The sequence below is a fragment of the Leuresthes tenuis genome, unplaced genomic scaffold (genome assembly GCF_036924035.1).
Source record: "Leuresthes tenuis unplaced genomic scaffold, fLeuTen1.0.hap1 SCAF_8, whole genome shotgun sequence".
Lineage (NCBI taxonomy): Eukaryota > Metazoa > Chordata > Actinopteri > Atheriniformes > Atherinopsidae > Leuresthes > Leuresthes tenuis.
The window spans coordinates 32,631,313-32,693,098 of NW_027325362.1; the positions used below are offsets into that span (position 1 = coordinate 32,631,313).

Sequence of the window (61,786 nt, forward strand, 5' to 3'; positions counted from 1 at the left end):
CAACTCACCGACAGCCTCGTACTGACTCGAGACATCATTGATTACGCTAGAGACAGAAACACCCGGCTTGTCATCTTAAATTTAGACTTTGAAAAAGCTTTTGATCGGGTCTCGCATCAATATCTCTTTCAGGTGTTGCAAAAGGTGGGTTTCCCTCAAAGACTGACGACATGGGTGGGATTACTGTACCAAGATATAAGCAGTAGGTTCGTCATAAATGGTCACCTGACTGATGCAGTGAAAGTGAAGTGCGGTGTTCGGCAAGGATGCCCATTATATGCTCTCTTGTATGTGTGTTGCATCGAGCCTGTAGCACAGATCTTGAGAAAAGATCGACAGATTAAAGGAGTTGTAATCCCAGGCAGTGCAGGCTTGGTAGCTAAATGTGTCCTATACATGGATGACATTAAAATATTGTGTACAGATATTTTATCTATAAATAGAACTTGCAATGTCACTGACTGGTACGCCAAGGGATCAGGGGCAAAAATAAACAAAGAAAAGACACAAACCAAATTTTACGGACCATGGACAGAATCAGAGGTGACTGGACTCCCCCTGACAATTGCCCACAGAGACCAAAAAATACCACGGATCAAATTTGATACAGAAGGAAAAGGAAAAACAAATTGGCCAGATATTGTGGGGAAAATAAGGAAACGACTAGGGTTTTGGGGACTCAGAGGACTGACAAGAAGGCAAGATTTTAATTATCAAAACAGTTATTTTACCTCTGCTGTTGCTTGCCAGTTCTGTCTTTATGCCACCTCGAAGAGTTCTTTTAGACCTGGAACGATCCATCTTTTATTTTTTATGGAACTCCAAATGGGAAAGGTTGAGGAGGGAAGTACTGAAGAAGCCAAAAGTGAAAAGCAGTGAGGGAAAGCAGTACCAGATCTGTATTTGTTTTTAGGAAGTCTCTTTACCTCTGTCCAATTAAAGTGTGAAATTAACCCATCCAAAAACCCAGCAGCAGCTGCAATGGCAAGATTCTGGATGGGGGCCTACTTGAGAAGACTACGACTTTTACCATCAGACCTGAAAGTACCTGTGTCTTTTAATCTAACAGAAAGTTATGCTTTCATAAAGACATTTTTAAACCATTTTAATTTAGAACAAGAAGATGTACAAGTTTTAACGTGACATCGATCTTTGGTCTCTGTTGTGCCGGAGCGGGCCCCAGTGAGTCCAGTGCATGGGCTCACTATTGGCGAGCCCTCAACAGTTTGGCGCAGTGTGAACCTTTCAGCTCTTCCGAACAGACTTTGGGATTTGTCATGGATGGTGGCTGATGAGATTCTCCCAGACAGATCTGTCATGCACTCCAGGAGTATGTCGGCAAAGGCCACCTGCCCCTGTCCAGGTTGTGGCGCGCCTGAGACGGTGAGGCATCTCTTCTGGGAGTGCAGTGCTGCTGTGGACTTGTGAGCAACAGCCAACTCCCTCCTTTTACAGTCCAACCATAATTTGTAAAAACCGGGGAAGAAAAGGCTCGAAAGCCCGACTATACACAATCAAAAGCGGGAGCAGAGGTGTTCAGCTGCAAGAAGGTCTGAATGTCCACCAATAATTACTGAAAAATGGGTAAGAAAAGGTGTGAATGCCCAACCAAACATCATCAAAAGCAGGAATGGATGTGTTCTGCTACAAGAAAGTTTGAATGTCTGACCATAGTTTGTAAAAGGCGGGTAAGAAAAGGTTCGATTGCCCGAATATACACCATCAAAAGCAGGAATCGATGTGTTCTGCTACAAGAAGGTTTGAAGGTCTGACCATAGTTTGTAAAAAGCGGGTAAGAAAAGGTTCGAATGCCCGAATATATACCATCAACAGTGGAAGCGGAGGTGTTCGGCTGCAAGAAGGTGTGAACGTCTGATCAAAATTTGTAAAAAGCAGTTAAGAAAAGGTTCGAATATCCAACCAAACATAATCAAAAGCGGGAGCAGAGCTGTTCGACTGCAAGTAGGTGTGAATGTCAGATCATAATTTGCAAAAAGCTGATGAGACAGGGTGAGAATGCCCGACTATACACCATCAAATGCGGGAGCGGAAGTGTTCGGCTGTGAGTAAGTGTGAATATCCGACCATAATTGCTGAAAAATGTGTTAGAAAAGAATAGAATGCCACACAATACATCATCAAAAGCGGGAGTGGTGGTGTTCGGCTGCAAGTAGGTGTGAAGGTCCAGCCATAATTACTCACAAACGGGTAAGAAGAGGTAGTATTGCCAGACCATACATGATCAAAACAGGGAGCGGAGGTGGTTCAGCTGCAAGGTGTGAATGTCTGACTAAAGTTTGTAAAAAGCGGGTAAGACAAGGTGCGAATGCCCGACAATGTATGATCAAAAGAGGGAGCGGAGGTTTTCGGCTGCAAGGTCTGAATGTCCAACCATAATTTGTGAAAACCGGGGAAGAAAAGGCTCGAAAGCCCGACTATACACCATCAAAAGCGGGAGCGGAGGTGTTCAGCTGCAAGAAGGTCTGAATGTCCACCAATAATTACTGAAAAATGGGTAAGAAAAGGTGCGAAGGCCCAACCATACATCATCAAAAGCAGGAGTGGATGTGTTCGGCTACGAGAAGGTTTGAATGTCCGACCATAGTTTGTAAAAGGCGGGTAAGAAAAGGTTCGAATGCCCGAACATACACCATCAAAAGAGGGAGCGGAGGTGATCCGCTGTAAGGTGTGAATGTCCGACCATAGTTGGTAAAAAGCGGGTAAGAAAAGGTGAAAATACCCGACTGTACACAATCAAAAGAGGGAGCGGAGGTGTTCCGCTGTAAGAAGGTGTGAATGTCAGATCATAATTTGCAAAAAGCTGATGAGAAAGGGTGAGAATGCCCGACTATACACCATCAAATGCGGGAGCGGAGTTGTTCGGCTGTGAGTAGGTGTGAATCTCCGAGAATAGTTTGTAAATAGGGGGTCAGAATTGGTTCGAATGCCCGAACATACACCATCAAAAGAGGGAGCGGAGGAGTTCCGCTGTAAGAAGGTGTGAATGTCCGACCATAGTTGGTAAAAAGAAAGTAAGAAAAGGTGAAAATACCCGACTGTACACAATCAAAAGAGGGAGCGGAGATGTTCAACAACAAAGTGTGAAAGTCCGACCATGGTTTGTAAAAAACGGGTAAGAAAAGGTTTGTATGCCCAAATATACACATTCAAAAGCGGAAGCGGAGGTGTTCGGCTGCAAGAAGGTGTGAACGTCCGACCAAAGTTTGTAAAAAGCAGTTAAGAAAAGGTTCGAATATCCAACCAAACATTATCAAAAGCGGGAGCAGAGCTGTTCGACTGGAAGTAGGTGTGAATGTCAGATCATAATTTGCAAAAAGCTGATGAGAAAGGGTGAGAATGCACGACTATACACCATCAAATGCGGGAGCGGAGTTGTTTGGCTGTGAGTAGGTATGAATCTCCGAGCATAGTTTGTAAATAGGGGGTCAGAATAGGTTCAAATGCCCGAACATACACCATCAAAAGAGAGAGCGGAGGTGTTCCGCTGTAAGAAGGTGTGAATATCCGACCATAGTTGGTAAAAAGCGGGTAAGAAAAGGTTAAAATACCCGACTGTAAACAATCAATAGCGGGAGCGGAGTTGTTCGGCTACTAAAAGGTGTGAAAGTCCGACCATGGTTTATAAAAAGCGGGTAAGAAAAGTTGCGAATGCCCGACAATGTATGATGAAAAGAGGGAGCGGAGGTTTTCGGCTGCAAGAAGGTCTGAATGTCCAACCATAATTTTTAAAAACCGGGGAAGAAAAGGCTCGAAAGCCCGACTATACACCATCAAAAGCGGGAGCGGAGGTGTTCGACTGGAAGTAGGTGTGAATGTCAGATCATAATTTGCAAAAAGCTGATGAGAAAGGGTGAGAATGCACGACTATACACCATCAAATGCGGGAGCGGAGTTGTTCGGCTGTGAGTAGGTATGAATCTCCGAGCATAGTTTGTAAATAGGGGGTCAGAATAGGTTCGAATGCCCGAACATACACCATCAAAATAGAGAGCGGAGGTGTTCCGCTGTAAGAAGGTGTGAATATCCGACCATAGTTGGTAAAAAGCGGGTAAGAAAAGGTTAAAATACCCGACTGTAAACAATCAATAGCGGGAGCGGAGTTGTTCGGCTACTAAAAGGTGTGAAAGTCCGACCATGGTTTGTAAAAAGCGGGTAAGAAAAGTTGCGAATGCCCGACAATGTATGATCAAAAGATGGAGCGGAGGTTTTCGGCTGCAAGAAGGTCTGAATGTCCAACCATAATTTGTAAAAACCGGGGAAGAAAAGGCTCGAAAGCCCGACTATACACCATCAAAAGCGGGAGCGGAGGTGTTCAGCTGCAAGAAGGTCTGAATTTCCATCAATAATTACTGAAAAATTGGTAAGAAAAGGTGCGAAGGCCCAACCATACATCATCAAAAGCAGGAGTGGATGTGTTCGGCTACGAGAAGGTTTGAATGTCTGACCATAGTTTGTAAATAGGGGGTCAGAATTGGTTCGAATGCCCGAACATACACCATCAAAAGAGGGAGCGGAGGAGTTCCGCTGTAAGAAGGTGTGAATGTCCGACCATAGTTGGTAAAAAGAAAGTAAGAAAAGGTGAAAATACCCGACAGTACACAATCAAAAGAGGGAGCGGAGATGTTCAGCAACAAAGTGTGAATGTCCGACCATGGTTTGTAGAAAGCGGGTAAGAAAAGGTTTGTATGCCCGAAGATATACCATCAAAAGCGGAAGCGGAGGTGTTCGGCTGCAAGAAGGTGTGAAAGTCCGACCAAAGTTTATACAAAGCAGTTAAGAAAAGGTTCGAATATCATACCAAACATAATCAGCGGGAGCAGAGCTGTTCGAGTGCAAGTAGGTGTGAATGTCAGATCATAATTTGCAAAAAGCTGATGAGAAAAGGGTGAGAATGCACGACTATACACCATCAAATGCGGGAGCGGAGTTTTTTGGCTGTGAGTAGGTGTGAATCTCCGAGCATAGTTTGTAAATAGGGGGTCAGAATTTGTTCGAATGCCCGAACATACACCATCAAAATAGGGAGCGGAGGAGTTCCGCTGTAAGAAGGTGTGAATGTCCGACCATAGTTGGTAAAAAGAAAGTAAGAAAAGGTGAAAATACCCGACTGTAAACAATCAATAGCGGGAGCGGAGTTGTTCGGCTACTAAAAGGTGTGAAAGTCCGACCATGGTTTGTAAATAGCGGGTAAGAAAAGTTGCGAATGCCCGACAATGTATGATGAAAAGAGGGAGCGGAGGTGTTCGGCTGCAAGAAGGTCTGAATGTCCAACCATAATTTGTAAAAACCGGGGAAGAAAAGGCTCGAAAGCCCGACTATACACCATCAAAAGCGGGAGCGGAGGTGTTCAGCTGCAAGAAGGTCTGAATGTCCATCAATAATTGCTAGAAAACATGAAAGAAAATTTTCGAATGTCAAACCGCTCATGATCATAAGCAGGAGAGGAGGTGTTCAGCTGCAAGAAGGTGTGAATGTCTACCCATAATTACTGAAAAATGGGTAAGACAAGGTGCGAATGCCCAACCATACATCATCAAAAGCAGGAGTGGATGTGTTCGGCTGCAAGAAGGTCTGAATGTCCAACCATAATTTGTAAAAACCGGGGAAGAAAAGGCTCGAAAGCCCGACTATACACAATCAAAAGCGGGAGCGGAGGTGTTCAGCTGCAAGAAGGTCTGAATGTCCATCAATAATTGCTAGAAAACATGAAAGAAAATTTTCGAATGTCAAACCGCTCATGATCATAAGCGGGAGAGGAGGTGTTCAGCTGCAAGAAGGTGTGAATGTCTACCCATAATTACTGAAAAATGGGTAAGAAAAGGTACGAATGCCCAACCATACATCATCAAAAGCAGGAGTGGATGTGTTCGGCTGCAAGAAGGTTTGAATGCCCGACCATAGTTTGTAAAAAGCGGGTAAGAAAAGGTTTGAATGCCCGAACATACACCATCAAAAGAGGGGGCGGAGGTGTTCCGCTGTAAGATGGTGTGAATGTCCGACAATAGTTGGCAAAAAGCGGGTAAGAAAAGGTTAAAATACCAGACTGTACACAATCAATAGCGTGAGCGGAGTTGTTCAGCTACAAGAAGGTATGAAAGTGCGACCATGGTTTGTAAAAAGCGCGTAAGAAATGGTTCGAATTCCCGAATATATACCATCAAAAGCGGGAGCAGAGCTGTTCGACTGCAAGTAGGTGTGAATGTCAGATCATAATTTGCAAAAAGCTGAAGAGAAAGGGTGAGAATGCCCGACTATACACCATCAAAGGCGATAGCGGAGTTGGTCGGCTGTGAGTAGGTGTGAATCTCTGACCATAATTGCTGAAAAATGTGTTAGAAAAGGTAAGAATGCCGGACCATACATCATTAAAAGCGGCAGAGGTGGTGTTCGGCTGCAAAAAGGTGTGAATGTTCGACTAAAGTTTGTAAAAAGCGGGTAAGACAAGGTGCGAATGCCCGACAATGTATGATCAAAAGAGGGAGCGGAGGTTTTCGGCTGCAAGTAGGTCTGAATGTCCAACCATAATTTGTAAAAACCGGGGAAGAAAAGGCTTGAAAGCCAGACTGTACACCATCAAAAGCGGGAGCGGAGGTGTTCGGCTATAAGAAGGTCTGAATGTCCACCCATAATTACTGAAAAATGGTTAAGAAAAGGTGCGAATGCCCAACCATACATCATCAAAAGCAGGAGTGGATGTGTTCGGCTACAAGGTTTGAATGTCCGACTATAGTTTGTAAAAAGCGCATAAGGAAAGGTTCGAATGCCCGAACATACACCATCAAAAGAGGTGCTCCGCAGTAAGACGGTCTGAATGTCCATCAATAATTGCTAGAAAACATGAAAGAAAATTTTCGAATATCAAACCGCACATGATGATAAGCGGGAGAGGAGGTGTTCGACTGCAAGTAGGTGTGAATGTCAGATCATAATTTGTAAAAAGCGGGTAAGTAAAGGTAAGAATGCCCAACCATAAATTATCAAAAGCGGCGGCAGAGATGTTTGGCTGGTATTTATCAATGTCTAGATAGATTTCAACAAAAAACAACGTTGTATTTTGCAGTAAAAGAAAGAGCAAAGGTTCAGAAATCCGAGAAAAAGCTTTTCGTGAGTTCTGCATGATTTAGGATTTTGCTTATAAAATGCATTCCTTCACTCAAACTATGTTAAAACTGTTTTGTCCTTCATATTTATCAATGTCTAGATAGATTTAAACAAAAAAACAACGTTGTACTTTGCAGTAAAAGAAAGAGCAAATCTAAAGTTTCAGGAATCCGAGTATAAGCTTGCTTTCATGAGTTCTGCACGATTTCGGATTTTGCTATAAAATCAATTCCTTCACTCAAACTAAGTTAAAACTGCTTTGTCCTTCCATATTTATCAATGTCGGGATAGATTTTTTTTTAAAAAACACATTGTACTTTGCAATATTAGAAAGAGCAACACTGAAGGATCAGGAATCCAAGAATAAGCTTATTTTCATACGTTCTGTATGATTTGGGATTTTGCTATAAAATGAATTACTTCACTTAAACTATGTTAAAACTGCTTTTAACTTCATATTTATCAATGTCTAGATCGACTTCAACAAAGAACAACATTGTATTTTGCAGTAGAAGAAAGAGCAAATCGAAAGATTTAGGAATCCGAGAATAAGCTTATTTTCATGAGTTCTGTACGATTTTGGATTTTATTATAAAATGAATTCCTTCACTCAAACTATGTTAAAACTGCTTTTAACTTCATATTTATCAATGTCTAGATCGACTTCAACAAAGAACAACATTGTATTTTGCAGTAGAAGAAAGAGCAAATCGAAAGATTTAGGAATCCGAGAATAAGCTTATTTTCATGAGTTCTGTACGATTTTGGATTTTATTATAAAATGAATTCCTTCACTCAAACTATGTTAAAACTGCTTTTAACTTCATATTTATCAATGTCTAGATCGACTTCAACAAAGAACAACATTGGATTTTGCAGTAGAAGAAAGAGCAGCACTGAAGGATCAGGAATCCGAGAATAAGCTTCTTTTCATACGTTCTGCATGATTTGGGATTTTATGTATAAAATTAATTCCTTCACTCAAACCAAGTTAAAACTGTTTTGTCCTTCATATTTATCAATGTCTAGATAGATTTAAACAAAAAAACAACGTTGTACTTTGCAGTAAAAGAAAGAGCAAATCTAAAGTTTCAGGAATCCGAGTATAAGCTTGCTTTCATGAGTTCTGCACGATTTCGGATTTTGCTATAAAATCAATTCCTTCACTCAAACTAAGTTAAAACTGCTTTGTCCTTCCATATTTATCAATGTCGGGATAGATTTTTTTTTAAAAAACACGTTGTACTTTGCAATATTAGAAAGAGCAACACTGAAGGATCAGGAATCCGAGAATAAGCTTATTTTCATACGTTCTGTATGATTTGGGATTTTGCTATAAAATGAATTACTTCACTTAAACTATGTTAAAACTGCTTTTAACTTCATATTTATCAATGTCTAGATCAATTTCAACTTCTTATACTGAGAAGTCCAATGTTGTTCTTTGTTGAAGTCAATCTAGACATTGATGAACATGGACAAATCAGTTTTAACATAGTTTGAGTGAAAGAATGCATTTTATAAGCAAAACTCAAATCATACAGAACTTACGAAAAGCTTTTTCTCGCTTTTCACTGCTTTTTACACACTTTGGTCGGACGTTCACACCTTTCAGCCGAATAACTCCGCTTCCGCTTTTGATGGTGTATAGTCGGGCATTCGAACCTTTTCTTACACGCTTTTTACAAACCATGGTCGGACTTTCACACCTTGCAGCCGAACACCACCTCTCCCGCTTTTGATGATGTATGGTCCAGCATTTTTACCTTTTCTAACACATTTTACAGCAATTATGGTCGGACATTCAGACCTACTCACAGCCGAAGACTTCCGCTCCCGCATTTGATGGTGTATAGTCGGGCATTCTCACCCTTTCTCATCAGCTTTTTGCAAATTATGATCTGACATTCACACCTACTTGCAGTCGATCAGCTCTGCTCCCGCTTTTGATTATGTTTGGTTGGATATTCGAACCTTTTCTTAACTGGTTTTTACAAACTTTGGTCGGATGTTCACACCTTCTTGCAGTCGAACACCTCCGCTTCCGCTTTTGATGGTATATATTCGGGCATTTGAACCTTTTCTTACCCGCTTTTTACAAACTATGGTCGGACATTCAAACCTTCTTGTAGCCGAACACATCTACTCCTGCTTTTGATGATGTATGGTTGGAAATTCACACCTTTTCTTACCCATTTTTCAGGAATTATGGGTGGACATTCAGACCTTCTTGCAGCCAAAAACCTCCGCTCCCTCTTTTGATCATACATTGTCGGGCAGTCGCACCTTTTCTTACCCGCTTTTTACAAACCATGGTCGGACTTTCACACCTTCTTGTAGCCGAACAACTCCACTCCCGCTATTGATTGTTTACTGTCGGGTATTTAAACCTTTTCTTACCCGCTTTTTACCAACTATTGTCGGATATTCACATCGTCTTACAGCGGAACACCTCTGCTCCCTCTTTTGATCGTGTATGTTCGGGCATTCGAACCTTTTCTTACCCGCCTTTTACCAACTATGGTCGGACATTCAAACCTTCTTGTAGCCGAACACATCCACTTCTGCTTTTGATGATGTATGGTTGGGCATTCGCACCTTTACTTAACCATTTTTCAGTAATCATTGGTGGACATTCAGACCTTTTTGCAGCTGAACACCTCCGCTCCCGCTTTTGATGGTGTATAGTCGGGCTTTTGAGTCTTTTCTTCCCCGGTTTTTACAAATTATGGTTGGACATTCAGACCTTGCAGATGAAAACCTCCGCTCCCTCTTTTGATCATACATTGTCGGGCATTCGCACCTTGTCTTACCCACTTTTTACAAACTTTAGTCAGACATTCACACCTTGCAGCTGAACCACCTCCGCTCCCTGTTTTGATCATGTATAGTCTGGCAATACTAACTTTTCTTACCCGTTTGTGAGTAATTATGGCTGGACATTCACACCTACTTGCAGCCGAACACCACTTCTCCCGCTTTTGATGATGTATGGTCCGGCATTCTAGTCTTTTCTAACACATTTTTCAGCAATTATGGTCGGACATTCACACCTACTCACAGCCGAACACTTCCGCTCCCGCATTTGATGGTGTATAGTCGGGCATTCTCACCCTTTCTCATTAGCTTGTTGCAAATTATGATCTGACATTCACACCTACTTGCAGTCGAACAGCTCTGCTCCCGCTTTTGATTATGTTTGATTGTATATTCGAACCTTTTCTTAACTGCTTTTTACAAACTTTGGTCGGACGTTCACGTCTTCTTGAAGCCGAACACCTCCGCTTCCGCTTTTGATGGTGTATATTCGGGCATACGAACCTTTTCTTAACCGCTTTTTACCAACTATGGTCGAACTTTCACACCTTCTTACAGCAGAACACCTCCGCTCCCTCTTTTGATGGTGCATGTTCGGGCATTCAAACTTTTTCATACCCGCCTTTTACAAACTATGGTTGGACATTCAAACCTTCTTGTAGCCAAACAAATCCACTCCTGCTTTTGATGATGTATGGTTGGGCATTCGCACCTTTTCTTAACCATTTTTCAGTAATTATTGATGGGAAATCAGACCTTCTTGCAGCTGAACACCTCTGCTCCCGCTTTTGATGGTGTATAGTCGGGTTTTCGAGCCTTTTCTTCCCCGGTTTTTACAAATTATGGTTGGACATTCAGACCTTGCAGACGAAAACCTCCGTTCCCTCTTTTGATCATACATTGTCAGGCATTTGCACCTTGTCTTACCCGCTTTTTACAAACTTTAGTCAGACATTCACACCTTGCAGCTGAACCACCTCCGCTCCCTGTTTTGATCATGTATGGTCTTGCAATACTACCTTTTCTTACCCGTTTGTGAGTAATTATGGCTGGACATTCACACCTACTTGCAGCCGAACACCACTTCTCCCGCTTTTGATGATGTGTGGTCCGGCATTGTAGTCTTTTCTAACACATTTTTCAGCAATTATGGTCGGACATTCACACCTACTCACAGCCGAACACTTCCGCTCCCGCATTTGATGGTGTATAGTCGGGCTTTCTCACCCTTTCTCATCAGCTTTTTGCATATTATGATCTGACATTCACACCTACTTGCAGTCGAACAGCTCTGCTCCCACTTTTGATTATGTTTGGTTGGATATTCGAACCTTTTCTTAACTGGTTTTTACAAACTTTGGTCGGACTTTCACACCTTCTTGCAGCCGAACACCTCCGCTTCCGCTTTTGATGGTATATATTCAGGCATTCGAACCTTTTCTTACCCGCTTTTTACAAACCATGGTCGGACTTTCACACCTTCTTGCAGCCCAACACCACCTCTCCCGCTTTTGATGATGTATGGTCCAGCATTCTTACGTTTTCTAACACATTTTTCAGCAATTATGGTCGGACATTCACACCTACTCACAGCCGAACACTTCTGCTCCCGCATTTGATGGTTTATAGTCGGGCATTCTCACCTTTTCTCATCAGCTTTTTGCATATCATGATCTGACATTCACACCTACTTGCAGTCGAACAGCTCTAGTCCCGCTTTTGATTATGTTTGGTTGAATATTCGAACGTTTTCTTACCCGCTTTTTACAAACCATGGGTGGACCTTCACACCTTCTTGTAGCCGAACACATCCGCTCCCTCTTTTGATTGTGTACAGTCGGGCATACAAACCTTTTCTTACCCGCTTTTTACAAACCATGGTCGGACTTTCACACCTTCTCTTAGCTGAACAACTCCGCTCCCTATTTTGATTGTGTACAGTCGGGTATTTAACCTTTTCTTAGCCGCTTTTTACCAACTATGGTCGGACATTCACACCTTCTTACAGCGAACACCTCCGCTCCCTCTTTTGATGGTGTATGTTCGGGCATTCGACCCTTTTCTTACCTGCCTTTTACAAACTATGGTCGGACATTCAAACCTTTTTGTAGCTGAACACATCAGCATTAAACAAATTTGGGTTTGGGTCACACTTCATAAACTGGATAAGGATATTATATAGCTCCCCAAATGCGTGTGTCAGGACAAATGATCAAACTTCTCCAAGCTTCAGTCTGCAGAGAGGTACAAGACAGGGTTGCCCACTTTTTCCCTCACTTTTTGCTATTTTCATCAAACCTTTAGCAGCTGCTATCAGACAAGATAGAAATATTAAAGGCTCCCCAAAATATTGAGCATAAAATAAGTCTTTATGCTGATGATGTTTTGCTTTTCCTTCAGAACTCTCAAACGTCTCTCACTCACACGATCACACTCATAAATAAATTCTCAGCACTTTCTGACTACTCTATCAATTGGTCTAAGACCACAGTTCTGCCCATTAACTGTAGAATCCAGAATATACCTGTGATCACTTTACAGTCAGGAAATATTAGATATTTAGGCATAAACATTTCATCCAGCCTCTCAGAGCTAACAAAGCTAAATTATGTGCAATTATTAAAGACAGTAGAGGACGATCTCTCTCGTTGGAAGTCCTTACCTATATCACTTATGGGGAGAGTTACAACCATTAAAATGATGATACTACCAAAAGTTAATTATTTGTTCTCAATGATCCCCATAAAACCATCTGCTACTTGGTTTAAGTCACTAGATTCATGCATCTCCAAATTTTTGTTGAAAAACAAACCACCACGTATTAGTTTAAAAACCCTACACAAGACCAAGGACTGTGGTGGATTAGATTTACCTAATTTTCAGCACTATTCCTTACCCAATAGGTTACAGTATATATCAAAATGGTTTAAACCTAGCCCAATAGATGAACCATGGATAAATATAGAACAAGCATTGTGTGATAATCTGGAAATCTCTGACCTGCCACTTTTTAGTCAAAACGTAAAAAATCACAAATGTTTCAAAAGCATTAACATCAGCACCTCTCTGACAGCCTGGTGGGAATTTCTTAAAATAACAAAGTCCTCACTTGTCCCGTGTAAGCTTACACCCATCTGGAACAATCCTGACATACTGCAAAACAAAAAAATGCTAAACTTTACTCTGTGGAAGATCAAAGGAATCAAACATCTGGAACATATAATCCAAAATGGAAATTTTATTTCATTTGATGAGCTCATATCACAACATGAGATAGGCAGCAATAAATTCCTAGAATATCAACAACTTAAGTCTATAATAACAAAGAAATATATCCTCCACCAACCAGACTTACAACTCCCAACTAGGGTAGCAGAATTTCTAAGCATCTGCACCCCAAAACTACTATAAAAAATATATAAATTATTGTCTAAGATAGATGACACAATGTCTCTTCCATCCTCAAAATGGGAGGCAGATTTATCCATCAGTTCTAGTCATAGCTTCTGGCCACAAATATGTTTGAACACCTTCAGAATGACTCGAAATCCTAATTTACAGCTCATACAATACAAAATCCTTCATAGAAAACACTATAAAGGACAAAGGATGTTCAGGATGGGTCTAACACACTCAAATATCTGCTCACATTGCACAGATAACACACCTGATGATTATGCACACGCTTTGTGGTTTTGTGCGCCTGTCCAGAAGTTCTGGCTTGAAGTCTGTGAGGACCTATCAACATGGCTAAAGTGTAGCATCCCTGCATGCCCCACACTGTGCATACTGGGTGACTTAGACAACATCAACATGGAAATTAACTCAGCTCACATGGTTCTCACAGTGTTATGTATCGCAAAGAAAACTGCTGCGACTGGTGTGACCGGGTGGTTTGTTTGTTTGTTTTTTGTTGTTGTTTGTTTGTTTTTTGTAGAGGTCCTCCGGGGTGGGGTTGGGTTGAGTGGGGTGGGGCGGGATGGGCGCCTTCTGGATGTACAGTAGCTCCCGGAATATGGTCGCTGCAGACCCCAAGCCTGGTGGACATCAGGCCCTCCTGCCCTGTGTTGGCTCCCAGGTAGCGGGGATGCCTATTGCAGCCAGTCCCTGGCTGCCCTCTCCGGGGGAGAGTAGCTCCTTTCAGGTACTCCTGGTGGCGCTAAGGCTGGATTCCCCTCAGAGGCTATGGATTGTTGTCTGTTTTGTTTTTTACAGGTGTAGCAGCTGGTTGTCTGGTTTTTGTTTCTATTTTTGTTCTGTTTCCTCTTCTTTCCTCTTCTTCTTTCCTTGTCCCCCGGTCCGGTTCAGTTCTATTACATGTTATATATTGTAAACAGAAATAAATAAATGGGCATCAAGGGGAGCTTTACATTTATAAAACTTCCCTTGGCAAAGCAAATCTGTTTGGCATCAAAGGTATTCAGACTACAATTCTGCTGCCATAATGCTGAACAGGACAAGGAAAAAAAAAAAAAAAAAGAAAAACGAAAATGACATACCTACTTTCCTTTATCCTTTTAATGGTTCTCACCTTCTCAACACTAAATGTGAGAAGTGTGAAATCAAAGACAAGAGCCCAGAGTATTTTATCCTTCTTAGACTCCATAAAATCAGATGTGTTTTTAATACAAGAATGTGGACTACCTTTTTTAAAAAACCATAGACAATGGGAGGAAATGGGGCCCCATTTATCGATATGGAGTTGCTCAAATCAAAATAAAAATGATGGTGTGGCCATTCTAATTAAAAATCTGCATGTTCTGGTGAAAGGTAGCACAGTGGTGAGAGACGGACGGGCAATTTTAGCACACTTGAATTTTATGGGGCAAGACTTTAACCTCTTAAATATTTATGGTTTCGATGGAAAAAATGACAGGTATGACCTTTTAGAAGATATACAGCTTTACATGCTAGGGCAAGTACCTTTAGTTGTAGGAGGGGATTTTAACTGTATCTTGAGCAGGAAAGATAGAAAAAGAGCAGGGGGAGATTTTAAAGTGGATAAGACTTCGATTTTACTTCAGGGCATATGCAAGGATTTTAAGCTTACTGACTGTTTTAAAACTATGCATCCCAGAGAGGAGGGCTTCACCTGGTTTAGTCATGATGGCACCAGAGCCTCTCGCATTGATTATTTCTTTACTAGAGATTGCCCACCCATGGATGTTAGATTAACCCCTGTTTTCTTTTCAGACCACCTTATGCTCTCCTGCACCCTTTCACTCCCTTCTGGTGTGACGGTAGGAAGTGGTCTGTGGAAACTCAACTGTTCCCTGTTGGAGGATGAAATCATAGTCAGTCAGTACAGGGAATGTTATAAAGAGTGGCAGACCCTTCAAGACCTCTACGAAACACATGCACAATGGGGGGAAATGGTGGAGGAAACGACCCAGACTTTTTTTAAACAGCAAGGTAAACATAAAAAAAGGAAAGAGAATAGATGTATGATGGGACTACAGAAACGCTTACAGGGCTACTTTAAACTAAATCAGTGTGGCATAGACTTTAATGAAGAAATCAAAGATGTCAAAAAGGAAATGTCAGTTTTAGCAGAAATAAAGAGTAAAGGAATTTTTGTAAGAAGCAGGGAGCAGGAAATTGAGGAAGGTGAAAAATACACACTGCATACACTTGACACAGGATTTTACTGCTTTAGAGAAAAATGCCTAACAGGTTTTAAGAGAAGTCGAGCTCCGGGTTTAGACGGGCTTCCTGCAGAATTCTATCTGACCTTTTGGGACCTTTTATCATCAGACATTTTAGATGTTTTTAAAGATTTTGAAAAACTCGACCGACTGCCTGACAGTTTTAGAGTGGGAATAGTGACTCTACATTATAAAAAAAATGACAAGACTGACCTAAAGAATTGGAGGCCCATCACACTTTTAAACTTTGACTGTAAACTTTTTAGCAAGGTTTTAGCGACATGGATGTCCTTTGTTTTAGAGGAGGTAATTTGGCTTGTGCCATCTCAGGGAGACAACTCACCGACAGCCTCGTACTGACTCGAGACATCATTGATTACGCTAGAGACAGAAACACCCGGCTTGTCATCTTAAATTTAGACTTTGAAAAAGCTTTTGATCGGGTCTCGCATCAATATCTCTTTCAGGTGTTGCAAAAGGTGGGTTTCCCTCAAAGACTGACGACATGGGTGGGATTACTGTACCAAGATATAAGCAGTAGGTTCGTCATAAATGGTCACCTGACTGATGCAGTGAAAGTGAAGTGCGGTGTTCGGCAAGGATGCCCATTATATGCTCTCTTGTATGTGTGTTGCATCGAGCCTGTAGCACAGATCTTGAGAAAAGATCGACAGATTAAAGGAGTTGTAATCCCAGGCAGTGCAGGCTTGGTAGCTAAATGTGTCCTATACATGGATGACATTAACATATTGTGTACAGATATTTTATCTATAAATAGAACTTGCGATGTCACTGACTGGTATGCCAAGGGATCAGGGGCAAAAATAAACAAAGAAAAGACACAAACCAAATTTTACGGACCATGGACAGAATCAGAGGTGACTGGACTCCTGACAATTGCCTGACAATTGCCCACAGAGACCAAAAAATACCATGGATCAAATTTCATACAGAAGGAAAAGGAAAAACAAATTGGCCAGATATTGTGGGGAAAATAAGGAAACGACTAGGGTTTTGGGGACTCAGAGGACTGACAAGAAGGCAAGATTTTAATTATCAAAACAGTTATTTTACCTCTGCTGTTGCTTGCCAGTTCTGTCTTTATGCCACCTCGAAGAGTTCTTTTAGACCTGGAACGATCCATCTTTTATTTTTTATGGAACTCCAAATGGGAAAGGTTGAGGAGGGAAGTACTGAAGAAGCCAAAAGTGAAAGGAGGGAAAGCAGTACCAGATCTGTATTTGTTTTTAGGAAGTCTCTTTACCTCTGTCCAATTAAAGTGTGAAATTAACCCATCCAAAAACCCAGCGGCAGCTGCAATGGCAAGATTCTGGATGGGGGCCTACTTGAGAAGACTACGACTTTTACCATCAGACCTGAAAGTACCTGTGTCTTTTAATCTAACAGAAAGTTATGCTTTTATAAAGACATTTTTAAACCATTTTAATTTAGAACAAGAAGATGTACAAGTTTTAACGTGACATCGATCTTTGGTCTCTGTTGTGCAGGAGCGGGCCCCAGTGAGTCCAGTGCGTGGGCTCACTATTGGCGAGCCCTCAACAGTTTGGCGCAGTGTGAACCTTTCAGCTCTTCCGAACAGACTTTGGGATTTGTCATGGATGGTGGCTGATGAGATTCTCCCAGACAGATCTGTCATGCACTCCAGGAGTATGTCGGCAACGGCCACCTGCCCCTGTCCAGGTTGTGGCGCGCCTGAGACGGTGAGGCATCTCTTCTGGGAGTGCAGTGCTGCTGTGGACTTGTGAGCAACAGCCAACTCCCTCCTTTTACAGTCCAACCATAATTTGTAAAAACCGGGGAAGAAAAGGCTCAAAAGCCCGACTATACACCATCAAAAGCGGGAGCAGAGGTGTTCAGCTGCAAGGTCTGAATGTCCACCAATAATTACTGAAAAATGGGTAAGAAAAGGTGCGAATGCCTAACCAAACATCATCAAAAGCAGGAATGGATGTGTTCTGCTACAAGAAGGTTTGAATGTCTGACCATAGTTTGTAAAAGGCGGGTAAGAAAAGGTTCGATTGCCCGAATATACACCATCAAAAGAGGGAGCGGAGGTGTTCCGCTGTAAGAAGGTGTGAATGTCTGACCATGGTTTGTAAAAAGCGGGTAAGAAAAGGTTCGAATGCCTGAATATACACCATCAAAAGCGGAAGCGGAGGTGTTCCGCTGTAAAAAGGTGTGAATGTCCGACCATAGTTGGTAAAAAGCGGGTAAGAAAAGGTTCGAATGCCCGAATATATACCATCAACAGTGGAAGCGGAGGTGTTCGGGTGCAAGAAGGTGTGAACGTCTGATCAAAATTTGTAAAAAGCAGTTAAGAAAAGGTTCGAATATCCAACCAAACATAATCAAAAGCGGGAGCAGAGCTGTTCGACTGCAAGTAGGTGTGAATGTCAGATCATAATTTGCAAAAAGCTGATGAGAAAGGGTGAGAATGCCCGACTATACACCATCAAATGCGGGAGCGGAACTGTTCGGCTGTGAGTAGGTGTGAATGTCCGACCATAATTGCTGAAAAATGTGTTAGAAAAGACTAGAATGCCGCACAATACATCATCAAAAGCGGGAGAGGTGGTGTTCGGCTGCAAGTAGGTGTGAATGTCCAGCCATAATTACTCACAAACGGGTAAGAAGAGGTAGTATTGCCATACCATACATGATCAAAACAGGGAGCGGAGGTGGTTCAGCTGCAAGGTGTGAATGTCTGACTAAAGTTTGTAAAAAGCGGGTAAGACAAGGTGCGAATGCCCGACAATGTATGATCAAAAGAGGGAGCGGAGGTTTTCGGCTGCAAGGTCTGAATGTCCAACCATAATTTGTAAAAACCGGGGAAGAAAAGGCTCGAAAGCCCGACTATACACCATCAAAAGCGGGAGCGGAGGTGTTCAGCTGCAAGAAGGTCTGAATGTCCACCAATAATTACTGAAAAATGGGTAAGAAAAGGTGCGAAGGCCCAACCATACATCATCAAAAGCAGGAGTGGATGTGTTCGGCTACGAGAAGGTTTGAATGTCCGACCATAGTTTGTAAAAGGCGGGTAAGAAAAGGTTCGAATGCCCGAACATACACCATCAAAAGAGGGAGCGGAGGTGATCCGCTGTAAGGTGTGAATGTCCGACCATAGTTGGTAAAAAGCGGGTAAGAAAAGGTGAAAATACCCGACTGTACACAATCAAAAGAGGGAGCGGAGGTGTTCCGCTGTAAGAAGGTGTGAATGTCCGACCAAGGTTTGTAAAAAGCGGGTAAGAAAAGGTTCGAATGCCCGAATATACACCATCAAAAGCGGAAGCGGAGGTGTTCCGCTGTAAGAAGGTGTGAATGTCCGACCATAGTTGGTAAAAAGCGGGTAAGAAAAGGTTCGAATGCCCGAATATATACCATCAACAGTGGAAGCGGAGGTGTTCGGCTGCAAGAAGGTGTGAACGTCTGATCAAAATTTGTAAAAAGCAGTTAAGAAAAGGTTCGAATATCCAACCAAACATAATCAAAAGCGGGAGCAGAGCTGTTCGACTGCAAGTAGGTGTGAATGTCAGATCATAATTTGCAAAAAGCTGATGGGAAAGGGTGAGAATGCCCGAATATACACCATCAAATGCGGGAGCGGAAGTGTTCGGCTGTGAGTAGGTGTGAATGTCCGACCATAATTGCTGAAAAATGTGTTAGAAAAGACTAGAATGCTGGACAATACATCATCAAAAGCGGGAGAGGTGGTGTTCGGCTGCAAGTAGGTGTGAATGTCCAGCCATAATTACTCACAAACGGGTAAGAAGAGGTAGTATTGCCAGACCATACATGATCAAAACAGGGAGCGGAGGTGGTTCAGCTGCAAGGTGTGAATGTCCGTCCATAGTTTGTAAAAGGCGGGTAAGAAAAGGTTCGAATGCCCGAACATACACCATCAAAAGAGGGAGCGGAGGTGTTCCGCTGTAAGGTGTGAATGTTCGACCATAGTTGGTAAAAAGCGGGTAAGAAAAGGTGAAAATACCCGACTGTACACAATCAAAAGGGGAGCGGAGGTGTTCCGCTGTAAGAAGGTGTGAATGTCCGACCATGGTTTGTAAAAAGCGGGTAAGAAAAGGTTCGAATGCCCGAATATACACCATCAAAAGCGGAAGCGGAGGTGTTCCGCTGCAAGAAGGTTTGAACGTTTAATCAAAATTTGTAAAAAGCAGTTAAGAAAAGGTTCGAATATCCAACAAAACATAATCAAAAGCGGGAGCAGAGCTGTTCGACTGGAAGTAGGTGTGAATGTCAGATCATAATTTGCAAAAAGCTGATTAGAAAGGGTGAGAATGCACGACTATACACCATCAAATACGGGAGCGGAGTGTTTCGGCTGTGAGTAGGTATGAATCTCCGACCATAGTTGGTAAAAAGCGGGTAAGAAAAGGTTAAAATACCCGACTGTAAACAATCAATAGCGGGAGCGGAGTTGTTCGGCTACTAAAAGGTGTGAAAGTCCGACCATGGTTTGTAAAAAGCGGGTAAGAAAAGTTTGCGAATGCCCGACAATGTATGATGAAAAGAGGGAGCGGAGGTTTTCGGCTGCAAGAAGGTCTGAATGTCCAACAATAATTTGTAAAAACCGGGGAAGAAAAGGCTCGAAAGCCAGACTATACACAATCAAAAGCGGGAGCGGAGGTGTTCGGCTATTAGAAGGTCTGAATGTCCACCCATAATTACTGAAAAATGGTTAAGAAAAGGTGCGAATGCCCAACCATACATCATCAAAAGCAGGAGTGGATGTGTTCGGCTACAAGGTTTGAATGTCCGACTATAGTTTGTAAAAAGCGGGTAAGGAAACGTTCGAATGCCCGAACATACACCATCAAAAGAGGTGCTCCGCAGTAAGACAGTCTGAATATCCATCAATAATTGCTAGAAAACATGAAAGAATATTTTCGAATATCAAACCGCACATGATGATAAGCGGGAGAGGAGGTGTTCGACTGCAAGTAGGTGTGAATGTCAGATCATAATTTGTAAAAAGCGGGTAAGAAAAGGTAAGAATGCCCAACCATAAATTATCAAAAGCGGCGGCAGAGATGTTCGGCTGGTATTTATCAATGTCTAGATAGATTTCTACAAAAAACAACGTTGTATTTTGCAGTAAAAGAAAGAGCAAAGGTTCAGAAATCCGAGAAAAAGCTTTTCGTGAGATCTGCATGATTTAGGATTTTGCTTATAAAATGCATTCCTTCACTCAAACTATGTTAAAACTGTTTTGTCCTTCATATTTATCAATGTCTAGATAGATTTAAACAAAAAACAACGTTGTACTTTGCAGTAAAAGAAAGAGCAAATCTAAAGTTTCAGGAATCCGAGTATAAGCTTGCTTTCATGAGTTCTGCACGATTTCGGATTTTGCTATAAAATCAATTCCTTCACTCAAACTAAGTTAAAACTGCTTTGTCCTTCCATATTTATCAATGTCGGGATAGATTTAAAAAAAAAAAACACGTTGTACTTTGCAATATTAGAAAGAGCAACACTGAAGGATCAGGAATCCGAGAATAAGCTTATTTTCATATTCAATTCAATTCAATTTTATTTATATAGCGCCAGATTACAACAATTGTCATCTCAAGGCACTTAAGTAATATAGTCCAATTCAAGCCAATTGGAATTCAATTCATTGTAATCATAATCCAATTAATTCATATAGAGCTAATTCAAAAAATTAATATCCTAGCTAAGGAAACCAACAGATTGCACCGAAATGTGTCTTCAGTCCAATCTCCCGTCCTGAGCGTGCCTGTGGCAACTGTGGAAAGGAACGACTCCCTTTTAACAGGAAGAAACCTCTGGCAGAACCAGACTCAGGAAGGGTGGCCATCCGCCTCGACCAGCTGGGGTTTGAGAAGACAGAAAAGAGGGGGGAAAAACACCATAACGCCATTCAAAGGATATCTGTTGGAACAGGGAAACATAGGTTAATAACCACAATAATGTCACATGTACATAAAATCAATTTTGAAATTAAACAGGGGGAAAAAGAGAGCAAAGTGAGGAAAGGTGTGACAGATGAGGTCCCCCAGCAGTCTAAGCCTATAGCAGCTTAACTATGGGATGTTTCAGGATTACCTGAGCCATCCCTAACTGTAAGCTTTATCGAAAAGAAAAGTTTTAAGCCTAATCTTAAAAGTGGAAAGGGTGTCTGCTTCCCGGACATTTACTGGTAGCTTATTCCACAAGAGAGGGGCCTGATAACTGAAGGCTCTACCTCCCATTCTACTTTTAGAAACTCTGGGAACAACAAGTAAACCTGCAGTTTGGGAGCGAAGTGCTCTGTTAGGAAAATATCTTACAATTAAATCTTTAAGATATGATGGAGCTCGGTCATTAAGAACTTTATATGTCAGAAGAAGAATCTTAAATTCTATTCTGAATTTAACAGGGAGCCAATGAAGAGAAGCTAAAACTGGAGAAACATGATCTCTCCTGTTAGTTCTCATCAGAACTCTGGCTGCAGCATTTTGGATCAGCTGGAGGCTTTTCAGAGAATATGTGGGACAGCCCAATAATAAGGAATTACAGTAGTCCAATCTTGAAGTAACAAATGCATGAACTAGTTTCTCTGCATCACCCTGAGACAGGATGTTCCTGATTTTAGCAATATTACGAAGGTGAAAGAAGGCAGTCCTAGAAACCAGTTTTATATGTGCGTCAAATGATAAATTCTGGTCAAAAATAACTCCAAGGTTCCTCACTGTAGAACTAGAAGCCAAGGAAATACCATCTAGAGTAACTATATAACTAGACAATTTCTCCCTGAAGCGCTCAGGTCCAAAGAGAACAACTTCAGTTTTGTCTGAATTTAAAAGCAGACAGTTCTGAGTCATCCAGGTCTTTATGTCTTTAAGACAGGCTTGTAGCCTGACCAACCTGTAGGTTTCATCTGGTTTCATAGATAAGTACAGCTGAGTATCATCAGCATAACAATGGAAATTTATGCCATGCTGTCTGATAATGTTACCTAATGGAAGCATGTATAAAGTAAAAAGAATCGGTCCAAGCACAGAACCTTGAGGAACTCCATGACTTACTCCAACGTGTGAGGAAGATTCCTCATTTACAAGAACAAACTGGAATCTATCAGATAAATATGACTTAAACCAGCCTAATGCAGTTCCTTTAATCCCAATAACATGTTCAAGTCTCTGTAACAGAATGCTGTGATCGATCGTATCAAATGCAGCACTGAGATCCAACAGGACAAGCACAGAAACAAGTCCGCTATCAGAGGCTAACAGGAGATCATTGGTAACTTTCACCAGTGCTGTTTCTGTGCTATGATGCACTCTGAATCCTGACTGAAACTCTTCAAACAGATTATTTCTATGTAAATGATCACAAAGTTGAACTGCAACTATTTTTTCAAGAACTTTGGACAAAAAAGGGAGATTGGATATAGGTCGATAATTAGCCAACACTTCTGAATCAAGAGTAGGTTTTTTAAGTAAAGGTTTAATTACAGCAACCTTAAAAGTCTGAGGTACATATCCTGTCAACAAAGACCGATTGATCAAATCCAATATGGAAGTGTCAATTAAGGGGAAAACCTCCTTGAACAGTCTGGTTGGGATTGGGTCTAACATACAAGTTGATGGTTTAGAAGAGACTATTGCTGTTGTTAGCTCAGAAAGATCAACTGGACAGAAGCTGTCTAAATACAATTCAGGTTCGAAAGATACTTCTAAAGCTGCTCTACTTGATGATACATCAGTGATAATAATGGGAAGGATTCCATTAATCTTCTCTCTGATAGAAACAATTTTATTGATGAAGAATCTCATGAAATCATCACTGCTGAGAGTTAAAGGAATACATGGCTCAACAGAGCTCGGACTCTTTGTCAGCCTGGCCATATGTTCTGTATGATTTGTGATTTTGCTATAAAATCAATTCCTTCACTCAAACTATGTTAAAACTGCTTTTAACTTCATATTTATCAATGTCTAGATCAACTTCAACAAAGAACAACATTGTATTTTGCAGTAGAAGAAACAGCAAATCAAAAGATTTAGGAATCCCAGAATAAGCTTATTTTCATGAGTTCTGCACGATTTTGGATTTTACTATAAAATGAAATCCTTCACTCAAACTATGTTAAAACTGCATTTAACTTCATATTTATCAATGTCTAGATCGACTTCAACAAAGAACAACATTGTATTTTGCAGTAGAAGAAAGAGCAACACTAAAGGATCCGAGAATAAGCTTTTCGTGTGTTCTGCATGTTTTGGGATTTTGTCTTAAAATTAATTCCTTCACTCAAACTATGTTAAAACTGCTTTGTCCTTCATATGTACCTATTTCTACATATATTTCAAGCATAAACTTCCTCATATTACCCTGAATGAGAAAGAACCACACTTGTGATTAAGCCATGCAACCCTTTTGAGGAGTTCTGCATGATTTGGGATTTTATCTATAAAATGAATTCCTTCACTCAAACCAAGTTAAAACGGCTTTTACCTTGATATTTATCAATGTCTACATAGATTTAAACAAAAAAAACATCGTACTTTGCAGTAAAAGAAAGAGCAAATCAAAAGTTTTAAGAATCCGAGAATAAGCTTATTTTCATGCGTTCTGCATGATTTGGGATTTTATGTATAAAATTAATTCCTTCACTCAAACCAAGTGAAAACTGCTTTGTCCTTCAAATTTATCAATGTCTAGATCGACTTCAACAAAGAACAACACTGGATTTTGCAGTAGAAGAAAGTGCAACACTGAAGGATCAGTAATCCGAGAATAAGCTTATTTTCATGCGTTCTGCATGATTTGGGATTTTATGTATAAAATTAATTCCTTCACTCAAACCAAGTGAAAACTGCTTTGTCCTTCAAATTTATCAATGTCTAGATCGACTTCAACAAAGAACAACATTGGATTTTGCAGTAGAAGAAAGAGCAACACTGAAGTATCAGGAATCCGAGAATAAGCTTATTTTCATGCGTTCTGCATGATTTGGGATTTTATGTATAAAATGAATTCCTTCACTCAAACCAAGTGAAAACTGCTTTGTCATTCATATTTATCAATGTCTAGATCGACTTCAACAAAGAACAACATTGGATTTTGCAGTAGAAGAAAGAGCAACACTGAAGTATCAGGGATCCGAGAATAAGCTTATTTTCATGCGTTTTGCATGATTTGGGATTTTGCTATAAAATGAATTACTTCACGTAAACTATGTTAAAACTGCTTTTAACTTTATATTTATCAATGTCTAGATCAATTTCAACTTCTTATACTGAGAAACTCAAATCATACAGAACTTACGAAAAGCTTTTTCTCGCTTTTCACTGCTTTTTACAAACTTTGGTCGGACGTTCACACCTTCTTGCAGCCGAACACCTCCGCTTCCGCTTTTGATGGTGTATATTCGGGCATTCAAACCTTTTCTTACCCGCTTTTTACAAACCATGGTCGGACTTTCACACCTTGCAGCCGAACACCACCTCTCCCGCTTTTAATGATGTATGGTCCAGCATTTTTACCTTTTCTTACACATTTTTCAGCAATTATGGTTGGACATTCAGACCTACTCACAGCCGAAAACTTCCGCTCCCGCATTTGATGGTGTATAGTCGGGCATTCTCACCCTTTCTCATCAGCTTTTTGCAAATTATGATCTGACATTCACACCTACTTGCAGTCGAACAGCTCTGCTCCCTCTTTTGATTAGGTTTGGTTGGATATTCGAACCTTTTCTTAACTGGTTTTTACAAACTTTGGTCGGACGTTCCCACCTTCTTGCAGCCGAACACCTCCGCTTCCGCTTTTGATGGTATATATTCGGGCATTCGAACCTTTTATTACCCGCTTTTTACAAACTATAGTCGGACATTCAAACCTTGTAGCCGAACACATCCACTCCTGCTTTTGATGATGTATGGTTGGGCATTCGCACCTTTTCTTAACCATTTTTCAGTAATTATGGGTGGACATTCAAACCTTCTTGTAGCCGAACACATCTACTCCTGCTTTTGATGATGTATGGTTGGGCATTCGCACCTTTTCTTACCCATTTTTCAGGAATTATGGGTGGACATTCACACCTTGCAGCTGAACACCTCCTCTCCCGCTTATGATCATGTGCGGTTTGATATTCGAAAATTTCTTTCATGTTTTAAAGCAATTATTGATGGATATTCAAACCTTCTTGTAGCTGAAAACATCCACTCCTGCTTTTGATGATGTATGGTTGGGCATTGGCACCGTTTTTTTTACCCATTTTTCAGGAATTATGGGTGGACATTCAGACCTTCTTGCAGCCAAAAACCTCCGCTCCCTCTTTTGATCATACATTGTCGTTCAGTCGCACCTTTTCTTACACGCTTTTTACAAACCATGGTCGGACTTTCACACCTTCTTGTAGCCGAACAACTCCACTCCCGCTATTGATTTTGTACAGACGGGTATTTTAACCTTTTCTTACCCGCTTTTTACCAACTATGGTCGGACTTTCACACCTTACAGCGGAACACCTCCGCTCCCTCTTTTGATGGTGAGTGTTCGGGCATTCGAACCTTTTCTTACCCGCCTTTTACATACTATGGTCGGACATTCAAACCTTCTTGTAGCTGAACACATCCACTCCTGCTTTTGATGATGTATGGTTCGGCATTCGCACGTTTTTTTTAACCATTTTTCAGTAATCATTGGTGGACAATCAGACCTTCTTGCAGCTGAATACCTCCGCTCCCGCTTTTGATGGTGTGTAGTCGGGTTTTCGAGCCTTTTCTTCCCCGGTTTTTACAAATTATGGTTGGACATTCAGACCTTGCAGACGAAAACCTCCGCTCCCTCTTTTGATCATACATTGTCAGGCATTCGCACCTTGTCTTACCCGATTTTTACAAACTTTAGTCAGAAATTCACACCTTGCAGCTGAACCACCTCCGCTCCCTGTTTTGATCATGTATGGTCTGGCAATACTACCTTTTCTTACCCGTTTTTGCGTAATTATGGCTGGACATTCACACCTACTTGCAGCCGAACACCACTTCTCCCGCTTTTGATGATGTGTGGTCCGGCATTCTAGTCTTTTCTAACACATTTTTCAGCAATTATGGTCGGACGTTCACACCTTCTTGCAGCCGAACACCTCCGCTTCCGCATTTGATGGTGTATATTCGGGCATTCGAACCTTTTGTTACCCGCTTTTTACAAACCATGGGTGGACCTTCACACCTTCTTGTAGCCGAACACATCCGCTCCCTCTTTTGATTGTGTACAGTCGGGTATTTTCACCTTTTCTTACCCGCTTTTTACCAACTATGGTCGGACATTCACACCTTCTTACAGCGGAACACCTCCGCTCCCTCTTTTCATGGTGTATGTTCGGGCATTCGAACCTTTTCTTACCCGCTTTTTACAAACTATGCTCGGACATTCAAACCTTCTTGTAGCCGAAAACATCCACTCCTGCTTTTGATGATGTATGGTTGGGCATTCGCACCTTTTCTTAACCATTTTTCAGTAAATTTTGGTGGACATTCAGACCTTCTTGCAGTTGAACACCTCCGCTCCCGCTTTTGATGGTGTATAGTCGGGCTTTCGAGCCTTTTCTTCCCCGGTTTTTACAAATTATGGTTGGACATTCAGACCTTGCAGCCGAAAACCTCCGCTCCCTCTTTTGATCATACATTGTCGGGCATTCGCACCTTGTCTTACCCGCTTTTTACAAACTTTAGTCGGACATTCAGACCTTCTTGCAGCCAAAAACCTCCGCTCCCTCTTTTGATCATACATTGTCGTTCAGTCGCACCTTTTCTTACACGCTTTTTAGAAACCATGGTCGGACTTTCACACCTTCTTGTAGCCGAACAACTCCACTCCCGCTATTGATTTTGTACAGTCGGGTATTTTAACCTTTTCTTACCCGCTTTTTACCAACTATGGTCAGACTTTCACACCTTCTTACAGCGGAACACCTCCGCTCCCTCTTTTGATGGTGAGTGTTCGGGCATTCGAACCTTTTCTTACCCGCCTTTTACATACTATGGTCGGACATTCAAACCTTCTTGTAGCCGAACACATCCACTCCTGCTTTTGATGATGTATGGTTCGGCATTCGCACCTTTTTTTTAACCATTTTTCAGTAATCATTGGTGGACAATCAGACCTTCTTGCAGCTGAATACCTCCGCTCCCGCTTTTGATGGTGTGTAGTCGGGTTTTCGAGCCTTTTCTTCCCCGGTTTTTACAAATTATGGTTGGACATTCAGACCTTGCACACGAAAACCTCCGCTCCCTCTTTTGATCATACATTGTCAGGCATTCGCACCTTGTCTTACCCGATTTTTACAAACTTTAGTCAGAAATTCACACCTTGCAGCTGAACCACCTCCGCTCCCTGTTTTGATCATGTATGGTCTGGCAATACTACCTTTTCTTACCCGTTTTTGCGTAATTATGGCTGGACATTCACACCTACTTGCAGCCGAACACCACTTCTCCCGCTTTTGATGATGTGTGGTCCGGCATTCTAGTCTTTTCTAACACATTTTTCAGCAATTATGGTCGGACGTTCACACCTTCTTGCAGCCGAACACCTCCGCTTCCGCTTTTGATGGTGTATATTCGGGCATTCGAACCTTTTGTTACCCGCTTTTTACAAACCATGGGTGGACCTTCACACCTTCTTGTAGCCGAACCCATCCGCTCCCTCTTTTGATTGTGTACAGTCGGGTATTTTCACCTTTTCTTACCCGCTTTTTACCAACTATGGTCGGACATTCACACCTTCTTACAGCGGAACACCTCCGCTCCCTCTTTTCATGGTGTATGTTCGGGCATTCGAACCTTTTCTTACCCGCTTTTTACAAACTATGCTCGGACATTCAAACCTTCTTGTAGCCGAAAACATCCACTCCTGCTTTTGATGATGTATGGTTGGGCATTCGCACCTTTTCTTAACCATTTTTCAGTAAATTTTGGTGGACATTCAGACCTTGTTGCAGTTGAACACCTCCGCTCCCGCTTTTGATGGTGTATAGTCGGGCTTTCGAGCCTTTTCTTCCCCGGTTTTTACAAATTATGGTTGGACATTCAGACCTTGCAGCCGAAAACCTCCGCTCCCTCTTTTGATCATACATTGTCGGGCATTCGCACCTTGTCTTACCCGCTTTTTACAAACTTTAGTCAGACATTCACACCTTCTTGCAGCTGAACCACCTCCGCTCCCGCTTTTGATGGTGTATAGTCGGACTTTCGAGCCTTTTCTTCCCCGGCTTTTACAAATGATGGTTGGACATTCAGACCTTCTTGCAGCCGAACACCTCTGCTCCCTCTTTTGATCATACATTGTTGGGCATTCGCACCTTTTCCTACCCGCTTTTTACAAACTTTGGTCGGACGTTCACACTTTCTTGCAGCCGAACACCTCCGCTTCTGCTTTTGATGGTGTATATTCGGGCATACGAACCTTTTCTTACCCGCTTTTTACAAACCATGGTTGGACTTTCACACCTACTCTTAGCTGAACAACTCCGCTCCCTATTTTGATTGTGTACAGTCGGGCATTTTAACCTTTTCTTACCCGCTTTTTACCAACTATGGTCGGACATTCACACCTTCTTACAGCGGAACACCTCCGCTCCCTCTTTTGATGGTGTACAGTCGGGTATTTTAACCTTTTCTTACCTGCCTTTTACAAACTATGGTCGGACATTCAAACCTTTTTGTAGCTGAACACGTCAGCATTAAACAAATTTGGGTTTGGGTCACACTTCATAAACTGGATAAGGATATTATATAGCTCCCCAAATGCGTGTGTCAGGACAAATGATCAAACTTCTCCAAGCTTCAGTCTGCAGAGAGGTACAAGACAGGGTTGCCCACTTTCTCCCTCACTTTTTGCTATTTTCATCAAACCTTTAGCAGCTGCTATCAGACAAGATAGAAATATTAAAGGCACCCCAAAATATTGAGCATAAAATAAGTCTTTATGCTGATGATGTTTTGCTTTTCCTTCAGAACTCTCAAACGTCTCTCACTCACACGATCACACTCATAAATAAATTCTCAGCACTTTCTGACTACTCTATCAATTGGTCTAAGACCACAGTTCTTCCCATTAACTGTAGAATCCAGAATATACCTGTGATCACTTTACAGTCAGGAAATATTAGATATTTAGGCATAAACATTTCATCCAGGCTCTCAGAGCTAACAAAGCTAAATTATGTGCAATTATTAAAGACAGTAGAGGACGATCTCTCTCGTTGGAAGTCCTTACCTATATCACTTATGGGGAGAGTTACAACCATTAAAATGATGATACTACCAAAAGTTAATTATTTGTTCTCAATGATCCCCATAAAACCATCTGCTACTTGGTTTAAGTCACTAGATTCATGCATCTCCAAATTTCTGTGGAAAAACAAACCACCACGTATTAGTTTAAAAACCCTACACAAGACCAAGGACTGTGGTGGATTAGATTTACCTAATTTTCAGCACTATTCCTTACCCAATAGGTTACAGTATATATCAAAATGGTTTAAACCTAGCCCAATAGATGAACCATGGATAAATATAGAACAAGCATTGTGTGATAATCTGGAAATCTCTGACCTGCCACTTTTTAGTCAAAACGTAAAAAAATCACAAATGTTTCAAAAGCATTAACATCAGCACCTCTCTGACAGCCTGGTGGGAATTTCTTAAAATAACAAAGTCCTCACTTGTCCCGTGTAAGCTTACACCCATCTGGAACAATCCTGACATACTGCAAAACAAAAAAATGCTAAACTTTACTCTGTGGAAGATCAAAGGAATCAAACATCTGGAACATATAATCCAAAATGGAAATTTTATTTCATTTGATGAGCTCATATCACAACATGAGATAGGCAGCAATAAATTCCTAGAATATCAACAACTTAAGTCTATAATAACAAAGAAATATATCCTCCACCAACCAGACTTACAACTCCCAACTAGGGTAGCAGAATTTCTAAGCATCTGCACCCCAAAACTACTATAAAAAATATATAAATTATTGTCTAAGATAGATGACACAATGTCTCTTCCATCCTCAAAATGGGAGGCAGATTTATCCATCAGTTCTAGTCATAGCTTCTGGCCACAAATATGTTTGAACACCTTCAGAATGACTCGAAATCCTAATTTACAGCTCATACAATACAAAATCCTTCATAGAAAACACTATAAAGGACAAAGGATGTTCAGGATGGGTCTAACACACTCAAATATCTGCTCACATTGCACAGATAACACACCTGATGATTATGCACACGCTTTGTGGTTTTGTGCGCCTGTTTAGAAGTTCTGGCTTGAAGTCTGTGAGGACCTATCAACATGGCTAAAGTGTAGCATCCCTGCATGCCCCACACTGTGCATACTGGGTGACTTAGACAACATCAACATGGAAATTAACTCAGCTCACATGGTTCTCACAGTGTTATGTATCGCAAATAAAACTGCTGCGACTGGTGTGACCGGGTGGTTTGTTTGTTTGTTTTTTGTTGTTGTTTGTTTGTTTTTTGTAGAGGTCCTCCGGGGTGGGGTTGGGTTGAGTGGGGTGGGGCGGGATGGGCGCCTTCTGGATGTACAGTAGCTCCCGGAATATGGTCGCTGCAGACCCCAAGCCTGGTGGACATCAGGCCCTCCTGCCCTGTGTTGGCTCCCAGGTAGCGGGGATGCCTATTGCAGCCAGTCCCTGGCTGCCCTCTCCGGGGGAGAGTAGCTCCTTTCAGGTACTCCTGGTGGCGCTAAGGCTGGATTCCCCTCAGAGGCCATGGATTGTTGTCTGTTTTGTTTTTTACAGGTGTAGCAGCTGGTTGTCTGGTTTTTGTTTCTATTTTTGTTCTGTTTCCTCTTCTTTCCTCTTCTTCTTTCCTTGTCCCCCGGTCCGGTTCAGTTCTATTACATGTTATATATTGTAAACAGAAATAAATAAATGGGCATCAAGGGGAGCTTTACATTTATAAAACTTCCCTTGGCAAAGCAAATCTGTTTGGCATCAAAGGAATTCAGACTACAATTCTACTGCCATAATGCTGAACAGGACAAGGAAAAAAAAAAAAAAAAAGATGGGGCCCCATTTATCGATATGGAGTTGCTCAAATCAAAATAAAAATGATGGTGTGGCCATTCTAATTAAAAATCTGCATGTTCTGGTGAAAGGTAGCACAGTGGTGAGAGACGGACGGGCACTTTTAGCACACTTGAATTTTATGGGGCAAGACTTTAACCTCTTAAATATTTATGGTTTCGATGGAAGAAATGACAGGTATGACCTTTTAGAAGATATACAGCTTTACATGCTAGGGCAAGTACCTTTAGTTGTAGGAGGGGATTTTAACTGTATCTTGAGCAGGAAAGATAGAAAAAGAGCAGGGGGAGATTTTAAAGTGGATAAGACTTCGATTTTACTTCAGGGCATATGCAAGGATTTTAAGCTTACTGACTGTTTTAAAACTATGCATCCCAGAGAGGAGGGCTTCACCTGGTTTAGTCATGATGGCACCAGAGCCTCTCGCATTGATTATTTCTTTACTAGAGATTGCCCACCCATGGATGTTAGATTAACCCCTGTTTTCTTTTCAGACCACCTTATGCTCTCCTGCACCCTTTCACCCCCTTCTGGTGTGACGGTAGGAAGTGGTCTGTGGAAACTCAACTGTTCCCTGTTGGAGGATGAAATCATAGTCAGTCAGTACAGGGAATGTTATAAAGAGTGGCAGACCCTTCAAGACCTCTACAAAACACATGCACAATGGGGGGAAATGGTGAAGGAAACGACCCAGACTTTTTTTAAACAGCAAGGTAAACATAAAAAAAGGAAAGAGAATAGATGTATGATGGGACTACAGAAACGCTTACAGGGCTACTTTAAACTAAATCAGTGTGGCATAGACTTTAATGAAGAAATCAAAGATGTCAAAAAGGAAATGTCAGTTTTAGCAGAAATAAAGAGTAAAGGAATTTTTGTAAGAAGCAGGGAGCAGGAAATTGAGGAAGGTGAAAAATGCACACAGTACTTTTTTAAGAAAGTTATAAATAAAAAGGAGTGTATTCAAAATCTAAAAAGAGAAGATGGGTTTTTAACAAAATCCACACAAGAGATGATTGAAACTGTACATACCTTTTATAGTAACATGTACAAAGAGAAACCAGTGCACTTGGAAACATCGGCAGAAATTTTAAAATTCGTTGGCAAAACCGTAAAAGAGAATGCACACTTGACACAGGATTTTACTGCTTTAGAGAAAAATGCCTAACAGGTTTTAAGAGAAGTCGAGCTCCGGGTTTAGACGGGCTTCCTGCAATTCTATCTGACCTTTTGGGACCTTTTATCATCAGACATTTTAGATGTTTTTAAAGATTTTGAAAAACTCGACCGACTGCCTGACAGTTTTAGAGTGGGAATAGTGACTCTACTTTATAAAAAAAATGACAAGACTGACCTAAAGAATTGGAGGCCCATCACACTTTTAAACTTTGACTGTAAACTTTTTAGCAAGGTTTTAGCGACATGGATGTCCTTTGTTTTAGAGGAGGTAATTTGGCTTGTGCCATCTCAGGGAGACAACTCACCGACAGCCTCGTACTGACTCGAGACATCATTGATTACGCTAGAGACAGAAACACCCGGCTTGTCATCTTAAATTTAGACTTTGAAAAAGCTTTTGATCGGGTCTCGCATCAATATCTCTTTCAGGTGTTGCAAAAGGTGGGTTTCCCTCAAAGACTGACGACATGGGTGGGATTACTGTACCAAGATATAAGCAGTAGGTTCGTCATAAATGGTCACCTGACTGATGCAGTGAAAGTGAAGTGCGGTGTTCGGCAAGGATGCCCATTATATGCTCTCTTGTATGTGTGTTGCATCGAGCCTGTAGCACAGATCTTGAGAAAAGATCGACAGATTAAAGGAGTTGTAATCCCAGGCAGTGCAGGCTTGGTAGCTAAATGTGTCCTATACATGGATGACATTAAAATATTGTGTACAGATATTTTATCTATAAATAGAACTTGCGATGTCACTGACTGGTACGCCAAGGGATCAGGGGCAAAAATAAACAAAGAAAAGACACAAACCAAATTTTACGGACCATGGACAGAATCAGAGGTGACTGGACTCCCCCTGACAATTGCCCACAGAGACCAAAAAATACCACGGATCAAATTTGATACAGAAGGAAAAGGAAAAACAAATTGGCCAGATATTGTGGGGAAAATAAGGAAACGACTAGGGTTTTGGGGACTCAGAGGACTGACAAGAAGGCAAGATTTTAATTATCAAAACAGTTATTTTACCTCTGCTGTTGCTTGCCAGTTCTGTCTTTATGCCACCTCGAAGAGTTCTTTTAGACCTGGAACGATCCATCTTTTATTTTTTATGGAACTCCAAATGGGAAAGGTTGAGGAGGGAAGTACTGAAGAAGCCAAAAGTGAAAAGCAGTGAGGGAAAGCAGTACCAGATCTGTATTTGTTTTTAGGAAGTCTCTTTACCTCTGTCCAATTAAAGTGTGAAATTAACCCATCCAAAAACCCAGCGGCAGCTGCAATGGCAAGATTCTGGATGGGGGCCTACTTGAGAAGACTACGACTTTTACCATCAGACCTGAAAGTACCTGTGTCTTTTAATCTAACAGAAAGTTATGCTTTCATAAAGACATTTTTAAACCATTTTAATTTAGAACAAGAAGATGTACAAGTTTTAACGTGACATCGATCTTTGGTCTCTGTTGTGCCGGAGCGGGCCCCAGTGAGTCCAGTGCATGGGCTCACTATTGGCGAGCCCTCAACAGTTTGGCGCAGTGTGAACCTTTCAGCTCTTCCGAACAGACTTTGGGATTTGTCATGGATGGTGGCTGATGAGATTCTCCCAGACAGATCTGTCATGCACTCCAGGAGTATGTCGGCAACGGCCACCTGCCCCTGTCCAGGTTGTGGCGCGCCTGAGACGGTGAGGCATCTCTTCTGGGAGTGCAGTGCTGCTGTGGACTTGTGAGCAACAGCCAACTCCCTCCTTTTACAGTCCAACCATAATTTGTAAAAACCGGGGAAGAAAAGGCTCGAAAGCCCGACTATACACAATCAAAAGCGGGAGCAGAGGTGTTCAGCTGCAAGAAGGTCTGAATGTCCACCAATAATTACTGAAAAATGGGTAAGAAAAGGTGTGAATGCCCAACCAAACATCATCAAAAGCAGGAATGGATGTGTTCTGCTACAAGAAAGTTTGAATGTCTGACCATAGTTTGTAAAAGGCGGGTAAGAAAAGGTTCAAATGCCCGAACATATACCATCAACAGTGGAAGCGGAGGTGTTCGGCTGCAAGAAGGTGTGAACGTCTGATCAAAATTTGTAAAAAGCAGTTAAGAAAAGGTTCGAATATCCAACCAAACATAATCAAAAGCGGGAGCAGAGCTGTTCGACTGCAAGTAGGTGTGAATGTCAGATCATAATTTGCAAAAAGCTGATGAGAAAGGGTGAGAATGCCCGACTATACACCATCAAATGCGGGAGCGGAAGTGTTCGGCTGTGAGTAGGTGTGAATGTCCGACCATATTTGCTGAAAAATGTGTTAGAAAAGACTAGAATGCCGCACAATACATCATCAAAAGCGGGAGAGGTGGTGTTCGGCTGCAAGTAGGTGTGAATGTCCAGCCATAATTACTCACAAACGGGTAAGAAGAGGTAGTATTGCCAGACCATACATGATCAAAACAGGGAGCGGAGGTGGTTCAGCTGCAAGGTGTGAATGTCTGACTAAAGTTTGTAAAAAGCGGGTAAGACAAGGTGCGAATGCCCGACAATGTATGATCAAAAGAGGGAGCGGAGGTGTTCAGCTGCAAGAAGGTCTGAATGTCCACCAATAATTACTGAAAAATGGGTAAGAAAAGGTGCGAAGGCCCAACCATACATCATCAAAAGCAGGAGTGGATGTGTTCGGCTACGAGAAGGTTTGAATGTCCGACCATAGTTTGTAAAAGGCGGGTAAGAAAAGGTTCGAATGCCCGAACATACACCATCAAAAGAGGGAGCGGAGGTGATCCGCTGTAAGGTGTGAATGTCCGACCATAGTTGGTAAAAAGCGGGTAAGAAAAGGTGAAAATACCCGACTGTACACAATCAAAAGAGGGAGCGGAGGTGTTCCGCTGTAAGAAGGTGTGAATGTCAGATCATAATTTGCAAAAAGCTGATGAGAAAGGGTGAGAATGCCCGACTATACACCATCAAATGCGGGAGCGGAGTTGTTCGGCTGTGAGTAGGTGTGAATCTCCGAGAATAGTTTGTAAATAGGGGGTCAGAATTGGTTCGAATGCCCGAACATACACCATCAAAAGAGGGAGCGGAGGAGTTCCGCTGTAAGAAGGTGTGAATGTCCGACCATAGTTGGTAAAAAGAAAGTAAGAAAAGGTGAAAATACCCGACTGTACACAATCAAAAGAGGGAGCGGAGATGTTCAACAACAAAGTGTGAATGTCCGACCATGGTTTGTAAAAAACGGGTAAGAAAAGGTTTGTATGCCCAAATATACACGTTCAAAAGCGGAAGCGGAGGTGTTCGGCTGCAAGAAGGTGTGAACGTCCGACCAAAGTTTGTAAAAAGCAGTTAAGAAAAGGTTCGAATATCCAACCAAACATAATCAAAAGCGGGAGCAGAGCTGTTCGACTGGAAGTAGGTGTGAATGTCAGATCATAATTTGCAAAAAGCTGATGAGAAAGGGTGAGAATGCACGACTATACACCATCAAATGCAGGAGCGGAGTTGTTCGGCTGTGAGTAGGTATGAATCTCCGAGCATAGTTTGTAAATAGGGGGTCAGAATAGGTTCGAATGCCCGAACATACACCATCAAAAGAGAGAGCGGAGGTGTTCCGCTGTAAGGTGTGAATATCCGACCATAGTTGGTAAAAAGCGGGTAAGAAAAGGTTAAAATACCCGACTGTAAACAATCAATAGCGGGAGCGGAGTTGTTCGGCTACTAAAAGGTGTGAAAGTCCGACCATGGTTTGTAAAAAGCGGGTAAGAAAAGTTGCAAATGCCCGACAATGTATGATGAAAAGAGGGAGCGGAGGTTTTCAGCTGCAAGAAGGTCTGAATGTCCAACCATAATTTGTAAAAACCGGGGAAGAAAAGGCTCGAAAGCCCGACTATACACCATCAAAAGCGGGAGCGGAGGTGTTCGACTGGAAGTAGGTGTGAATGTCAGATCATAATTTGCAAAAAGCTGATGAGAAAGGGTGAGAATGCACGACTATACACCATCAAATGCGGGAGCGGAGTTGTTTGGCTGTGAGTAGGTATGAATCTCCGAGCATAGTTTGTAAATAGGGGGTCAGAATAGGTTCGAATGCCCGAACATACACCATCAAAAGAGAGAGCGGAGGTGTTCCGCTGTAAGAAGATGTTAATATCCGACCATAGTTGGTAAAAAGCGGGTAAGAAAAGGTTAAAATACCCGACTGTAAACAATCAATAGCGGGAGCGGAGTTGTTCGGCTACTAAAAGGTGTGAAAGTCAAACCATGGTTTGTAAAAAGCGGGTAAGAAAAGTTGCGAATGCCCGACAATGTATGATCAAAAGAGGGAGCGGAGGTGTTCGGCTGCAAGAAGGTCTGAATGTCCAACCATAATTTGTAAAAACCGGGGAAGAAAAGGCTCGAAAGCCCGACTATACACCATCAAAAGCGGGAGCGGAGGTGTTCAGCTGCAAGAAGGTCTGAATGTCCATCAATAATTGCTAGAAAACATGAAAGAAAATTTTCGAATGTCAAACCGCTCATGATCATAAGCGGGAGAGGAGGTGTTCAGCTGCAAGAAGGTGTGAATGTCTACCCATAATTACTGAAAAATGGGTAAGACAAGGTGCGAATGCCCAACCATACATCATCAAAAGCAGGAGTGGATGTGTTCGGCTGCAAGAAGGTCTGAATGTCCAATCATAATTTGTAAAAACCGGGGAAGAAAAGGCTCGAAAGCCCGACTATACACAATCAAAAGCGGGAGCGGAGGTGTTCAGCTGCAAGAAGGTCTGAATGTCCATCAATAATTGCTAGAAAACATGAAAGAAAATTTTCGAATGTCAATCCGCTCATGATCATAAGCGGGAGAGGAGGTGTTCAGCTGCAAGAAGGTGTGAATGTCTACCCATAATTCCTGAAAAATGGGTAAGAAAAGGTGCGAATGCCCAACCATACATCATCAAAAGCAGGAGTGGATGTGTTCGGCTGCAAGAAGGTTTGAATGCCCGACCATAGTTTGTAAAAAGCGGGTAAGAAAAGGTTCGAATGCCCGAACATACACCATCAAAAGAGGGGGCGGAGGTGTTCCGCTGTAAGACGGTGTGAATGTCCGACAATAGTTGGCAAAAAGCGGGTAAGAAAAGGTTAAAATACCAGACTGTACACAATCAATAGCGTGAGCGGAGTTGTTCAGCTACAAGAAGGTATGAAAGTGCGACCATGGTTTGTAAAAAGCGGGTAAGAAATGGTTCGAATTCCCGAATATATACCATCAAAAGCGGGAGCAGAGCTGTTCGACTGCAAGTAGGTGTGAATGTCAGATCATAATTTGCAAAAAGCTGAAGAGAAAGGGTGAGAATGCCCGACTATACACCATCAAAGGCGATAGCGGAGTTGTTCGGCTGTGAGTAGGTGTGAATCTCTGACCATAATTGCTGAAAAATGTGTTAGAAAAGGTAAGAATGCCGGACCATACATCATCAAAAGCGGCAGAGGTGGTGTTCGGCTGCAAAAAGGTGTGAATGTTCGACTAAAGTTTGTAAAAAGCGGGTAAGACAAGGTGCGAATGCCCGACAATGTATGATCAAAAGAGGGAGCGGAGGTTTTCGGCTGCAAGTAGGTCTGAATGTCCAACCATAATTTGTAAAAACCGGGGAAGAAAAGGCTTGAAAGCCAGACTGTACACCATCAAAAGCGGGAGCGGAGGTGTTCGGCTATAAGAAGGTCTGAATGTCCACCCATAATTACTGAAAAATGGTTAAGAAAAGGTGCGAATGCCCAACCATACATCATCAAAAGCAGGAGTGGATGTGTTCGGCTACAAGGTTTGAATGTCCGACTATAGTTTGTAAAAAGCGCATAAGGAAAGGTTCGAATGCCCGAACATACACCATCAAAAGAGGTGCTCCGCAGTAAGACGGTCTGAATGTCCATCAATAATTGCTAGAAACATGAAAGAAAATTTTCGAATATCAAACCGCACATGATGATAAGCGGGAGAGGAGGTGTTCGACTGCAAGTATGTGTGAATATCAGATCATAATTTGTAAAAAGCGGGTAAGTAAAGGTAAGAATGCCCAACCATAAATTAACAAAAGCGGCGGCAGAGATGTTTGGCTGGTATTTATCAATACAAAAAACAACGTTGTATTTTGCAGTAAAAGAAAGAGCAAAGGTTCAGAAATCCGAGAAAAAGCTTTTCGTGAGTTCTGCATGATTTAGGATTTTGCTTATAAAATGCATTCCTTCACTCAAACTATGTTAAAACTGTTTTGTCCTTCATATTTATCAATGTCTAGATAGATTTAAACAAAAAAAAAACAACGTTGTACTTTGCAGTAAAAGAAAGAGCAAATCTAAAGTTTCAGGAATCCGAGTATAATCTTGCTTTCATGAGTTCTGCACGATTTCGGATTTTATTATAAAATGAATTCCTTCACTCAAACTATGTTAAAACTGCTTTTAACTTCATATTTATCAATGTCTAGATCGACTTCAACAAAGAACAACATTGTATTTTGCAGTAGAAGAAAGAGCAAATCGAAAGATTTAGGAATCCGAGAATAAGCTTATTTTCATGAGTTCTGTACGATTTTGGATTTTATTATAAAATGAATTCCTTCACTCAAACTATGTTAAAACTGCTTTTAACTTCATATTTATCAATGTCTAGATCGACTTCAACAAAGAACAACATTGGATTTTGCAGTAGAAGAAAGAGCAGCACTGAAGGATCAGGAATCCGAGAATAAGCTTCTTTTCATACGTTCTGCATGATTTGGGATTTTATGTATAAAATTAATTCCTTCACTCAAACCAAGTTAAAACTGCTTTGTCATTCATATTTATCAATGTCTAGATCGACTTCAACAAAGAACAACAATGGATTTTGCAGTAGAAGAAAGAGCAACACTGAAGTATCAGGAATCCGAGAATAAGCTTATTTTCATGCGTTTTGCATGATTTGGGATTTTGCTATAAAATGAATGACTTCACTTAAACTATGTTAAAACTGCTTTTAACTTCATATTTATCAATGTCTAGATCAATTTCAACTTCTTATACTGAGAAGTCCAATGTTGTTCTTTGTTGAAGTCGATCTAGACATTTATAAACATGGACAAATCAGTTTTAACATAGTTTGAGTGAAAGAATGCATTTTATAAGCAAAATCTCAAATCATACAGAACTTACGAAAAGCTTTTTCTCGCTTTTCACTGCTTTTTACACACTTTGGTCGGACGTTCACACCTTTCAGCCGAATAACTCCGCTTCCGCTTTTGATGGTGTATAGTCGGGCATTCGAACCTTTTCTTACCCGCTTTTTACAAACCATGGTCGGACTTTCACACCTTGCAGCCGAACACCACCTCTCCCGCTTTTGATGATGTATGGTCCAGCATTTTTACCTTTTCTAACACATTTTACAGCAATTATGGTCGGACATTCAGACCTACTCACAGCCGAAGACTTCCGCTCCCACATTTGATGGTGTATAGTCGGGCATTCGAACCTTTTCTTACCCGCTTTTTACAAACCATGGTCGGACTTTCACACCTTGCAGCCGAACACCACCTCTCCCGCTTTTGATGATGTATGGTCCAGCATTTTTACCTTTTCTAACACATTTTACAGCAATTATGGTCGGACATTCAGACCTACTCACAGCCGAAGACTTCCGCTCCCACATTTGATGGTGTATAGTCGGGCATTCTCACCCTTTCTCATCAGCTTTTTGCATATTATGATCTGACATTCACACCTACTTGCAGCCGAACACCACCTCTCCCGCTTTTGATGATGTATGGTCCGGAATTCTAGTCATTTCTAACACATTTTTCAGCAATTATGGTCGGACATTCACACCTACTCACAGCCGAACACTTCCGCTCCTGCATTTGATGGTGTGTAGTCGGGCATTCTCACCCTTTCTCATCAGCTTTTTGCAAATTATGATCTGACATTCACACCTACTTGCAGTCGATCAGCTCTGCTCCCGCTTTTGATTATGTTTGGTTGGATATTCGAACCTTTTCTTAACTGGTTTTTACAAACTTTGGTCGGATGTTCACACCTTCTTGCAGTCGAACACCTCCGCTTCCGCTTTTGATGGTATATATTCGGGCATTTGAACCTTTTCTTACCCGCTTTTTACAAACTATGGTCGGACATTCACACCTTCTTGTAGCCGAACACATCTACTCCTGCTTTTGATGATGTATGGTTGGGCATTCAAACTTTTTCATACCCGCCTTTTACAAACTATGGTCGGACATTCAAACCTTCTTGTAGCCAAACAAATCCACTCCTGCTTTTGATGATGTATGGTTGGGCATTCGCACCTTTTCTTAACCATTTTTCAGTAATTATTGATGGAAAATCAGACCTTCTTGCAGCTGAACACCTCCGCTCCCGCTTTTGATGGTGTATAGTCGGGTTTTCGAGCCTTTTCTTCCCCGGTTTTTACAAATTATTGTTGGACATTCAGACCTTGCAGACGAAAACCTCCGTTCCCTCTTTTGATCATACATTTTCAGGCATTCGCACCTTGTCTTACCCGCTTTTTACCAACTTTAGTCAGACATTCACACCTTGCAGCTGAACCACCTCCGCTCCCTGTTTTGATCATGTATGGTCTTGCAATACTACCTTTTCTTACCCGTTTGTGAGTAATTATGGCTGGACATTCACACCTACTTGCAGCCGAACACCACTTCTCCCGCTTTTGATGATGTGTGGTCCGGCATTCTAGTCTTTTCTAACACATTTTTCAGCAATTATGGTCGGACATTCACACCTACTCACAGCCGAACACTTCCGCTCCCGCATTTGATGGTGTATAGTCGGGCTTTCTCACCCTTTCTCATCAGCTTTTTGCATATTATGATCTGACATTCACACCTACTTGCAGTTGAACAGCTCTGCTCCCACTTTTGATTATGTTTGGTTGGATATTCGAACCTTTTCTTAACTGCTTTTTACAAACTTTGGTCGGACTTTCACACCTTCTTGCAGCCGAACACCTCCGCTTCCGCTTTTGATGGTATATATTCAGGCATTCGAACCTTTTCTTACCCGCTTTTTACAAACCATGGTCGGACTTTCACACCTTCTTGCAGCCGAACACCACCTCTCCCGCTTTTGATGATGTATGGTCCAGCATTCTTACGTTTTCTAACACATTTTTCAGCAATTATGGTCGGACATTCACACCTACTCACAGCCGAACACTTCTGCTCCCGCATTTGATGGTTTAAAGTCGGGCATTCTCACCTTTTCTCATCAGCTTTTTGCATATCATGATCTGACATTCACACCTACTTGCAGTCGAACAGCTCTAGTCCCGCTTTTGATTATGTTTGGTTGGATATTCGAACGTTTTCTTAACTGCTTTTTACAAACTTTGGTCGGACGTTCACACCTTCTTAGAGCCGAACACCTCCGCTTCCGCTTTTTATGGTATATATTCGGGCATTCGAACCTTTTCTTACCCGCTTTTTACAAACCATGGGTGGACCTTCACACTTTCTTGTAGCCGAACACATCCACTCCCTCTTTTGATTGTGTACAGTCGGGCATACGAACCTTTTCTTACCCGCTTTTTACAAACCATGGTCGGACTTTCACACCTTCTCTTAGCTGAACAACTCCGCTCCCTATTTTGATTGTGTACAGTCGGGTATTTAACCTTTTCTTACCCGCTTTTTACCAACTATGGTCGGACATTCACACCTTCTTACAGCGAACACCTCCGCTCCCTCTTTTGATGGTGTATGTTCGGGCATTCGACCCTTTTCTTACCTGCCTTTTACAAACTATGGTCGGACATTCAAACCTTTTTGTAGCTGAACACATCAGCATTAAACAAATTTGGGTTTGGGTCACACTTCATAAACAGGATAAGGATATTATATAGCTCCCCAAATGCGTGTGTCAGGACAAATGATCAAACTTCTCCAAGCTTCAGTCTGCAGAGAGGTACAAGACAGGGTTGCCCACTTTCTCCCTCACTTTTTGCTATTTTCATCAAACCTTTAGCAGCTGCTATCAGACAAGATAGAAATATTAAAGGCACCCCAAAATATTGAGCATAAAATAAGTCTTTATGCTGATGATGTTTTGATTTTCCTTCAGAACTCTCAAACGTTTCTCACTCACACGATCACACTCATAAATAAATTCTCAGCACTTTCTGACTACTCTATCAATTGGTATAAGACCACAGTTCTGCCCATTAACTGTAGAATCCAGAATATACCTGTGATCACTTTACAGTCAGGAAATATTAGATATTTAGGCATAAACATTTCCTCCAGGCTCTCAGAGCTAACAAAGCTAAATTATGTGCAATTATTAAAGACAGTAGAGGACGATCTCTCTCGTTGGAAGTCCTTACCTATATAACTTACATATAGGGACAGTTACAACCATCAAGATGATGATACTACCAAAAGTTAATTATTTGTTCTCAATGATCCCCATAAAACCATCTGCTACTTGGTTTAAGTCACTAGATTCATGAATCTCCAAATTTCTGTGGAAAAAAAAAACCCTACAGAAGACCAAGGACTGTGGTGGATTAGATTTACCTAATTTTCAGCACTATTCCTTAGCCAATATGTTACAGTATATATCAAAATGGTTTAAACCTAGCCCAATAGATGAACCATGGATAAATATAGAACAAGCATTGTGTGATAATCTGGAAATCTCTTTATTTTGACCTGCCACTTATTAGTCAAAACGTAAAAAATCACAAATGTTTCAAAAGCATTAACATCAGCACCTCTCTGACAGCCTGGTGGGAATTTCTTAAAATAACAAAGTCCTCACTTGTCCCGTGTAAGCTTACACCCATCTGGAACAATCCTGACATCCTGCAAAACAAAAAAATGCTAAACTTTACTCTGTGGAAGATCAAAGGACTCAAACATCTGGAACATATCATCCAAAATTATTATTTATAATTATTTCATTTGATGAGCTCATATCACAATATGAGATAGGCAGCAATAAATTTCTAGAATATCAACAACTTAAGTCTATAATAACAAAGAAATATATCCTCCATCAACCAGACTTACAACTCCTGATTAGGGTAGCAGAATTTCTAAGCATCTGCACCCCAAAACTACTATGAAAAATATATAAATTATAGTCTAAGATAGATGACACAATGTCTCTACCATCCTCAACACACCTGATGATTATGCACACGCTTTGTGGTTTTGTGCGCCTGTCCAGAAGTTCTGGCTTGAAGTCTGTGCGGACCTATCAACATGGCTAAAGTGTAGCATCCCTGCATGCCCCACACTGTGCATACTGGGTGACTTAGACAACATCAACGTGGAATTTAGCTTAGCACACATGATCCTCACAGTGTTATGTATCGCAAAGAAAACTATTCTCATGAACTGGAAAGCGAAGAACAATCTGTGTATTAACCAGTTTAGAAATTTTCTTTTAGATTATATTAGCATGGAAACAATGTCTGCTGTCATTTTTTGTTGACAAAGTCGCCAGCATCAGGGCAAGCATCAGCCCTTCTACTGCCCTTCTCCCCACCCCATGTAAGCGGCAGCCAATACTTGATCATTTTGTGTCCATCTCCCCGTTACAGTTAACTGAGCTAGTGAATGGTATGAAGACCTCCTCCAGCCCATTAGATGTATTACCCACATCATTACTGAAAAAAGTCTTAGAATCCATTGGTCCTGGTCTGCTCAATATTGTTAACTGCTCACTGGTCTCTGGTTGTTTCTTTCTTAAAAAGCCCAACCTGGATCCGTCTTCTCCACAAAACTTTAGACCCATTTCTAAGTTGCTTTTGTGTCAAAGATCCAGGGGAAAGCTGTGGCTAATCAGCTCATCTCTGCTCTGAATGAGAACAGGATCTTTGACAAATTCCAGTCCAGTTATCGTCAGAGGCATTCAACTGAAACAGCTCTTCTTAGAGTATCTAACGACATCATGATGGCGTCTGACACCGATAAATGTACTGTTCTTATGCTGCTCGACCTCAGTGCAGCATTTGACACTGTGGATCATGGCATCCTTACTGACAGATATCTCAGGCAGGGGCCTTGACTGGTTTGCCTCGTACCTCTCTGGCAGAACCTTCTCAGTAGCTGTTGGCTCGTTTATCTCTGCGTCCGCTACTCTATCATGTGGAGTGCCCCAGGGCTTGGTTTTAGGTCCTATTTTATTTGTTTTGTACATGTTACCACTTGGTGAAATCATAAGTCAGTTCCATTCCGCTACAGTTTTCTTTTAACCCCAATCGGTCTGAATGTGCTGCATGATTGTTTGTCAACTATCAAGGTCTGGCTGTCCAACAATTTCCTTCAGTTAAATACCAGAAAAACTGAGGTTCTCATTATTGGACCAGACAGTTTTATTTCTGCTGTGAAAGACTACGTTGGGTCTATATGCACCAATGTATGTTCCTCCCTGAGAAATTTGGGCATTATCTTTGACCAGCATATGAGCTTTGATAAACACATTCATTCTTTGTCTCGCATTTGTTTCTTCCAACTCAGAAACATTGACAAACTGAGAACCATGGTGTCGCAGGCCGAGCTAGAATTGATAATTCATGCGTTTGTGTCATCTCGGCTGGACTACTGCAACTCCATATTCACATATCTCAACAAGGCAGCGATTAACCATTTGCTGTTAGTGCAGTACGCTGCGGCCAGGCTGCTGACTAAATCTAGGCAGAGTTGCCATATAACGCCTGTCCTGGCCTCGCTGCACTGGCTTCCGGTTAATTTTAGGATTCATTTTAAAGTCTTGATTTTGACATTTAGAGCGCTTTGTGGTCAGGCACCAGATTATGTGTCTGAACTTCTTCGCTCTCATGTCCCTAGCAGGTCTCTCAGGTCTGCCAACCTGGGTCTTCTGGTTGTGCCTCGAACCAGGTGCATAACCAGAGGAGACAGAGCCTTCCAGTCTGTCGCACCCAGGCTGTGGAATAGTCTTCCTCAGGACCTGAGAGACTTGGCTACTGTGGACATTTTTAAAAAACATCTTAAAACATACCTGTTCAGGCTGGCTTTTAAGGAGTCGTAGTGTTATTTTGACTGTTTCTGTCTGTTGGTTTTGTCTTTGTCTTTTTATTTTATTTATGTGTGTACCTGTTTCATGATTTTAACTAGATACCTTGATGGTGCTATGTGAAGCACTTTGTGAGTTTTTTTCCTCTGCACCGAAGAGTTTCGGTGCAATCTGTTGGTTTCCTTAGCTAGGAAATTGGTTTTGAATTGGCTCTACATGAATGAATTGGATTATTTTGAAATTGATTAATTGGATTTAATTGGATTATGATTACAATGAATTGAACTCCAATTGGGTTGACTTAGACTATATTATTCAAGTGCCTTGAGATGACATTTGTTGTAATTTGGCGCTATATAAATAAAACAACTGAATGTTGGTCAGCACTACTCACTGGTCTATATAGGGATTATATGGATCAGATGGTTCTTTATTAGGTATTGAGCCAGTATTAGAAGGTTAATTGTTGAATTTAGGGAATTATCCATTGAATCTGGTCCATTTTCATTTGTAGCAAAGGTTTCATGTGTTTACTTTGAATAATTAGCACCACTTGGCTGCTATTACCCTCACAGTTCTTATAGATGCAGTAAGGGTGTACTTAGTTTTTCACACAGTGCTTAGCATTTTGGCTTGGTTTTATTCTTTCTACTGTATTTTGTCGCTGTTGATAGTGAGATTGTATTGACCCAATTATAAGACCTAATAAGAATCAGATAAGAACCTAGTAAGTCAACTCTTGATTTTCTCTTTCAATGAGATGGTTTCTGTTGTTACTGTAATTTGCTTGCATCTCCAGTATGTTTGCATGGAAATGTGAATTATCTGTGATTCCACGCATGGAAGCATTTGCAGGCCTGTTTTCAGCAAAAGCATCCCTCCCATTCTGTCCCAGTCTTCGTTTCTGCATACCATAACCCAGTTGCTTGGCTTCACTTTCTTTATCAAAACAATTTAGCTTGAGTTCTTGAGCATGTTGAGCAGTAAATGGGAGCTTGAAAGACTGTACACATTCCTTTATTGATGATTTATCATGTTTTATGAGGGAAATGTGCTTTAATTAAAACAGTTTAGAGACATAAATAGCCCAAATTATGCAATGTTAGATCAGCAGCCAAAAATAAAACTATGTAATTGATTAAATCGAATAAAGAAAGAAAAGAAACATCACGAAAGTTTAGTGTGAACATGTGCAAAATTAAGTAACAATTGCCTTCTTGTTGTTGAAGGTGGTGCTATGTCACTATGCAGCTGTACAGATCTGGTGCTAACATGTGGTGTTCTGATAACGATTGGACAGCAAGAAATAAAGGAGTAAATGAAGGTATCGTGAAGGTATTCTGATCCAATCACTTTTCACATTTACATGTGACTGGTTTTAATATTCTTACATTAGTCTTACATTATTCAGTGAAGTACTTAATGGCAGCATAGATAACTTCTTCATCCACTTTTTATTGGAATATTTGTTGATATTGTATAACATAGCCAAGAAATTAAAATAATTATTTAAATTCAAGTTTAAATTAAATTTATCATATTATCATGTAAATGCTGTTTTTATTTGCTGGCTCGTGACGTAAGTTCTGCTGTAAAAAAAAAAAAAGCCTCACGCTCAGTCAAATTATAATAGAGCCACAGCTGTGGAAAACATGCCACCACTCTCAACATGCCTTGCACTGGTATCTCTCCCAGCCTGGTCTGGGTGTGGCTTTAACCTTGTATTTGACTGGCTGGAGGACCACACCAAACTTGCCATCCAGACTGGGAAGAGAGTGACTTGGTGGGATGGAGAGGGTGAAACGTTGTAAGATCCAGGATAGGAAGAGGAAGAGCTCCATCTTGGCCAAGGCCTCACCCAAACAAACCCTAATCCCTGCACCGAATGGCAGGTAGCTGGATGATGGCATGGTCAGACCTGCGCCTTTGTTGTTTAAAAATCGGCCTGCAGAGTAATAATAGAAGGGTTAATCTGATGATAACAGTGATGGATCTGATGGATAACATCTGATGGATAGCAGAGCTAAACTGTTCATGTATTGTGGTCATGTGAACAATGGGTAAAAAAATAAATATAGATAAATTACCAATGAATCTGAAGTGGTATTGATATCCGTATTGTCATTTTTGCATATCCATATTTAATTTTGCATGAAAATGTTTTTGGTTTTATGGAAGTTGACTAAAAACTTCACATAATTTTGTTGAAAGAAATATATTACATTGGACCAAAGTTTCCTCTCACCAGGATTAAAGAGCTCAGGGTTGTTCCATTCCTTTTCATCATGATGCAAGGACCACAGGTTAATGATTACTCGTGTTCCTTTTCTCACTGTGAAATTCCCAATACTACAAAGAGGTCAGAGAAGAGTGTTCATAGAAAAAATCTTGTCAAATATAATCACTGTAGCTTTAAAATTCTTGTCTATGGTAAAGATAGTTATCTTTAAGAAGAAAACACAAGTATAAAAAGCTCTGAATGAATATCATGTTTAGTGTACCTGGTGTCACTAAGGGCCACATGGGGTATGAGTAGGGGAGCGACAGGACGGATCCGTAACACCTCCCTAATGGTGGCCTCCAGGTAAGGCAGACTACCTCTATCTCTAAGCTGAGGGGAGCGGGCCATCCCGACCTTACTGTCCAGCTCATCCTGGATACGTCTCTGTACCTACAATTTATTTTAAAAAAAAAAGAAAAGAAAATGTTGAACATCAATGACTAATTAAAACAATAATAAATTGTGATAGGATTCCACAAGGGAGCACACCTGATCACTCAGACCGGAAGCTGCTGCCGGATTTACAGGATGTAAGCAGAAGCATTCTGATAAACAAGAGGTTAGCATTTTGTTGATCTTAAGGTCACAACAGAAAAAGGGACAGTGGCAGTATCGTAGATGGTATGTGAAACCCCTAAACCAAACAAGGTGAAAGAAATTGTTGATATAAAACAACGAAAACATAAAAAGTAAGCTTACAGATGTTAACTTCTGAGAAAATGCGCCACCGATATTCTAAACAAATGCAGGATACTCAAGGCAGCCATGATAAACACGTACACGCGTAGTTAACAGTAACTGTACTTTAACACTATGTTTCAGTCGAGTCAGAGTTGGATATAGCAGGCTATACAGAACCCACAGCTTAAAGCATCTAAATTCTGTTTGTAAAGAAAAAAAAGTCAGACTCACACACACATGCAAAGACACAACCAAATATATTCTAGACTAGACATAATATATCAGCAAACAGGTGTAAGCACCACTACTAATATTTCTATTTACCTAACAAATAATATGTGAGGGTGAAAAAAATTTTCCGATTAGAAATATTTTACACCCAACGGTAGCCTCACCCACCCCTTGTATAAATCGCTGTGGCTTCAGCCTTACTTCTGGGTGATGGATGAGGTAAGTGATAGCCCATTTGAGGACAGTGGTGGTGGTTTCAACACCGGCTCCAAAGATGTCTCCCACTGTCATGAGGAGGTGGTCATCACTGAAACCCACAGACTCAGCACTAATCTCTGTGGTGTTGTTGTTTTCAGCACTGCGCTTGGCTCTTAGCAGGGCATCCATCAAGTCTCTCTGTACATGGTCACTGTAGTCAGCCTGGGAGGTAGGACTTTGTTAATGTACAGAACACATACAATCGTAATAAACTGTCGACTATGTTTCATGAGATTCATATTTAGCATAGAGCTATTCTGTAGCAAACAGAACTTGAGTGTAACGTCACTTTATCTTTGTGCCATAACAATGACAAACTCAGACAGCCACATTACTGTAAGAGGGAAGTATAGAAATTAGCATGCTAACACAGACTGATTAGGTTCCTTAGATAATGGCCAATATTGTGTTTGTCATATTTTGTGATGAGGCCATATTTTGCCCTCATCACAAAATATGAATGGAAAAAAAATCACATATTCATACTCATTCAAGGTTTTTCTTCTTGAATAATAAAATTAAGGGATATGTTGGCATTTACTTCTTAAGTGGAGTTGCACAGTGTTCCAAGATCATAGCTGAATTGGATTCTGAAAAATATCTTGGATTAAAGGGAGCTTTGCACCAAACCAAGACATAGTAAGAATAAAAACACAAATTAATATAAGGAAAAAGAAAATCAAAATTTAAATATTTTAATGTTCACCCAAATTGCCCATTGGCTAAAACAAGAGGAAGCTTGCATAACCAGTTAATTTGAATAAATTGAAAGTGTGCTAATTCTGCACTTTCCTCAGAAGTACAAATCAGTATACCACTCTGAAATGTACTTTTCCTTTACTGACAGCACTGACTATGATTATTGGAGATTGTACCTTGTGTTCTTCATACTTTTTCTGTAGAAGTTTATCTCTGATTGCAACACACTGCCTTAGAAGATGCAGGTCTGCATTGGGAAAAATCTGTGACATAGAGACAGATGTCACTGATTTATTATAATCTCATGTACAAAGAGACAATTACATATAATAATAATGATAATAATGAAAATAATGATAATACTTTATTAATCCCACAGAGGGAATTGCAGCATAACAATCAATAACAGCTATCAGTCATAAATTGATGAAGATTCTCAGTCAACCAGGTCATGGTAATCATAAGAGCTTGAATGAGGGAAACTGGACCTACTGGATTTACTTTAAGTCCAGTTGCCTTATTCAAGCTAATAAGTAACTGTAAGAAAGTAATTGTGTAACTATAAACAATAGCTGCTGACATAAAAGACCTGTCATTTGTTGCAGCGGAGCCAAAGAAGCCTTTTACTGAACACACTTTGTTGTTTGATCACTATGTTATGTTGAGGGTGTGAAGTGTGCTCCATTATGTTTAATGACTTGTGCAGCTTTCCTTTTTGTATAAGCATCAGTTCTTGGGGCTCCAGGGTAGTCCCGACCATAGAACCAGCTTACTTTATTTGTTTATTAAGCTTCCCTGAATCACTGGTGTTGATACCTTTGCTCAACAGTAGACTGTACTCTCATGCTGCAAACACTGAATAACCTAAGCTTTCTTAGGACATGCTTTATCCCTTCTTGTAGACAGCTTGGAAAGTGCTTCCAAATCATGAGCTCGTAGTACCATAGCTGGACATTGTCAGATATATCCTTCGGCTTGGCATCAGGGAGTAAGAATCAATAAGAAAATTACTTTTAAACCTTTTTAACCCATCCAGTTAAGAAAACTACTATTTAGACAGACCAAGTCTTTGCTTCCCAAGGTAAGAAATCTGACTTGCACCCCAGTTCTGAATGTGATCATAAGTGATTTGGAAGAAGTTATTTAAAAATAAAAACACCAAAATCCAAAGGGATTTGCAGCACGATGATCAATAACACATAGCTGCCATTAGTCATTAGTAATTGTAAATAGTCATTGCGTAAAGTTATTCTTATGAATGGTCACAAGAATAACTCTCTATAACTCTCTATAACCCTCTATTGTTCTTTGATGCAGCAGAACAACAGACTGTAAAACAACTGGGTAATTACTGTAAAATTCTGTAAAATATATGGGTACATATATCCTGCATGTATATCCTGCACTTTATACCACTGCCCATCTCCCGTCTCAAATGTTTATGGGTTTATTGTTCATGTTGAAAGTGTATTGTTTCTTTTTTGAGTATCTAACCTGTATCCAGGGAAAAATGTCTACAAGGCTGTCTTTAGCCACTGTGTCCACGATGCCTTGGCTGTAGCGCAACATGGTTTCAAACTCTGGATCGCCTCGACAATAGGAGGAGTTGAAGCAGAGTGAGCAGATTACGTTTGTGACTGCCCGAGTCAGCTCGGGTGATAGATCCAGTGCCAGTCCAACAGCTGCTGCCTCTGACAGGATGGAACATAGAGATTGGGCTTCTGCATGGACTGAGCAAGACACATCTCCAGTTAGTGATATGTTTATAGCTTAGTCTAAAAATGAAAGATTCACTTAATTTGTGCTCACTTAATTCCTGTAAACCATAGAGCTGAGTGAGATGGAATGTTCAACAGGGCAAAAGGTTTGGGCTTCGTTATGGGCTATGACTACATGTATTTAATTAATCTCACAGAACATTATTGGATCTTGGGGGGTTCACTTATACTCCATATGTAAGCATAAGTGCTATCCTCTTGCCAGTTTTACATTTTTTTTCATGTATATTTTTTCTATTTTAAATAAATGATTTTATTCAGCAAAATAGTCTAAATTATGTATGCAATATCTTGATGCATTCACTTCCACTGAAATTAATATCAATGATACCATATAATTTGTGTAATAATATGCTTGACAAAAGCCTCGTCTAGAGGCAAGTGTCAGTGCTGCAACCATAAAACTATGTACATTTCATTAGTCTTGTGAAAGTAATTATAATGTAATGAGTGCAAAATGTACTCACTGATCCTCTCTATGGAGGCAGAACCCTCTCCAAACATGTACAAAGCTCCATGCACTATTTTCCTGTGTAACCTCCAGGTAGCACTGTAGTCTCCAAATGCAATGTCTTTCCCATCTCTGGTTAGAACATCTGTTGTTACCTTTTTCACACGAGACATGAATAGAAAACAAAATTAACAAAACAGAAATAACTCCTGTGGAAACAAAGAAGAAGCAAAAAGAACTATTAAGACATATACCCACAGTTCTGGGTCTCCCTGCAAATGTTTTTCCCTTCTTCAGCAGGACTTCTTTGGCATGCATGTGCTGGTTGACAATGATGACTCTGTGGGAACCCATCATCAGAGAATATGTCTGTCCATATTTTTTCTGTAGTTCTTTGAAAAGCACATGAGGAGGGTGTGGGCTTCGCAGACTTAGCAGACTGCCAATCAAAGGTAGTGCTGGGAGACAGGGAGGCTCCTTTGTAGACTTAAGTTTCAACTGCCATGCAAGCAAAGTCAGGCCTATGACTGTAAACAGAAAGAGACACAAAAAACAATCCATAGCTGTGTTAGGAGGGCACTACCAGCACACTCTGGTTTGGCCTTTTCTCACAAGTTGTGAGAAAAGGTGCAAAGCTTAACCAGGGCCAGGTCTTTATGCATCAAATTCAAGGCCAAAGCCTTGAAGACAGTGCCAAATCAAACAAGATAAGACACACTTGTCTCTCTAAATCATTGAAGGAAACAACAGAGGAAATATAAACGGTCTTTTTTCAAGGTCTGTTTAATAAGAAAATCTTTGTATGTTATATTCCAAATATAAGATCCAGTTAGACCATGAAACATATTATTACACTTTTATTAAAATTATAAATTATGTAAAACACGAGCTAGACTCAGGATAGCTCTGAACCATCAACCGACTCTGTCACTTTAAAATGTACTGGTCATACTGTAAATTGAAATTGAATGGAAATTGGAAGCCAATAATAGTATTTTCATTGATACTGTTTTGGTAACTTTGTTAATTAAAGGCGTGTACTGAACGCATTTCGGTGAAATTTGACCCTTTCCACACACTGTTCCTCGCCACAAAAAAAAAAAAAAATGGCTTCAGCTGATTCTCTTCCGCGGTTTGGCCAGTCTGTTAAAGGTTTGTTATCCGACAAAGTAGGTTCCTGCAGCGGCGATGTAATCGTGCTCACCCGCCAAGTATTGAAGGGATCCCGCAGTCAAGAGGTAAAGCAATATGAGTAATTTTACTTTATTTCTAGCTGCAGCTAGTGTTTTGTTCATAGTACTAGCCCATGTAGCAACCGGAAACATCACCAGAATAGATGAAAAATTTCCAAAATTAAAGCATTTATTTTTAGGACAACATATATTTTAATGACATCATCGTAAGGGATTTTGAAAATTAGACATGTGGTTATATTTTCGTGAATTGACATTGATGAAGAAAACCAGCTGTATTAATGTATTGTTTTATTCGGGCAATAAACCTTAGCAGTGAAAAGGCGAAGTAAGTAATCAGACCCCTTTAAGTGCAGATACCAGTGAGTGGAGGTTGGTCTTTGGTGAGTAATTTACCCCTGTGAAAATACCGAATCAATATCAATTTACAGCTACTTTATTTACTGCGTCATTTATACCTTAAGCCAAATATAAAAAAAACGTGAAAAGTGTTCGAAATAGTATTTTTAAAACCAGGGGATTTCTTGAAAAGCTTAAAACTGACCGCGAAAACCTGTGTCATTATGTAAAGAAACTATTTTTTTTATTTTTTAAACCTTGCGGGAGTTTTATACTTATGGGTTTTATTGTAAATAATTTACTTTGCAGAATTGTTTGTCATTTTCTCACAACACAAAGATTTTTTTCAAAATATTGATAATTTGCTGATCACACTTTTTCAAGCTTTTAGTTTTTAGTTTTTGCATCGTGTACAATGGATAAATTAAGAAGACTAAGCTAACTGATTGAGGACACGAAGAAGATTTTTTGCAACTTTCCAATTATGATTGAGTTGATTGTTCCGTGTGCATCCCATTAAGTTTGAACTGATAGAATGATGTTAAAGCACAATATTTTTCTCTAGAATGTTGTCAATTATAAGTTTAATGTAAAAGCATAAAATGGAAATAATCACAAATCATGAAAGTTGGATTTTAATAAAGTGTTTGAGCAAATAAATTACTTTCCATAATACTTTTGAATACCAACATAATTAAAGCCAGTGCTAAAGATGAATTGACATAATCTTTATCCTCTGACCTTTATAGCCATAACCTGACTATAAAGTGCTTGAGTAAATGTACTAAATGTACTTGTACAAAATTCCATCCATCCATCCATTTTCTATACCCGATGGCCAAATGTTTGTTTGGTGTATAAGGCCCATTACAGATATTACAAATTGTGAGCTTTGGGTCATCCTTACTTACAATGAAGACAGTTCTCTTTAACAACTTAACAGGTGATAAGGTCCCTGTAACTTATCACATATTTTTTTCCTCAACCTGTTAGAGAAAAATGAAATAATAATAAATGAATAAAGGAAAAATACTGTCATGGCCAGTAAAGCTGAAAATCAACTGACTGCAATTACTAGCCACAGTTGGCTGGTACCGTGAGGCCTAAAATAATGACACCATGACATTTTATAATGAAATGATCTGCTTCACTGTGACATCACTTATCTGACCATTCCACGATACAACTGAACTGCAGAGGGGGTGTCTGTGTCCATGTGTCCACATAAGACTGGATACTAAAATTTGCTGACTAGTCGTGGGTGTCCAATCTTGAGACTATGGTGTGTGAAGCATCTATGTTTTAGAATTTATTTCTTCATTAAACAATATCCATATTTGCAGCTTTGTCTACAATCTTGGGTACAGCATTGTTTTCTATCAGAATCATCTTTAATAGTCATTTTATTTCTATAATTTATTACTTTTGTTGCCCACCTTGTCTGAAATAAATTTATAATGAGAGTCTGAACATTAATTGGGTCTGGACAGTGGTGTAGTGGTTAGCTCTGTTTCCTCACAGTAAGAAGATTCCTGGTTTGAATCACCATTGGAGCTTTTTTTGCATGTGCTCCCCATACCAGTGTGGGATATCTCCAGGTTCCCGGTTCCTACCACTGCGCAAAAACATGCATGTTTGGTTGATTGATGATTCTAAACTGACCCTAGGAGTGAGTGTGCATGGTTTTGTGGCCCTGTGATGGACTGGCGACCTGTTCAAGGTGTACCCTGCCTCTTTCCTCGTGACAGCTGGGATAGGTTCCCATTACCCTGAACTTGATAAAGCGGGTACCAGATGATACCTATAGTTTATATGTTTTATCATTACCATAATATTCCACAAGCAAATATTCCACAAAATTATTTACGGATTAATGATTAATAACTGCAGTCTAAAACACTTGTTACTATTTTCTCTTCCAGCTCCTTGGTCAAGCAGCAAGGAATATGGTCATTCAAGAGGATGCCATTCTGCACTCTGAGGATGTAAGTGTTTAAATGAAGAAGTCAATGACTGTACCTCCAGTTATTTAACAAGGACAGGGTCATCTCGAAAAAACAAAAACAAATGAAAACAAAAGAGAAAGTAATAAAAGGAAATTATTTTTTTTTACGGGAATCTGACAAGGTTTAACTAAGATTACATTTAATAATTTTTACGTCACTGTTTGTTACAACTCAGAGAGTTAATTAGGATTTCTGTTCCTGTTTTTATAATCCACTATTCAATGTCCTTATAATATGTCTTTCAGAGTCTGAGAAAAATGTCCATTATCACCACACATTTACAATACCAGTGAGTAAGAATCTGCTGAGTGGATTTCCATTAAAGTCATTCACTTTGGTTCAAACTATGGAAGTCAGAATTATAGTAAGTGTATCTCATTTTCTCTCTTACAGGCAGGAGGCTATCCAGAAGAAGTAAGTCTAAACACTATTTAGGCTTGAGGGGAAACAGCTGACCTTGCTATTTCAGCAGTAAGCCATAACACAAACTTATGACATGCAATTGTTCTCCCATTTATACGCCTGTTTTTTTTATTCTCCAGTGTAGAGCACTCTAGAAACCTGCAGGACCAACTGACACATCTTCTGAAATGACAGTAAAGTGACGGGGGACACAGTTTATGATTACGGATGCCTAACAACAAGGGGTTCCTATGTTAATACTTTAAGGATTTAAGGCTTTAGTGTTTGATACCTTACTGCAGACCCTTGGAGGGTCTGCCCTCAGGTTATTTTTTTAACTGAAGTGCTACTCTAATTCAAACATAGTGCCAGTGTTTAAGAATTTTTGTACAAAGCTTTGTACAGGACACTTTTTGTGTTATGAAAAATGTTTTGATCAGGGTATTAAAACACTTAAATAAAATTTCTTTGAATCACATCAAACACCACTTCAAGCTATTGCCTTATTTTTCTATGTTAAACAAGTTCTAGTCAATGAATAATTACAGATTTTTAATGACTGGTGAAATGGTGTTGTGAGCTCAAACATCCACACATCCTTTTTCTTTACCCACTTAATGCAATTCAGGGTCGCAGAGGGTTGGATCCTATCCCAGCTGCCGCTGGACAAGAGTACACCCTGGATAGGTCACCAATGTGAGATGAAACACCTTTACGAAAACCTCATTACACTGAGATTCCACCACTTCCTCAGTGACTGGTATAAATTAAGGTCACAGGAACAAATAACTCCATGTGAAATTTTTTAATGATCTTTACGTTATAACAAAACGGTGAGATGTGAAAATGGTCTTGAAAGTAGTAAGTTATGTTTCTTAAATCCTTGGTGCCCTTTTTTGGTAACATGTATAAAGTGTGTCTTTTTTTTTTTTTTTTTTTTACTATATACTTAAAAGTTTAAAGCCAGTATCTCATATCTGCATGTCATGTGCTTTTCATGTGACTATTGTGATTTACATTTTGGCTCACATGGTAACAGATGCAACTGCATGTTTTCTGGAGTTTTGGTGGGGTGCCTATTTTTGAAGCATGAGATAAGCAAAAGGGAAGCAGTCCTCAGCTAAATTCTCATATCTTCACTGTTTGAGTTATTTTAACCATTGAGTACAGACATTTCTGTGAACTATTAAAGGTATTGTGTAAAAATATTTGCAGGCTTTAGTTGTAATGCGGTAGTGTGAATGCACATATGCAGCTGCAATAGAGCAGTGCAGTAAAGCACACGATATACAAATGCTGTATATGCGGTTTTAAGCTGGCATAAGTGTGATATGGGATATTTTTAGGGAATAACTGTTCCAGTGAATACTCAGTACATGTATATTAGAAAAATAATTACTTGCAATACAGTGTTATGATACAGACTAAATTATGATACGTCGTTCAAAGATTTGGTAATACTGAACTCAGCTTTCATATTAACCTTTCAGGTTGGCCTGGGTAAGTGCACTTAAGGTTCAGCAATAAATGAGGAATCTCCAATGTACGTTACTTTTATCTGTGTCAACTTTTATTTGAGGATGTTTTGTGATAGCAAAAATGTATAAGGAGTGTTTCATCTAAAAATCAAAAGAGTTGAGTTCAAAAGTATAGATGAGTTCAAAGGTATTTATTCAAAAGTTATGTACAGCATATTATGAAGAGAGAAAGACAGAAATCAAGATGACATTTAAATCAATTCTCAGACTTCAGAAATGGCCATGACTCTTTCAATGACTCAGCATCATGATAATGAGCAAAGCGAAAAACATATGAGCCTGAAGGCTGAAGGCCAGACAGCTGACTGACCCTGACAGTATCCCTGAGACCATGAGTTATGTTGCTACATGTGTTCACGAGACATAGAGGATTCACTGACAGCAGAATCCATAGATAGATGGTGTATGATGGAGTAAAATTGAAATTGTGTAAAATTGGTTCCTTGGTTTAGAAAAGGAAGGCAGAGTATCTTGAGAAGGGCCATTCATTGGAAGCTTAAAGAGTTGTCCTATTGGGTTATATTATAAGCTTCTCTGTTGATAGTGAAATGGCTTTGAAGAAAGAAAAACAATTCCATAATCTTCATTGACTCTGTCTCAAGATGCCTATCTTGCTAATTCTCACAATTAATGTGTTGGATGGTTTCAGACTGTGAGATGGGCCTTACCACGATGTCACCTAACAGTTTGAGGGGAGGTTCTGAATGGAGTTGAGGCCATTTTACATTAGCTAACAAGGGAATTAAGTTCTGGGGTAATTTGGCTGTTTCTCCCAGTAGCAGACACTAATAAATACTTAAAGACCATTTTTTTTGTATTCATTGTTGTCTGGAAATGTAAAACTGGAATATGTGCTTATCTTGGCTCACATACTAAGAGTGTATGGCAGGAATGTCCAAAGTCAGTCCTCAAGGGCCGTTGTCCTGCAGGTTTTAGACGTTTCCCTGCCTCAACACACTTGATTCAGATTAAATCGATCTCTTTCTAAAGATTGTTAAGTTCTGCACAAGACTGCTAATTGATCTGAATCAGGTGTGTTGAAGCAGGCAAACATTTAAAACCTGCAGGACAGTGGCCCTTGAGGACCTGATGTGGACATCCCTGGTATATGGGAATAAAAAGTGAAATCAGGATTCTATAGGCATCCTGTAATTTTGCAAAGCAAAACAATGAGAGACATGGTGTGGGAATAGTATTTTTTTCTAACTTTAACTAAGCGAAGGCTGACTTTTAAAACTCCTGATACAGAAAACTCTTCTTGTTTGTAGAACTAACGGAAAATTGGTGTTCAAAAGAGACCATGCTCAACAAAAGCCAGTGCTGTATTTCACAATTTTAGAAAATGTCTGAGCTCAAATTTAATGTTCCTCCTTTGCCAATGTTCCAATTCTCCATCAGTTTTCTTGGAATTCAAATAGTGTTGTTGCCTTATATTTACAACAAACAATCAGCAGTAATCACATGCCCTTATTTTTACTTTGGAAAAAGAACATGCTTCCCCTCAGGAACAAAGTTTATCCTGTGTACTGTCAGGCCATCCTCACCTTCTTTCTTTGTGTGAAAATAAGGTTTATCTCGATGATAGCCCTGACATCCGCAAGGATAAAATTCCATGGCTAAAGGCTACATCTCAGAAATCTACTCGCCTCTGGACCTTAAGACTAAAAGCTGGCTGAGCTGACTACACAGGCCTTTTAATGTGAAAGCCAAATTTATCTCTTGAATTAAGATGTATAGAAATAAAACTCTTTGTTGCAGATGAAAAGTGAAAGTAAAGCCTGTTTTTGAATGTAGTAAGCAAGTAAGTTTTCATAATAGCTCTAGCTCTTGTGACAGATAATCCATGAATGTGTTTGGGTCGCACACTTTTCTCACCCCATGATATCAGTTGTTTACAGAGTTTCAGAGGATATTATGATTGTTGCAGTGCAGTGGAACAGGTTCCTTACCACAGTCCTGAAATGCATGTATGTTTGATTCAATATTCTAAACTCACTGCAGGTATGTACATGCATTGCTGTCCGTGTCTCATGTCGTCTTAGTCATGTGGTGTACCATAACACTCTGCCAGGGTGTACCCTGGTTCTTTGTGGAAGCTTGGCTAGATAGATGAGTTATCTGGTAGGAAATATAGTTTTTGATCTTGATCTTGAATGACTTTTTAAAAATTCAATCATGTTCAGTTTTTAGAGTACTAAACAAACTACTGCTACAAAAAATGAAGCACAGACCAAATCTCTTTTCTTTTTTTTTTTTAAAGTATTGTTTTAGATCAAACATGACCGTGATGACTGGGCCTAATTTTTACAGCAATATCAGGTCCCTGCTGGGAGCCTGTCGTTGCACTAGTCAACATGTTTACTCCAGATATCAGAACAGCACATGCAAGCATGAGTAACAATAAAATAATAAGTATGTATATGATCTTTACCTCATTGTTCAAGTGTTATTAAATCCTTCTTGGTTAGCTCACCTAATTTCAGAAATGAATAGGTTGTTATTATCCTTCTTACTTGCTGCTCTTCTGTACTCGTGAAACGCGATGTTCTTATCCTTCCAGAACACCACATACTCATCCTTAACGCTGGATGTGGTTCATTCTTATTAGCTCAGTTGTAAAGAGTAATCACCTGAAATATCTGGTAATTGCTGTAAACAGTAATTAAAGCTCCTGATTTGTGTCCAGAGGGGTGAGCACTGCACTGCTGCAAAATTTGTGTCACGGTTTAGGTTTTAATATTCTTGTTTTTAGGTTCTTTGTTTCAGGTTCTTGTCATGTTTTTCCCCTGTGACTCTAGTCACCTGTTTTCTGTTCCACAGCTGCACATCCCTCACCAATCACTTCCCCACAGCATTTAGTTTCCAGGTTCAGTCCCAGTCTTTGAAGAATCCTCACTTACCCTTCATACCACAGTCACAAAATGCTAAGTCTGGTTTTGCCTCACAGTTTCATAGTTTATTTAATCATCGTCTTGTTAACCACAGTTAAGTTAAATCCATAGTCTTGTTGATTATCCACAGTCTTGTTTTGCTACCGTAAGTATTTATGATAATCCTGCTCAGCTGCGCTTTCTGTGTTTGCCTTGTTACATTTTGAAGACTGCATCTGGGTCCTACCTTCCTCCACCGTTCCTGACAATTTGTTTGTGTTGTGTGAGAAAATTTGGATTAATAAATCCTTATTTAGCTGTTTCTGAGCTGTTTCTTGTTATATTGCAACTAAGAATACAGATTTCTTTCACTGTTTCTTCACATTTTGTTCACCATCTGTTATTGTACTATGTAAATATAAATGTATGTAGTGTTCTTAAGTTTTTTTTAATCTGGCAAGTCTGAACAGACAGAACACCGATTCAATTGTGACTATCTAGGTTAACCCTTTATGGCATGAATTTTATTTTTTGGAAGAAAAAAAAATACACTACTTTTGGAAGCCTGTGGGATCCCTGTTAATATATCAATCATCAAATCTATCCCCCAATCCATACCAGAAACTGGGTTGTTGCCTTAAGGCAACAATGGGGAAACATAATGGTATGGTTTTCTATAAATGCTCATATTGTAGATTTAGGAGGAAACAAACAACTGATTAAAAATGTAATTTATTTGAACAAACTTCAAAGTTATTACATACAATACATTTAGTCTCACGACCAAGGAAGTGTGAGTTTGTGAGAGATGAGGACCCAAATGCAGCACAGTAGGCTATAGAGACTGATGGAAACTTGACTGGAGGTTTATTTGACAACACAGCAACAGAAGGTGTCATAGAACTGGGAAACCACAAACTAGAATGAGAAAATAAAAACTAAATACAAAACAAACCTGATGGCAAAACAGATCTACAAAGAATTACCAAAACGATTATATTGGCGACGATTTAACAAGGACAGAGAATAACTAAGGGGATTATATACTGTCTTGTATATAATGGCCCCTCCTGCCCGGGCAGCAACCAGGCAACAGGGGTGTGGGAAGACCCCTCCCCTCACCCCTCTGGCTCTTCAATATTTTCTAATAGTGAGCGATTAAAA

At 40.4% G+C, this 61,786-nt stretch overlaps 2 protein-coding genes across 3 annotated transcripts; one reads left to right on the top strand and one right to left on the bottom strand.

Moving 5' to 3' along the window:
- Positions 1–46,983: 46,983 nt before the first annotated feature.
- LOC140313413 (steroid 17-alpha-hydroxylase/17,20 lyase-like) lies at positions 46,984–53,592 on the bottom strand. 2 transcript variants are annotated; one of them, XM_072391507.1, is made up of 9 exons: positions 53,479–53,592; positions 52,533–52,801; positions 52,291–52,429; positions 51,540–51,775; positions 50,222–50,308; positions 49,257–49,508; positions 48,397–48,566; positions 48,141–48,244; positions 46,984–47,840 (listed from the first exon to the last, which is right to left on the bottom strand). In XM_072391507.1, the coding sequence occupies exons 1-9, from the start codon at positions 53,567–53,569 to the stop codon at positions 47,560–47,562; spliced, it is 1,629 nt and encodes a 542-aa protein (XP_072247608.1). In that variant the 5' UTR covers positions 53,570–53,592; the 3' UTR covers positions 46,984–47,559. The 2 variants fall into 2 exon arrangements, with proteins under 2 accessions (XP_072247608.1, XP_072247609.1); XM_072391508.1 differs by having other exon boundaries at positions 46,985–47,840; positions 49,290–49,508.
- Positions 53,355–57,067, top strand: LOC140313414 (BLOC-1-related complex subunit 7-like). Its single transcript, XM_072391509.1, has 5 exons — positions 53,355–53,512; positions 55,729–55,791; positions 56,058–56,101; positions 56,206–56,226; positions 56,355–57,067. Exons 1-5 carry the CDS (start codon positions 53,381–53,383, stop codon positions 56,404–56,406), a joined length of 312 nt encoding a protein of 103 aa, XP_072247610.1. The 5' UTR covers positions 53,355–53,380; the 3' UTR covers positions 56,407–57,067.
- The last annotated feature ends 4,719 nt before the right edge of the window (positions 57,068–61,786 follow it).

Bases quoted from the DNA above. Each gene is read 5' to 3' on its own strand.
- LOC140313414 (XM_072391509.1), top strand. From the start codon at position 53,381: ATGGCTTCAGCTGATTCTCTTCCGCGGTTTGGCCAGTCTGTTAAAGGT. The intron at 55,792-56,057 runs GTAAGTGTTTAA...TATGTCTTTCAG, and splicing joins CCATTCTGCACTCTGAGGAT to AGTCTGAGAAAAATGTCCAT. The intron at 56,102-56,205 runs GTGAGTAAGAAT...TCTCTCTTACAG, and splicing joins ACCACACATTTACAATACCA to GCAGGAGGCTATCCAGAAGA.
- LOC140313413 (XM_072391507.1), bottom strand. From the start codon at position 53,569: ATGAACAAAACACTAGCTGCAGCTAGAAATAAAGTAAAATTACTCATA. The intron at 51,776-52,290 runs GTGAGTACATTT...TGTCTTGCTCAG, and splicing joins TGCCTCCATAGAGAGGATCA to TCCATGCAGAAGCCCAATCT. The intron at 49,509-50,221 runs GTACAATCTCCA...CCTACCTCCCAG, and splicing joins AAAAGTATGAAGAACACAAG to GCTGACTACAGTGACCATGT.